Source organism: Coregonus lavaretus (assembly GCF_964263955.1).
Source record: "Coregonus lavaretus genome assembly, chromosome: 5".
Lineage (NCBI taxonomy): Eukaryota > Metazoa > Chordata > Actinopteri > Salmoniformes > Salmonidae > Coregonus > Coregonus lavaretus.
In genome coordinates, this window is record NC_139992.1 from 20,700,169 (window position 1) to 20,772,257 (window position 72,089).

The 72,089-nt window shown below is 42.8% G+C and overlaps 1 protein-coding gene and 1 pseudogene across 2 annotated transcripts; one reads left to right on the forward strand and one right to left on the reverse strand.

The window, feature by feature from the left end:
- Positions 1 to 5,445: 5,445 nt before the first annotated feature.
- LOC311129596 (guanylate-binding protein 2-like) lies at positions 5,446 to 39,106 on the reverse strand. The gene is made up of 11 exons (XM_084161937.1): positions 39,052 to 39,106; positions 23,729 to 23,944; positions 21,636 to 21,763; positions 20,913 to 21,022; positions 20,529 to 20,719; positions 20,158 to 20,400; positions 19,592 to 19,872; positions 19,096 to 19,308; positions 18,860 to 18,962; positions 5,841 to 6,034; positions 5,446 to 5,702 (listed from the first exon to the last, which is right to left on the reverse strand). The coding sequence occupies exons 2-11, from the start codon at positions 23,922 to 23,924 to the stop codon at positions 5,481 to 5,483; spliced, it is 1,881 nt and encodes a 626-aa protein (XP_084018063.1). The 5' UTR covers positions 23,925 to 23,944; positions 39,052 to 39,106; the 3' UTR covers positions 5,446 to 5,480.
- A 958-nt stretch (positions 39,107 to 40,064) lies between these two features.
- LOC311128841 (guanylate-binding protein 7-like) lies at positions 40,065 to 59,951 on the forward strand (annotated as a pseudogene). The gene is made up of 8 exons: positions 40,065 to 40,236; positions 40,426 to 40,553; positions 41,906 to 42,015; positions 42,483 to 42,694; positions 43,206 to 43,449; positions 43,559 to 43,839; positions 43,952 to 44,164; positions 59,513 to 59,951. The product of its transcript is annotated as a guanylate-binding protein 7-like (transcript).
- The last annotated feature ends 12,138 nt before the right edge of the window (positions 59,952 to 72,089 follow it).

Here is a 72,089-nt window from a genome sequence, read left to right on the forward strand (position 1 = left end):
TGTTACTGTAGAGTCAGGTGTTCCAGTAATGTGCTGTACATTTCTGTTACAGTAAAGGTCCTGTAAATCTACAGTAATACACTGGCTTCTGTGCTGCCAGTAATTTACTGTAAATTTACAGGCCATTTTTTACAGTGTGTAGACAGAAATCCACGAGTACAATCATTATAATCGTTCATGCATTTCTTGAACGATTCTGTTAAGGAAAACGCACTACATCAGGGGTGTCAAATATACAGGCCGTGGGTGGTTTGAGATTTTAAAAATTATAACAAACTCAATATACTTTAAAAATGACTAAAACCAAATCGGAACAGTGTAGAAATGATAATGGACCTATATTCATACAGTTTCTTGACTGTCCAGCTAGCTAAAAATCACTAGACAGTCGGGGAGCATCGAAATTCCAAAAACTATGGCTAGAGGACAATTGTTTTAGCAAATCTTGATGGCAAGGAAATATAATAAATTTTCAGTGTGGCCCTCCGGACCTCGTTGACGACCATTTGCGGCCCCCGGGGCTAAATGAGTTTGACACCGCTGCCCTACATCTTTGTTGACAGTGTGTGTGTTTGTGTGTACCATGTAGCCATGCAGATGTCCATGCATGACTTCCATGCTAAGATGAAGAACAAGCTGCGTATGGTGGCCATGGGGGCCAATACAGTGTTGTGGCTGGCTGTCTGTCTGTCTCAGCTGTGCCCTTCAAGCAGCCCAGTAGACTCTTCTTCCAGAGTGAGACACAGGGGCCTCCTCTGTCCTCTCTCCTCCGTCCTCTCTGGACTCCTTTTGAAAAAGGTCAAAGGTAATCGAGGAGAGGTGGAGAGGAGAGGGAAAGTGGAAGAAAATGCACTTGTATAAAATGAGAATCTCCTTCTCCAATCGCAAGTCATCAGGCAAATTACGTCTACAGGGTGGAATCGCAAGATACATGTATAAAGTGATAAAAAACTAATTTAGCTGGTTGTGCAAGACATCTTATAGATAAAAGGATAAGTAGCATATACTTTTATAATGTTTGCATGCTTTTCTCCTTTGAGAAAACAATAGCTGATTCAAAGGGGGTGTGGCAGAATTCAAAACTCTTCCACGAAGGGACAGGTAGAATAAACTTGTGCTTCCTCACCAAAAGGAGGCTATCGAGGAGGAGAGGACCGTCTTCCATTTGCCTACTAATGAATTGACACACTCCTCGACCACTTATCAGTTTCCGGGAGAGAGGACTGAGGGGAGAGGACAGAGGACAGACTTTTGCCCAAACAAGAAAACTCCAGGGCTGGAGAGGGTAGGTAGTGGAGCAGGGAGGGGAGGGTTTTTTCTTCTTCTTGGAAATGCCTCCTTGATAGACACATCCTGACTCTGTTCAAATACCTTCCTGACATCTCTTACATCTGATACAAATACACCTCATTAAGGATATGCACTGTATAAAGCAGGCATAGAAGTAATATTTTAAAAATAAATGTCTATTTAAGCCTCATGATCTGTAAATACATACAGAATTTTGAATGTGCTTTATGATTGATTGATTGCTATTGCTAAGATCAAAGTGTATCCACACAGTACATTCCAAAGGGTAATGTTTGCGGTCATCTGATGCTCCGTTACTTTTAACAAGATACTACTTCCTTCTCAAATTCTGCTAGAAAGGATATTCCGTTAGCTTGTATGTTGCATACTACATACAGTGACTTCGGAAAGTATTCAGAACCCTTGACTTTTTCCACATTTTGTTACGTTACAGCCTTATTCTAAAATTGATTAAATGAATAAAAATCTGCAGCAATCTACACACAATACCCCATAATGACAAAACTTTATTAAAAATAAAAACTGAAATACCTTATTTACATAAGTATTCAGACTCTTCGCTACGAGACTCGAAATTGAGCTGAGGTGCATTCTGTTTCCATTGACCATCCTTGAGATGTTTCTACGACCTGATTGGAGTCCACCTATGATAAATGTAATTGATTGGACATGATTTGGAAAGGCACACACCTGTCTATATAAGGTCCCACAGTTGACAATGCATGTCAGAGCAAAAACCAAGCCATGAGGTCGAAGAAATTGTCTGTGCAGCTCCGAGACAGGATTGTGTCGTGACACAGATCGGTGGAAGGGTACCAAAACTTTTCGGCAGCATTGAAGGTCCACAAGAACACAGGGGACTCCATCATTCTTAAATGGAAGAAGTTTGGAACCACCAAGACTCTTCCTAGAAATGGTCGCCAGGCCAAACTGAGCAGTCGGGGGAGAAGGTCCTTGGTCAGAGAGGTGACAAAGAACCCGATGGTCACTCTGACAGAGCTTTAGAATTCCTCTGTGGAGATTGGAGAACCTTCCAGCAGGACAACCATCTCTGCAGCACTCCACCAATCAGGCCTTTATGGTAGAGTGGCCAGACGGAAACCACTCCTCAGTAAAAGGCACATGACAGCCCGCTTGGAGTTTGCCCAAAGGCTCTCAGACCATTAGAAACAAGATTCTCTGGTCTGATGAAACCAAGATTGACCTGGCACCAAGCGTCTGAATGCCAAGCGTCACGTCTGGAGGAAACCTGGCACCATCCCTACGGTGAAGCATGGTGGTGGCAGCATCATGCTATGGGGATGTTTTTCAGCGGCAGGGACTGGGAGACTACTCAGGATCGAGGCAAAGATGAACGGAGCAAAATACAGAGAGATCCTTGATGATAACCTGCTCCAGAGCGCTCAGGACCTCAGACTGGGGTGAAGGTTCACCTTGCAACAGGACAACGACCCTAAGCACAAAGCCAAGACAACGCAGGAGTGGCTTCGGGACAAGTACAGGTGTGCCAAGCTTGTGGCGTCATAACCAAGAAGACTCAAAGCTGTAATCGCTGCCAAAGGTGCTTCAACAAAGTACTGAGTAAATGGCCTGAGTACTTATGTAAATGTAATATCAGTTTATTTTTTATAAATTAGCAGAAATGTCTTAAAATCAGTTTTTGCTTTGTCATTATGGGGTATTGTGTGTAGATTGATGAGGGAAAAAACTATTTAATACATTTCAGAATAAGGCTGTAACGTAACAAAATGTGGAAAAAGTCAAAGGGTATGTATACTTTCTGAAGGCACTGTACATGTCAGTACCAATAGAGCACATACTGGCACTCAGAAATTTTATATGACATTGGACCTTCCGTTTTAGAATGTGCTCTAGGCACCTGGTTTAGGTTGTTGGATGAAGAAATCATGTTTTACTCAGATTCAGCAGTGTATAAAGTTTACCGCATTTCAACAAAGGTCTTCATCAGGGTTTAACAAGGGCCCATGTTCAAAGGTACTACTGGCTATAGTGTGATTACAACCATTTTGAACCGCAGAATATTTTGGAGGTACATAAAGATACATGTCGACTATTTTTGTGTGTTGACTCTTGTTTTATGGGGGTTAGCTGATTTTAAATGAACAAAGTACTTCAACATACTTTCTTCAGTTCATTTATTCAGTTAAATAATTATGTCAATTAAGTCAAACTGTGAACAGAAAAGTGTGAAATGGGTAAATTGTCGTGGAAATTCACCACTAAGGACTCAAACTCAATGAATCAATTTTTATTATCACGGCTGGAGAGGTTCGAACTAAAATCAAGCTTGATCAAAACTCTGAAAACGGCCTTCCCTCTCAGTCCTTATATACTGCCACACAAGTCATATAAGCATGATTTACATTATTCATTATCAACGTTGGTTCCTGCATGTGACTGACGAGACGTCTTCTCTCAAAGCTGAGACCTTGAAACTGAGATACTCCTTTTGGATCCCAGAACAATGTTCTGGGCGTACTGCCAATTGGTCTGAGGAGGAGGTCACAGTCACCTGCACGAACCAAGATTGAGTGAGAGGAGATGCCGTGTACAATTCAATGCTATCTCTTCAGACAACAAAATGTTCTCTCACAGGTACACAAATAAAGCCAAGGGTAATTACAAACATCCCAACGTACTAAAACCTAGCACATCTGGTGCAATAACAAAGGCACTCAATAGATAATATTAGCACCGCACATGTTTACATGCACACAGTATTCCGGATACTAGCTCATATCTCGCTTATGGTCTTATTCGGGATAAGCTGTTTACATGCACCTTTGATATCCAGCTCCCGAGTATCCCTGTTCCCATGAATAAAAATAATATTCCTCATTTAAATTCATTTGGGTTAAATGAAATAGTAACTGAAATATGGACACTGACTGCAGGCCTATAACCGCTCATGTAGCGTAACATAATATTAACTCCTGCAGAATTATCAATTTCTTGAAGTATAATAATATAAATGTACATTTTGTCTTGGGAACAGGATGTGGATAAATATTTATTTCAGCATCTCGAGAAAATGTGAATGCGCTGTTATGACACTTATGCAACCAGACAGTATTTAAAAAACATTAAATATGCAATCCAAGACAAAGTAAAGTCTTATCGGAAACATGTTTTATCATTTTCTCAGATCTTCAGTTCCTTAAAACCGGTCAAACTGATGACATTTGGACATTTTGCACAGGACCAATCTTTCCACTGTTTGGAGTTATTGCGTTTTCTCCCGGTCCCTAAACAAAACAGACAACTATAACTACGTTAACTACATTAATAATGCATTCATTCTATCAATGTAAGACATTATTCTGGTGAGCACTACTTTATTTAGTCTTCTGGGGCAAAAAGGTATGACAGACCAGAAGCTGCATGTATCTAACTATAGTTCACCAACAGATGGCCTACCAAATCTCAGAAATTATAATATGGCCTACCAAATGTCAAAGATTATAAGCAGAAATTCGTCTAAATTAGGGGTGAAAGTAGCCAGTAGACTATATGGTCCAGTACGGAGTATCAGCAAAATAAATTATCATGGTGGATCGAAATGCGCAGGTAGCCTACATTTTGAAGTGATTTGTTTGACAATCAGATGAAAACATAATCACACAACACCAATGATATGCGAAACTGAGCCTGTGCAGACCGTGAAAAACAGTAAACGGAATAGGATGTTTACATGCAACAGTATACCGTCTAAGATCAGCATATCCCAGGCATCTAATCCGGGTTTCTCATAACCGGGATACAAGCTTTTTGGGTTATTGTAAACAGGATATGACGTTTATATGCATCAACTCAAAAACAGAATCCTTGAGTATCCTGAATAATTACGGGATATTGGTGTGCATGTAAACGTGGTCAGTTTTAAAAAGAAGTAGGCCTATTTGGTAATAGTAACATTTAAAAAACACCAGTGCAAAACCCTTTTTAAGCGTGCTTTTTAAAAGCTTTACTTCATCATGATTAGGCATGCAAATTATTTATGAAAATGACTTACAAAAAAAAAATACATCAAATAAAACCTTGACTGAGTACTTAACCTAAATCAATGAATCAACTATCAATAAATACCAATTCAGTCAATCCACATGTTTATAAGAATAACAGCTCATCATCCTCCTCCTGCACCAACATCAGAACCACTTTGACAGCCATTTCACAGCCATTCCTCCTACTTTGGGAATTATTCCTGGAAGGAACAAGGTAGCTGCAGTCCCAACAGTATCCAGAGCTGTGCTCATAAATGAGGGGTTTTTCTGTTCCTCTTCTGCCTTCGCACCCTTAAGGGCATCTATCTCTCTTTGCATTTGGTGTGCTCTGTCATCAAACCCTTGCTGGAGAAGGTCATTCTGCTCCTGAAATTACAAGGTTTGTTTTTACACATCACAGGCTGTCACTAAAACAAAACACATACAGACAGTTAATCTTACCCCTACAGTTACTGTAGTTTTAAAAAGTGTACTTCTCAATGTTTGTGTTTTTTTTATTCCTACCCTGAGTCTGGCCTGCAGAACTCTATCGTGCTCTGCGACGGCATTTCTACTGTCTCTCTTCATCCTCTCCATCAGCTGGTTCACATTCTCCTCATAGGTCCTCTGGTGGTCCGCTCTCAACTTCTCCTGGACTTCCAGCTGCTCTTCCATGGCGCGATTCTCCCGTTCAGATGCCTCCATTTTCGCTTTCTCCGCTGCAGAAAAAGATAGACAGAGTATGTGTGAGAGAGAGAGAGAGAGAGAGAGATAAATCAAAGAGAGCGAGAGGTAAGCCTCCATTTGAGATGGAAAATGGAGCCGACATAGAGGGCTGCCTTGATTCTTGCTCTTAGGAAACTTTGCAGTATTTTGTTTTTTGATGTATTATTTCTTACGTTATTAGCACAAAAAATTGTTTGTGTTATTCCATACAGCCAGGAAGAACTATTGGATATCAGAGTGGCGGTAACTCACCAGCACTACCAGCATTACGACCAGGAATACGACTTTCCCGAAGCGGATCCTTTGTTCGCACCCCCCAGGGCAATTGAACTGATTACAGAGGCCGACCCAAAACAACGCCGGAGGAGAGGTACTCGGAGCGGTCTTCTAGTCCGACTTAGGAGGCGTGCACACCACCCACCACTTCTGAGTATATTACTCGCTAATGTTCAGTCTCTGGATAATAAAGTTCACGAGCTCAGGGCGAGGGTTTCTTTCCAGAGAGACATCAGGGATTGTAACATACTCTGTTTGTCACGATCGTTACAGGAAGCGGACCAAGGCGCAGCGTGATATGCGTACATTCTTTTATTTAAGTACACCAAACGAACAAAAACAACAAAACAAACGATACGTGAAGTCCTGGGTTGAACACAAACCTTCCGGAACAAGATCCCACAAAACAAAAGTGCCAACAGGCTGCCTAAGTATGGTCCCAATCAGAGACAACGAGAATCAACTGCCTCTGATTGGGAACCACCCTGGCCAACATAGAAAACACGAACTAGAACAAAACATAGAAAATAACACATAGAAACTCCACACCCTGGCTCAACATATAAGAGTCCCCAGAGCCAGGGCGTGACACTGTTTCACGGAAACATGGCCCTGTCGGGATATACTGTCCGAGTTGGTCCAGCCAGTTAGGTTCTCAGTTCATCGCGCAGACAGGAATAAATATCTCTCCGGGAAGCAGAAGGGTGGAGGTGTATGTTTTATGATTAACGACTCATGGTGTAATTGTGATAACATACAGGAACTCAAGTCCTTTTGTTCACCCGACCTGGAATACCTCACAATCAAATGCCGACCGTATTATCTCCCAAGATAATTTTCTTTGGTTATAGTCACGGCCGTGTATTTCCCCCCTCAAGCCGATACCACGACGGCCCTCAAAGAACTTCACTGGACTTTATGCAAACTGGAAACCACATATCCTAAGGCTGCATTTATTGTAGCTGGGGATTTTAACAAAGCTAATTTGAGGAAAAGGCTACCGAAGTTCTATCAACACATCGACTGTAGTACTCGCGCTGCTAAAACACTCGACCACTGCTACTCCAACTTTCAAGATCCATACAAGGCCCTCCGCCGCCCTCCTTTCGGCAAATCTGACCACGACTCCATTTTGCTCCTCCCTTCCTATAGGCAGAAATTCAAACAGGAAGTACCCGTGCTAAGGACTATTCAACGCTGGTCTGACTAATCGGAATCCACGCTTCAAGATTGTTTTGATCACGTGGACTGGGATATGTTCCAGGTAGCTTCAGAGAATAATATCACGTATATACTGATACGGTGACTGAGTTTATCATGAAGTGTATAGGAGATGTTGTACCCACTGTGACTATTGAAATGTACCCTAACTAGTAAACCGTGGATAGATGAAAGTGCATACCACCGCATTTAACCATGGCAAGGTGACTGGGAATATGGCAGAATACAAACCGTGTAGTTATTCCCTCCGCAAGGCAATTAAACAGGCAAAACGTCAGTATAGGGACAAAGTGGAGTCGCAAATCAACAGCACAGACACAAGACATATGTGGCAGGGTCTACAGACAATCATGGACTACAAAAGGAAAACCAGCCACGTCGCCGACACGACGTCTTGATTCCGTACAAGCTAAACACCTTCTTCATCCGCTTTTAGGAAAGTACAGTGCTACCGACGCGGCCCGCTACCAAGGACTGTGGGCTCTCCTTCTCCATGGCTGACGTGAGTAAGACATTTAATCGTGCTAACCCTTGCAAGGCTGCCGGCCCAGATGGCATCCTTAGCACCCAGAGTATGCACAGACCAGCTGGCTGGTGTGTTTACGGACATATTCAATCTCTCCCTATCCCAGTCTGCTGTCCACACATGCTTCAAGATGGCCACCATTGTCCCTGTACCCAAGAAAGCAAAGGTAACTGAACTAAATGACTATCGCCCCATAGCACTCACTTCTGTCATCATGAAGTGCTTTGAGAGACTAGTCAAGGATCATATCACCTCTAACTTACCTGCCACCCTTGACCCACTTCAATTTGCTTACCGCCCCAATAGATTCACAGACGATGCAATCGCCATCACACTGCACACTGCCCTATCCCATCTGGACAAGAGGAATACCTATGTAAGAATGCTGTTCATTGACTATAGCCAGGCCCGGCGGCAGGATTAACTCGGCAAGGGGGCATCAGAAATGACTAAGGGGGCACAACTATTTTAACTTGCTGATAACACTGGATGGATAATAATAGATAGTACAATTACACATAATGTATTTGCAGCCACGCACGGCTGTCTTGCCGCAAGAATACAGGCTACTGCACCGCTTTACAAACATGGACAATTCATAACCGGCTCGAGAAATTGCGAGTTATGACAACGCTACACAGCTACATGCACAACACCCATCAATGCAATGCAAAACTGTTGCTAATTACCGTAATAACACTTCCCCATGCCAATACAATGCATTTCCAATCGCGGAAAGCAAACAATACTGTACAATGCACTACCACGACTTATTGTACAATGCAGCTTGGACGCAGCTACCAAGCTGTCTTCCCACAAGAGTGCCGTACTACGCTGCGTACGATAACAGAGAAATTAGTATTCCATAGCAACGAGTTGTTTATGGCAACACTATAGCTACATCGTTACTCAAACATTGGTCAAGGTCTGCCCACCCTCATCAATGTAATGCAAAGCACCTCTTCTACATTATAAAACATTAAAAACTATTCGATTATATTCTAAACAAAACATTTCCAATCCAATCACATCACAGAAATCAAGCAGTAGACTTGGCAGCAACGGCAATAAAGAAAATCACATTTACGCCTATTTCTGACTTTAGCCACGCATTTCCAAAAGCTAGGAAATAACAAAATAATACAAGCACAGCCAGGCTGCCTGTTCTTACCCAGATTCAAAAGAGTTATAGCCGCCTTGATGCTGTGTTGTACCTCCTCAGCAGTCTTTTGTTCCACTCCCCACGGAATTTACTTGTAAGATCCCTCTCAAATGCCAGTTGAATCAGCTACGCTTTCCTCTTTGCTTGACATCATGGGAAAATCTAAATAAATCAGCCAAGACCTCAGAAAAATAATTGTAGACCTCCACAAGTCTGGTTCATCCTTGGGAGCAATTTCCAAACGCCTAAAAGGTACCACGTTCATCTGTACTAACAATAGTACGCCAGTATAAACACCTTGGGACCACGCAGCCGTCATACCGCTCAGGAAGGAGACACATTCTGTCTCCTAGAGATGAACGTACTTTGGTGCCACGTTTCTCCAAAAAGTACGATCTTTGTCCCCATGTGCAGTTGCAAACCGTAGTCTGGCTTTTTTATGGTGGTTTTGGAGCAGTGGCTTCTTCCTTGCTGAGCGGCCTTTCAGGTTATGTCGATTTAGGACTCGTTTTACTGTGGATATAGATACTTTTGTACCTGTTTCCTCCAGCATCTTCACAAGGTCCTTTGCTGTTGTTCTGGGATTGATTTGCACTTTTCGCACCAAAGTACGTTGATCTCTAGGAGACAGAACGTGTCTCCTTCCTTAGCGGTATGATGGCTGCGTGGTCCCATGGTGTTAATACTTGCGTACTATTGTTTGTACAGATGAACGTGGTACCTTCAGGCATTTGGAAATTGCTCCCAAGGTTGAACCAGACTTGTGGAGGTCTACAATTTGTTTTCTGAGGTCTTGGCTGATTTCTTTTGATTTTCCCATGATGTCAAGCAAAGAGGCACTGAGTTTGAAGGTAGGCCTTGAAATACATCCACAGGTACACCTCCAATTGACTCAAATGTTGTCAATTAGCCTATCAGAAGCTTCTAAAGCCATGACATCATTTTCGGGAATTTTCCAAGCTTTTTAAAGGCACAGTTAACTTAGTGTATGTAAACTTCTGACCCACTGGAATTGTGATACAGTGAATTATAAGTAAAATAATCTGTCTGTAAACAATTGTTGGAAAAATTACTTGTGTCATGCACAAAGTAGATGTCCTAACCGACTTGCCAAAAATATAGTTTGTTAACAAGAAATTTGTGGAGTGGTTGAAAAATGAGTTTTAATGACTCCAACCTAAGTGTATGTAAACTTCCGACTACAACTGTACAGATACACATACATACATATAAATACATATATATACACATACATACATATACAGTGGGGAGAACAAGTATTTGATACACTGCCGATTTTGCAGGTTTTCCTACTTACAAAGCATGTAGAGGTCTGTAATTTTTATCAAAGGTACACTTCAATTGTGAGAGACGGAATCTAAAACAAAAATACAGAAAATCACATTGTATGATTCTTAAGTAATTAATTTGCATTTTATTGCATGACATAAGTATTTGATACATCAGAAAAGCAGAACTTAATATTTGGTACAGAAACCTTGGTTTGCAATTACAGAGATCATACGTTTCCTGTAGGTCTTGACCAGGTTTGCACACACTGCAGCAGGGATTTTGGCCCACTCCTCCATACAGACCTTCTCCAGATCCTTCAGGTTTCGGCGCTGTCGCTGGGCAATACGGACTTTCAGCTCCCTCCAAATATTTTCTATTGGGTTCAGGTCTGGAGACTGGCTAGGCCACTCCAGGACCTTGAGATGCTTCTTACGGAGCCACTCCTTAGTTGCCCTGGCTGTGTGTTTCGGGTCGTTGTCATGCTGGAAGACCCAGCCTTACTGAGGGAAGGAGGTTGTTGGCCAAGATCTCGCGATACATGGCCCCATCCATCCTCCCCTCAATATGGTGCAGTCGTCCTGTCCCCTTTGCAGAAAAGCATCCCCAAAGAATGATGTTTCCACCTCCATGCTTCACGGTTGGGATGGTGTTCTTGGGGTTGTACTCATCCTTCTTTTTCCTCCAAACACGGCGAGTGGAGTTTAGACCAAAAAGCTCTATTTTTGTCTCATCAGACCACATGACCTTCTCCCATTCCTCCTCTGGATCATCCAGATGGTCATTGGCAAACTTCAGACGGGCCTGGACATGCGCTGGCTTGAGCAGGGGGACCTTGCGTGCGCTGCATGATTTTAATCCATGACGGCGTAGTGTGTTACTAATGGTTTTCTTTGAGACTGTGGTCCCAGCTCTCTTTAGGTCATTGACCAGGTCCTGCCGTGTAGTTCTGGGCTGATCCCTCACCTTCCTCATGATCATTGATGCCCCACGAGTTTAGATCTTGCATGGAGCCCCAGACCGAGGGTGATTGACCGTCATCTTGAACTTCCTCAATTTTCTAATAATTGTGCCAACAGTTATTGCAAACAAAGGTTTCTGTACCAAATATTAAGTTCTGCTTTTCTGATGTATCAAATACTTATATCATGCAATAAAATGCAAATGATTTACTTAAAAATCATACAATGTGATTTTCTGGATTTTTGTTTTAGATTACGTCTCTCACAGTTGAAGTGTACCTATGATAAAAATTACAGACCTCTACATGCTTTGTAAGTAGGAAAACCTGCAGAATCTGCAGTGTATCAAATACTTGTTCTCCCCACTGTATATACACACATATCCTTTAAAAATACAGTGGGGAGAACAAGTATTAAGAATTCCGGCTCTCACAGACCTGTTAGTTTTTCTTTAAGAAGCCCTCCTGTTCTCCACTCATTACCTGTATTAACTGCACCTGTTTGAACTTGTTAGCTGTATAAAAGACACCTGTCCACACACTCAATCAAACAGACTCCAACCTCTCCGCAATGGCCAAGACCAGAGAGCTGTGTAAGGACATCAGGGATAAAACTGTAGACCTGCACAAGGCTGGGATGGGCTACAGGACAATAGGCAAGCAGCTTGGTGAGAAGGCAACAACTGTTGGCGCAATTATTAGAAAATTGAAGAAGTTCAAGATGACGGTCAATCACCCTCGGTCTGGGGCTCCATGCAAGATCTCACCTCGTGGGGCATCAATGATCATGAGGAAGGTGAGGGATCAGCCCAGAACTACACGGCAGGTCCTGGTCAATGACCTAAAGAGAGCTGGGACCACAGTCTCAAAGGAAACCATTAGTAACACACTACGCCGTCATGGATTAAAATCCTGCAGCGCACGCAAGGTCCCCCTGCTCAAGCCAGCGCATGTCCAGGCCCGTCTGAAGTTTGCCAATGACCATCTGGATGACTCAGAGGAGGAATGGGAGAAGGTCATGTGGTCTGATGAGACAAAAATAGAGCTTTTTGGTCTAAACTCCTTCGCCGTGTTTGGAGGAAGAAGAAGGATGAGTACAATACCAAGAACACCATCCCAACCGTGAAGCATGGAGGTGGAAACATCATTCTTTGGGAATGCTTTTCTGCAAAGGGGACAGGACGACTGCATTGTATTGAGGGGAGGATGGATGGGCCATGTATCGCGAGATCTTGGCCAACAACCTCCTTCCCTCAGTAAGAGCATTGAAGATGGGTCGTGGCTGGGTCTTCCAGCATGACAACGACCCGAAAAACACAGCCAGGACAACTAAGGAGTGGCTCCGTAAGAAGCATCTCAAGGTCCTGGAGTGGCCTAGCCAGTCTCCAGACCTGAACCCAATAGAAAATATTTGGAGGGAGCTGAAAGTCCGTATTGCACAGCAACAGCCCCGAAACCTGAAGGATCTGGAGAAGGTCTGTATGGAGGAGTGGGCCAAAATCCCTGCTGCAGTGTGTGCAAACCTGGTCAAGACCTACAGGAAACGTATGATCTCTGTAATTGCAAACAAAGGTTTCTGTACCAAATATTAAGTTCTGCTTTTCTGATGTATCAAATACTTATGTCATGCAATAAAATGCAAATTAATTACTTAAAAATCATACAATGTGATTTTCTGGATTTTTGTTTTAGATTCCGTCTCTCACAGTTGAAGTGTACCTATGATAAAAAATTACAGACCTCTACATGCTTTGTACGTAGGAAAACCTGCAAAATCGACAGTGTATCAAATACTTGTTCTTCCCACTGTATACATTTCCCTTTATTACTTTCCAACCCCACCACCCCTTCCCTAATTGGAGTAAACTAGTGGACAACAATGCTTAGGCCTCTACTTCCATCTTATAAATACTATATACATTTTATGGACACAGTCAATTTTACAATAATTGTATTTTGTTTGTTTTTACTCCTGAACTTCCTCTACCCTCAACCTCTCCGATCATTTTCATGACGTCCATCCGGTTTGCTTCTATATGCCATATCTTTCTAACTGTGCTCTTTCACAAAAGCTCTCAACCTATAACCTATATACTTATTATGGACACAGTATGCTTTACATTAGTTATCCTGTTGTTATTAGTTGTTGTTAGTTGTTATTAGTCCCATCCTTCAACTCCATTCAACACCTCCCATCTACCTCTTAACACCGCATCCATATTGGATTTCTATTTGCCATATATTTTCAACTGTCCTGTGATGTTTTACAAAAGTTCTGAACCCTTCTATTCTCATTGTTTCTACAGATTGTAAATTGAAAATAAACATTTTTGCTAAACGTATTATATTATTGATCGATTGACTATGACTTTTCAGATCACCCAGTAGTGCTATCTGCAGGGTTAGCTCCAGGTAAATATTGCAATCCTTTAGCCATTCCTGGACCTGTGTCCAAAACAAGCTACAAATGGACAGTACCAATACAAATGATCTAATGATTCTGTCTCTTCGCAGCAAAATCTGCAGAGCTGGGAAGACTGTATCCCCCATATAAATAACATTCTATTGCTAGCAAGAATTTGGTATATTAATTGAAATTGAAAAATTCTAAGTTTTGAATCTGGCGTCGTTTTGCGTATCAGTTCATAAACACTATGCCATGGAATCGGTATGTCAAAAATCTCTTCCCAACTATTTTGCAATCTATATGGGACGGCTGTCAATCCTTTGGTCCTTAAATGAAACTGGTATACTTTTTTATTTATCACAATTTTCTTTAACCAATTATGTTCTTTAATCAATTATGTTATTTAATGCAGGGCCGACAGACAAGTTTCTTACTTTTTCCCCATTCCACTTTCCTCTTCCATTTTTGCGGTAATGCTGCAATTATTTGGTTGTAATTTTGGGTAAAGCAGACATTTCCTTATGTTTTTGTTAGCTGCATGTGCGACATAACTCCACCAATCCTACCTATGATATAATTTACGAAGATTATACTTTTTTTTTTTATAAAGAAATCATGTTTCTTTTTTATCAATTACTATATTTGAGTTGAACCACAATATTTGTTGGATTATTTGTTCTGTCGATTCTGGAGGATGAAATTGAAATTGCAACCAACTTTCTATGGCTTGTTTTAGAAATGGTGATATTTGGGAGATGATTTCCTTTTCAAATAACTGAAAGTGAGCGGTTGTAATCTGAATAAAGGGGAAAAGGTCATTCTTGAACATTGGGTGAGACAATCTTACTAATTTGCTAGAGAACCAGTTCGGATTTAAGTATAACTTTTGTATGACTGAAGCTTTTAGTGATAGGTCTAATGCTTTAATATTTAATAATTTCTGTCCTCCGAATTCATATTCATTATATAAATAGGCCCGTTTAATTTTGTCTGGCTTGCCGTTCCAAATAAAATGGAATATTTTTTTCTCATATAATTTTTAAAAAACTGTTCGCTAGGCTTAGGCAAGACCATAAGCAAATAGGTAAACTTGGATAATACTAAAGAGTTAATCAGGGTGATTTTTCCACAAATTGACAGGTATTTACCTTTCCATGGTAGCAAGATCTTATCTATTTTTGCTAACTTTCTATTAAAATGTATTGGAGTGAGAAATTTTATTTAATTTGGGATATGTATTCCGAGTATATTCACATCACCATCAGACCATTTTATTGGTAAACTACATGGTAATGTAAAAATTTTATTTTTTAGTGATCCAATACGTAATATAGTACATGTATCATAATTTGGTTGTAATCCAGAGAGGTTAGAAAATGTATCTAGAGGCTGTGGAGGGATTCAAGTTGTGGATTTAAAAGAAAACATGAATCAGCGTACAATGACACCTTTGTTTTTAAGCCCTGGATTTCTAATCCCTTGATATTATTGTTGGATCTGATTTTAATAGCTAACATTTCGATGGCAATAATAAATAGATATGCCGATAGTGCACAACCTTGTTTCACTCCTCTTGACAGTTTAAAACTTTCGGAGAAATAGCCATTATTTACTATTTTACACCTAGGGTTACTATACATGATTTTAACCGATTTTATAAGAGATTCTCCAAAATTGAAATGCTCCAGGCATTTATATATAAACCCCAGTCGTACTTTTTCAAATGCCTTTTCAAAGTCTGCTATGAATAGCAGGCCTGGTTTCCCAGATTTTTCATAGTGTTTTATTGTTTCCAGTACTTGCCTTATATTATCTCCAATGTATCATCCATGTAAAAAACCTGTCTGATTATAATGAATAATGTCCGACAATGCCTTTTTAATTCTATGCGCTATACATTTTGCTAGAATTTTTGCATCACAACACAGAAGTGTAAGGGGCCTCCAACTTTATATTTTCCACTTGTATCCTGTTTCAGTAATAATGAAATCAGACCTTCTTCTTGAGTGTCTGATAATCTACCAATTACATAGGAGTTTTTAAAACATGCTAATAACGGTCCTCTGAGTATATCAGAAAAGGTTTGGTTTACCTCGACTGGTATGCCATCCAACCCTGGAGTTTTCCCAGACTTAAAGTCTTTAATTGCATCCAAAAGTTCCTCCTCTGTAATTTCACCTTCACATGAGTCTTTGTGTATGGCTGTTAATTTTACATTATCAATAGAACAAAACATCTCTACAATTAGCTTCAGTTAGAGGAGATGGAGGCGACTGAAACGTAAACATATGCTTAAAGTACTTTGCTTCCTCCTTCAAAATATCATTTGGTGAATCATGGGTGACTCCATCATTTGTAACCAGTTTCAGTAAATTATTTTTGGTAGCATTTCTATGTTGAAGATTAAAAAATAATTTGGTGCATTTTCCCCCATATTCCATCCAGTTTGCCTTATTTGTATAATATATTACACTTGATCTTTCTTGAATAAGTTTCTCCATTTCTTTTTGTTTTTCCTCTAATTTATTCTGAGCCTCTATGTTACATTTTTTATTGCTATCTATCTGTTCTGTTAGACCTTCTATTTCCTTTGTTAGTATGGACTCTTTTGACCTAAATTGCTTTTGTTTTCGAGATGAGTACTGAATTGCATGGCCTCTAAAGGCACATTTAAAAGTGTACCATACAATAAGGGGATTTGCTGTACCTATGTTATGTCGGTCAAAAATCAGTTATAAATTCCTCTGTCCTAGCTAAAAACACGTTATCATCCAATAGGCTTTGATTACATTTCCAATATCCTCGCCCATGTGGAAATTCAGTAAGAGTAATGTTTATGCCAATTATATGATGGTCCGACCGCATTCTGTCCCCTATCAACACTTTTTAAACTTTTGGTGCCAACGAGAATGACATAAGAAAGAAGTCAAGACGACTAGTTTGATTGAGTCTCCGCCATTTATATCTCACTAGATCAGGATATTTAAGCCTCCATATACAGTGGGGGAAAAAAGTATTTAGTCAGCCACCAATTGTGCAAGTTCTCCCACTTAAAAAGATGAGAGAGGTCTGTAATTTTCATCATAGGTACACGTCAACTATGACAGACAAAATGAGAAGAAAAAAATCCAGAAAATCACATTGTAGGATTTTTAATGAATTTATTTGCAAATTATGGTGGAAAATAAGTATTTGGTTAATAACAAAAGTTTCTCAATACTTTGTTATATACCGTTTGTTGGCAATGACACAGGTCAAACGTTTTCTGTAAGTCTTCACAAGGTTTTCACACACTGTTGCTGGTATTGCCACTCCAGGACCTTGAAATGCTTCTTACGAAGCCACTCCTTTGTTGCCCGGGTGGTGTGTTTGGGATCATTGTCATGCTGAAAGACCCAGCCACGTTTCATCTTCAATGCCCTTGCTGATGGAAGGAGGTTTTCACTCAAAATCTCACGATACATGGCCCCATTCATTCTTTCCTTTACACGGATCAGTCGTCCTGGTCCCTTTGCAGAAAAACAGCCCAAAAGCATGATGTTTCCACCCCCATGCTTCACAGTAGGTATGGTGTTCTGTGGATGCAACTCAGCATTCTTTGTCCTCCAAACACGACGAGTTGAGTTTTTACCAAAAAGTTCTATTTTGGTTTCATCTGACCATATGACATTCTCCCAATCCTCTTCTGGATCATCCAAATGCACTCTAGCAAACTTCAGACGGGCCTGGACATGTACTGGCTTAAGCAGGGGGACACGTCTGGCACTGCAGGATTTGAGTCCCTGGCGGCGTAGTGTGTTACTGATGGTAGGCTTTGTTACTTTGGTCCCAGCTCTCTGCAGGTCATTCACTAGGTCCCCCCATGTGGTTCTGGGATTTTTGCTCACCGTTCTTGTGATCATTTTGACCCCACGGGGTGAGATCTTGCGTGGAGCCCCAGATCTAGGGAGATTATCAGTGGTCTTGTATGTCTTCCATTTCCTAATAATTGCTCCCACAGTTGATTTCTTCAAACCAAGCTGCTTACCTATTGCAGATTCAGTCTTCCCAGCCTGGTGCAGGTCTACAATTTTGTTTCTGGTGTCCTTTGATAGCTCTTTGGTCTTGGCCATAGTGGAGTTTGGAATGTGACTGTTTGAGGTTGTGGACAGGTGTCTTTTATACTGATAACAAGTTCAAACAGGTGCCATTAATACAGGTAACGAGAGGAGGACAGAGGAGCCTCTTAAAGAAGAAGTTACAGGTCTGTGAGAGCCAGAAATCTTGCTTGTTTGTAGGTGACCAAATACTTATTTTCCACCATAATTTGCAAATAAATTCATTAAAAATCCTACAATGTGATTTTCTGGATTTTCTTTTTCTCAATTTGTCTGTCATAGTTGACGTGTACCTATGATGAAAATTACAGGCCTCTCTCATCTTTTTAAGTGGGAGAACTTGCACAATTGGTGGCTGACTAAATACTTTTTTTCCCCACTGTATCTACTAGTTCTAATGTATCCATGACATTCACGATTTCCTTAAGAGCATGAGGGCGATAGTTTGTAGTGTGATTTCCATTACGGTCCATTGAGCTATTAAAACAGTATTATAATCCCCCCCATTCCTTTTTCCACACAACTTCATCTAGAATTGTTGAATGAGTTTCCTGTAAACAATAGATATTATATTCCTTCTCTTTGAGCCATGTAAATATTGTTCTTCTTTTGTTATTATCTGCTAAGCCATTACAATTATAACTGGCTATACTTATTTCACCACATACCATGATGAGATACAAGTTTCAAATATATTACTTGATATTACTTGTTAGATATACTGCACTGTCGGAGCTAGAAACACAAGCATTTCGCTAAACCCGCAATAACATCTGCTAAACACGTGTATGTGACCAAAATATGTTGATTTGATTTGGGTGGTCATTAAATGTTGTTACCAGGTCATGGTGTGCATTTTCATGGTGACTGTATATCACCTTCTGCTCTCTGCTCAGCTTCACTGAGGGACTTGTCTGCTGACAGGATGGCCTGACCAATGCTGGCCTTCCTTTCCAAGTACTCCTTCAGTACCTCTTCAGCCTGGAACCACCACACATAATGTTTAACTTTCAACATCACATCAGTACATGCATAACTCCTTTGAACAGCATCCACAAAACATGATAATTGCATACTATCCTAAAATAGCTGAAGCACCACCTCAACAACGTACCTTTACACCCCCGCCTTTCTCAGATCTGTATTCGCTGGTGGCCAGTTTCAGGTCGTTGCAGTACTCTTTGTATCCTCCAGAGGTCATGTAGGATCCATCCCTTATTTGCTCCTCCAGAGGGGCAAAGATGCATTCGATTTTGGACTCGCATGCCTTCTGGGACTCCTTGTAGTTCCTCTCACAGATCTTCTGGTACTCCTCCTGAAGCACTTTCTACAGAAAGGATAAGGCTGGTTCAGAATGTACCAGAACAAACCAGAATGTCTTGGTTCAGTTGAGGTAATAAATGGTGAGAAATCTGTCGATGTTCCCCTGGAGCAAGGCACTTAACCCTAATCGCTCTGGATAAGTGAGTCTGCTGAATGACTAAAATGTACATGTAAGTGTAGCATGAAGGGATAGCTCACCCAAATGACAAATTATCCTCCTCTTGTTAAATACATGCATCACTGAATTGAATATTGACTCATTGAATATGGAATCTACACTCCCATACCATGAGCTCCAACTGATACTTCTGGTCCTCGTCTTTAAAGGAGCTGTTGATGAATATGGCCACAGCCTCCTTCTCCATGACAGCATGTACTTCAGACAGCTCCTCTTGGGTCTCTGTGGGGTAGGCCACCCAGTCAGCCATGCCTTTCTGGTAGTGGGCCCTGGCCCTCTCGATGGCACTGGAGTTCTCAATCTGGGCCAGCGCCAACACAGCGTTGTCCAGGCAGGGGATCTGCCCGCTCCGGATGGCAGACACATAGGTCTCTGCCAGGTTTCCCAGCACTGCAGGAGAGGGCAGGGAATCAGCATATCTGGTAGTTGTGGTAATGATGGTGGTAGTACTGTAGCGGTGCTTGTATAGATGTAATGTAAGTAGTAGAATTAATAGTAATTTAAGTACTAATGGTGTTGTTAGTTGTTCTGGTCAAGGTGGTTGTAGTCGTAGTAGTAGTAGTAAAAATAGAGGAAGTAGTTATAGTAGCAGCAGTAGTGTAGTTCTATTATTAAAAATCATTACCTACTTTCATAAGTGCTTTCCATCCTCAATATCAGTGTTTGAATACTCACGTCTGCCGGTAACTTTCAGGCCCTGTTTCAGGGTCTTGGTCTTGGCCTCCTTGAAGACATGGTCACAGAACTCCTTGGCTTGCTCCACAAAGGAGGGCTCCAGGTCAGCATCGGTCAGCTCCTCCATACGTCTCATTTTGTTTCCGTTGGCTGGCCTCTCAAACACAAAGCACCAGCGAGGAGTGAAACAGTTCTGCAGGCAGCTACGAGGCAGGTTGTATGCCTGATCTTTCTTACTATGACCTTTGTAAATGAAAGGGAAAGTAAATCAATCATTAATTAACAAATAAAATATGATTAACCGTAAATTCAATCTAACCATGGTTTTGATTAAGAGATTAAGTTAGCTGCGCTAGCTGTGTTCCCTTCACCTGTTTTCAGTTTAAGAGCGTTCTCCAGGTACTCATTGGCTGTGATGGGTATTCCATCAACCTCCAGGGTCAGGGTGAAATCTCTGACTGTCCACACAAAGGAAGGAAAGTAACGCAGGTACTCTGAAGATTCCTCCCCGTCTCGCTGGTTGGACTTCACCTTGATGTGCTCTGTCATTGCTGTCACATAGCTGTGGGGGGGGGGGGGGGGGGGGGGTGTTGAGGACTAAATGAACCCAGACATACAACACTACGCAGTAAACTGGTGTCTGGTTCAAAGACTAAGACAGGATTGATTCTTACTCTGATTGTGTTTTATAGATTTCCTCGAACCAAATTAGACTACATCAATCTATATTTCTTTATAGGCCTGCTGAAGGATACTGTAGTTTCTCCAGGGCGTTGTTGTCGATGGTTCCCATGCTGTTGTACACCAGAGTACTGCTGAGCAGGACAGCCAGGGAAAAGATCCAGTTGTCATTCTTCTCATCACCCTGCAGACACAACAGAAGGAACACCTTGGTACTCTGTTCATACTAGAGTGGATTGGAATAAAGTCAGTAACGAAATGTCTACTCCATATGCCGTTTTATGGGCTCCCTACATAAATAAAGGTTGAAGCTAGAATCCTTAATTGAAACATTAACAAAGCTTACACCCTGCCTCAGTTTTGGTTAAAATCATTATTTAAAAAGCAGAGGGATGGGCCTGGAGAAATGTAATGACTCAAATTCATAGACTGAGCTATGGATGCAATGACTTACCATCCGTGATATCATAATTGTAGTGTTAACCATGATGTTATACAGTGTTTATATACATTTACAAACATTGGAGTAAAACAAGCTTATATTTTGGGTTCTGATGGGGTACGACAGTTGAACTAAGCTCATGAGGCATTATTTATAAGTTATATTCTTTAGAATCAATGGGTATATATCATTAATTTATAAGTCAGACATGATATACAGTTGATGACATCAGCCATCAGTACTAGACACAGTCCACTGAGATAACATGGGACTTTACCCATAGCAATGCTATCTGTCATCTAAACAATCTGAGCCATAAAAGGTTTTTGACAGAGAGTGAACTTTGACCTCCCACCTTCTCCACATCCCCCAGCCCCTCTGTATCCAGCAGCACCAGGGTGTGGTCTCTTTTTTCAGGATGAGGCACACACCACATCCAGATGCCCTTAGTTTTGGACTGGATGGTGGCTCCAAGGGCAAAACCTTGAGGACAGAGGATAAAAACTGTTCTTAGGACATTAAAATAAGGAATCTGTAAAGAGGCAGCTGGATGTAAATTGTTTACTCAAGGCAGCTGGTTTTCAGATTAACCTTTTTGTCTAGTTATACTGTATATCATACTAACAGACTGAAAGTGAAACTAGCAGCCAGTGCAATAACACAATGTGTCACAGGTCATATAGGTTGTGTTTACGGCACCATTTATCTACAGAACCCACCTAGAACAAATGTGGTCGGAACAAAATGTTTTTATGTTTGCTCTGCTGTCTGGTTGTACTTTATGGTGTAAAACTGAAAGACAAACTAACTGTAGTTTCCAGAATGCAATAACAGGATTGAGAGAAATAACCGTCAAAGCATAATGTGGTCAGAACAAGATAAATCTGTACTTTGGTGCAGCATATCTGTCTCTCTAACCCAGAATGTCAAATGCAGTACATATAGACATGCTGTACATAAGTTAACACTTTCTGTTTCAAATTGCGATTACCCTATCTTTATGATAAATCATTATCTTATACATAATCATTCCTTAACCATATAACAGTTTTGCGGACATGCGTATTGTTATGTACACTGAACAAAAATACATGCAACAATTTCAAAGACTTGACTGAGTTCCAGTTCAAATAAGGAATTCAGTCAATTGAAATAAATTCATTATGCCCTAATCTATGGATTTCATATGCATCTGTTGGTCACAGATACCTTCAACAACAAAAAAGTAGGGGCGTGGATCAGAAAACCAGTCAGTATCTGGTGTGACCACCATTTGCCTCATGCAGCGTGACACATCTCCTTCGCATAGAGTTGATCAGACTGTTGATTGTGGCCTGTGGAATGTTGTCCCACTCCTCTTCAATGGCAGTGCGAAGTTGCTGGATATTGGCGGGAACTGTAAAACGCTGTCGTACACGTCAATCCAGAGCATCCCAAAAATGCTCAATGAGTGACATGTCTGAAGAGTATGAAGGCCATGGAAGAACTGGGACATTCTCAGCTTCCAGGAATTGTGTACAGATCCTTGCGACATGGGGCTGTGCACTATCATGCTGAAACATGAGGTGATGGCAGCAGATGAATGGCACAGCAGTGGACCTCAGGATCTCATCACCGTATCTCTGTGCATTAAAATTGCCATAGATAAAATGAAATAGTGTTCGCTGTCAGTAGTTTATGCCTGCCCATACAATAACCCCATCGAAGGTGAGCATTTGCCCACTGAAGTCGGTTAAGACGCCGAACTGCAGTCAGGTCAAGACCATGGTGAGGACGACGAGCACACAGATGAGCTTCCTTGAGAGGGTTTCTCACAGTTTGTGCAGAAATTCTTCGGTTGGGCAAACCCACAGATTCATCTGCTGTCCGGATGGCTGGTCTCAGATGATCCTGCAAGTGAAGAAGCCGGATATGGAGGTCCTGGCCTGGTATGGTTATGCGTGGTCTGCGGTTGTGATATCGGTTGGACGTACTGCCAAAACGACGTTGGAGGCAGCTTATGGTAGAGAAGTGAACATTCAATTCTCTGGCAACAGCTCTGGTGGACATTCCTGTAGTCAGCATGCCAATTGCACACTCCATCAAAACTTGAGACATCTGTGGCATTGTGTTGTGTGACAAAACTGCACATTTTAGAGTGGCCTTTTATTGTCCCCTGCACAAGGTGCACCGGTGTAATGATCATATGGTTGAATCAGCTTATTGATATGCCACACCTGTCAGGTGGATGGATTATCTTGGCAAAGGAGGAATGCTCACTAACAGGGATGTAAGGAAATTTGTGCACAAAATGTCAGAGAAATACGCTTTTTGTTCGTATGGAAATTTCTGGGATCTTTTATTTAGGCTCATGAAACATGGGACCAACACTTTACATGTTGTGTTTATATCTTTGTTTGGACTTTGGTCGAACCATACATAAAAAAATGCTTTAGTGGATGTGCTCACCTTTCCTCTCCCCAGCCAGCTTGTTCATGAGGTAGGACTTGCCGGTGCGGTACAGCCCGACCACCGCCACCACTACCACATGCTGGTCAATCTGGTCCAGGATGTCCAGTGCACTGCGGACCACACGCAGCTTCCCATCACTGTCGTTCTCAATCAGACATACTGGTTCCTTCATGGATACTGTCTGGCCTGCCATGATGCTGTCCTATAGAAACCCTGGCAATGACATGCATAATAACTTTTGGTTGAGTAGGGCACTGTGTGTGTGTGTGTGTGTGTGTCATAAAAGTCCCTCAACTTTTTTATTGCAATTAAATGTAAAGCGATAAAGGCGCCACAGGGGCTGGTGATATGGAGTGAATCAAGGCTTATCATAACAGATTGGGTTGACAATGACACAAAATAATTAATTCATCTTAAAAATAAACATATTTTAAATTGTTACTTGGTTTCTTTCCACACATGAGACTAGCCTATATCACATTTTCTAGTTTACAAGAAACGGACACAATATTGCTCTACGAATTGTCTAAACATCAGATTGTTACCATGGTTACTCCATGGATTATCAGTGTGACCGAAGTCACCCTAAAAAAGACGCAATATTCTCCTACAAGCCAGAATTTGAATACAATTATATTTACACGTACTTTACCGGTTGTACATGCTGTTGGTCCTTTTAGCGGTAGAAGGTGGTGGTTTACCCGACTTTTGAGTCGCCGGTAGGTTCCGTGACTTGTATTTTCAATGTCTTCACGCATTGCACATGTGATAGTGATGCAGGGGTTGACTCATAACCAGCAGTCCCGCGGTTATACGGGTTTAGGGCCACTACATATTGTGTGGCTGAAGGGCGGGTTGAATAAAGAAACAATACCTTAAAAAATCCATAAATTTATAATTCTTGTGCAATTTATATAGGCTACATCGAGGTATTTTAGGCTATCTGGTAGGCTATTAGTGCATAAACCTAAACTTTAGGTCTTAACTGTACGCGCGCAAAATAGCCTACACAGCCAATCGCCAAATAATGCTTTTTGGAACGGGCAGAAAAAGTTAACATCAATCCACGGAGGCAAAAAGGATAGTTGAAAATAAAGAGAAGGGAGGGCCAGAAAAGTAATGTTTGGGAAAGATTAGGTAAAGTGGTAAGAGAGGATGATAGCAGTGCCGGCTATGTTTGGCTGTGTGTGATGATTGTGTGGCGCTATACAAATTCGACAGTCACAAGATGGGACTTCAAATAGGCCTATCGCATGTCAAGGGAACTGTAGCCTACTGTTTAGATGGGTTAGCGGGAAACTTAAATCTGGACATTGACTAACCAGAATAACCTAAAGTTTTTTGGCAAACTCCAAAGACCTCTGATAATAGTAGTCCCGTGCGAATCGACATCCCTGTGTTTTGAGAGAAATGTCTGAGTTTGACAGGTATTGCTCGCGGTTTGAGCAAGAAAACAATAACTGATTCGATCATTTGAACGAAGTGCTGCGCATAGCATATGAAGGGCCTACATGTATGAACTTTCACAGTGAATGCTTTTGTTTATAGGTTTTGTGTGAATGAATTGAACATCGGCAATTGTATCATAAAAAATGATTACGCCTAATTAATGCAACCCTTGTTGTTAATAGATCGCAAAGCAGCATACAAAAGTGCTAGCTAATCTTCCCCCAACATTGGACACCCCCTAACTTCGGACACTCTAGGACTAAATCACCTCGAGCTCAACATTTAAATGGACTGGAAAATAACGGTACGTTTTGCGACTAAAGACACCATTCTAGCTAGCTGACCACCGATTTTCAGTGCAATTTAAGTAAGTTAAGTTACGTTTTGAGAGTTTTCAAAAAAGTTATATGTATACACATGTTGTGGGACACGCTATATATTGTAAAATTCGACTGCGCAACAGACCACACATAATTTAATATACCTCTGAAATATAGCTAACAGATTTTCTAATGTTGCTAGATTATTTTCTAAATGTTGATAGAACTGCTAAGTAAGCAAAAAGGAAATAAATTGTAAGCGTTGGATAATACATATCACGAAAACAGCTGAATGTTGTCAAGCTTTACCATATCAAAATTGGAGTCTGACGGGGACGTTTTGCACAATCTGCTAAAATTAATTTTGAACCATGAACTTTTTCACACCTATACTGTTGGCTATGATTCATCTTACAACAGCTACATAGAGGCAGTATTTAGTAAAATTTTACAATGTATGCATCAATATTAAACTAATTGGGACACTAATTTTCATTACAGATAACATCAACCAAAAAACGTGGGTACACTTTCAGTTATTGTGAAAACCTTCATCATCACCTTTCAATACCTTAGCTTTGAAATGTAAATGTTTATACATATTCAGATTTAGTTATCTTTCTAAAATGTGTATAGTATGCCAAGTTATTTAGCTACATGTATTTACCATGACAGCATGGAGAAAGTCAAGAGGAAGCAGTGGAGTGAGGTGGACATGTTCCATGCCATGGAGGACTGCGGGCAGGGATGGCTATCCGCCAGGCTGCCAAGGTTAGGCATCTTTTATTTTTAGGAGATTACCACGTGTATGTGAATTTTATCTGCTAGTAACCATTTTCTTTTCTTATCTACCAAGGTGCATGGTGTACCTTGGCAGACCCTGGCGGACAGGCTGAGCGGCCGGGTGACCCATGGTTGTCGCAGTGGACCACCCACATCTGGTGCAGTACTGTATCTACTGCGCCATGGGTTCCCCTTCACTAGACAGAGGCTGATGAAATACACAGACAAAATACACAGGTATTTGGTGTTCTATGTGTTTATGTATGTAGAATGCTGGTCTGACTGTTCTCAATGTGTGTGATGTAAATGTGGATGTGTATGGTGATGCCAAATGTTTGTATGGTGATGCCAAAACAAACATTTTCATCCTGGATGGACAATTATATATTCTATTCTATTGTAGGTTTCGGCACCCAGGTGAAACAATCCCACCACTGGGGAAGAGGTGGTGGGAAATGTTCAGGAGGAGGCACAAGAACCTGAGCATGAGGAGGCCGGACACCCTGGACAGGGGGAGAGCTGAGTGTGCCACACGTCCGACGATGGACACCTTCTTCACTTCTAATGAGAAGCACTTGGAGGAGAGTGGGTTGAGGGAGAAACCCAGACAAATCTATAACTGCGATGATTCTGGGTTTCGTAGCAACCAGAGCAGGCACAAAGTGCTGGCTCCCCGGGGCGCAAAACACATGTACCAGCAGGCTCCGGGGACCAAGGTGCACGTCACAGTGCTGGCCTGCTTCAACGCAGCTGGGGAGGCCACTACTTCAACGCAGTCCCCCCGTTTATCATCTACCCCAAGTGTTTCCCCGGTGGCCATTACACACTGGGAGGCCCACCCCAAGCCTTGTATGGACGGTCAAACAGTGGCTACATTGACGGGGACCTGTTCAGGAAGTGGTTTTAGCATGCAGTGAAGGAGCGCCCTCTCCTTCTCCTTTCGATGGGCACAAGAGCCACGTGGACCCGGAGGTGCTCGCGGCAGCACTAAGGGAAGGGGTTGTCTTTGTCTTCCACCACACTGCACCCACGTCCTGCAGCCGCTGGACGTGGCATACTTTGGCACTTTAAAGGCTGAGTTCTCCAAGGTAGCTGGAGACCTTAGCCATTTTGACCACTCCTACATGGTAAACAAATCACAATTTGCCAAAGTATTCCGCTACCCGTATCAGCGCAAGGACATGCGCTATGGGGTGGAAGGGTTTAAGAAGTGTGGCCTCTTCCTTTTTGACCCTTGAGCAATTGAAGGGTCCCGTTTAATGCAGTCTCTGTCCCTACCGGGTCCCACCACTGCCTCTCCTGGAACCAGCAGCACTGTGCCGTCCAGCAGCACCTCCTCCCCAGCGACCACAGGAGGACCCTCAGCCCATGCTCCATTCCCAGCCCCTGCTCCAGTCCCAGCCCTAGCAGAGCACCCCCTAATAGAGGGGGGGCTGCTAGCAAAGGACCTGGGGCACATCCTTACTGTCCTGAAGTATCGGCTAGACCGATACAGAAGACTACCTGTGGTCCCCACATGCATCACCGGGGAGGAATACACGCGCCAGTGGCAGGAGAGGGGTGAGAAGGAGAGGGCCGAGGCAGAGGAGAAAGAGCGTCGGGCAGCCCTCAGAACACAGAGGGCACCGGAGAGGGCTGCCATGGATGAGACCATTGACGCCATCGCCTCTGCTGGACCCCCTGCTGGGACCACTCCTGACAGCTGCCACACCATCGTCGGCCCCTCAACCCCACCATTACAAACACCAGCTCCTCCAAGCCATCGTCTGCGGTTTCGTCCACCACCACCACGATCCACACCACCCCCCCTGTCTGTCACCACCAACACGGCCTCCTCTGTACCAACTGCCTCCTCCGTCTCCCCTGGTCACACCACCATAGCAGCCTCGTCTGGTGACCCTGCCCCCTGCAATTTGAATACAGCCACCTCCACAGGTAAACACGTTAAATTATGAAGAAATGACTGTTTGTTATCTGTTTTATAAAACTGCAATGTTTAAACTTTCTTTTTCTCTCTTTACATATCTACAGTCCATAGCACCAGCCCTCAAGTCATGTCCACCTCCTCCAAAACTTCTGCAGCTTCCTCCAGAGGTATTGATGTAAAGAAGTTGAAAAGGGTTTTCATGAAACATGCTCTGTCTAACACTACTTTTTCTCAAACTGCATCACAGAAAAGGAAGAGAAAAGCTCACCCGGCCACCTCTGTCACGCCACCCATTGCACCACTCTCAGGTACTTCATAATCTGTTTTTCTCTCTCTCAGTTGTATCAATTACTATTGTTGTTGAAGAACTTCTACATTTTGCAAAACCATGTTAATCAATTTGATTATTATTATTTTTTAAATAAAAGAAGACACCACCTGCTGTGCTCGCTGCGGGGAGCGTGATCCGCCTGCAAGCTCCCCTCAGGAGTGTAGGTCCGAGGTGCCATGGGTGTGCTGTGACTTCTGCCAGCATTGGTTCCGTTGCAGGTGTGTGCAGTGGGATCCAGAGGTGGCGGTGGAGCTGGACTTTTATTGTGATTTTTGTGTCAATATAGGGAAGGAGGTTGAGATTTAATTGTTTATTTTGTTTGTTTTCATATTAAATTATTTATTTGTAAAAAATAAAAATAAAAATAAAGAAATCTCAACTATAATATATATATTTATTCAACCCATCTTGTGTATTTCTTCCTTTACTCTGCAACAAACTCCAACAGTGTTTTCATTATTTATGTCAATGCATATTACTGAAATTAATGTTTTATTTGATGTAAATTATTCATACTCATTTATATTTTAGTATTAAAATGTTATCCACTTTCTCAAAGCATAAGATTGATCTGTAAAACAAATTATGAGACAGTATTTGGTTACAAAACTGAATATGTTGGTGAATAACCATTTTTTAAGAGTCTACACAGGAGAGTCATTTTTTTTTTCCGCATGGCTACCCAACTAGTCAACTATCTTGTAACCACTTCAGTTATGAGGTTTGTGTCTCTTTTTCCAACAAAATTAAATGGATATATCTTGTAATTGAACAAGATAGTAAGGTGGCCAATAACTGGGGGCCGTATGCCGATAATACGGGACGTATTTTTTTTGCTAAACCTCTTATCAAAAAGCTGATAATAGTAGTATTTCCACTGAAATGTCAAACATGTTAATTGCTAACCCGTTAGCTAACATTTTTACAACACCAATAATCACAAAAAATTGATTGCTTGATCACAAGATAACACTGTTGAAGTTAATATATTTCTTAAACGCTGTTGAATATACCGATAATACAGGGTTCCACGCTAAATGTTTGGAACAAGTTCACTTTCTCATCCGTAGCCTAAAAACGCATATCAAGTGCAAGTTAGCTGTTTAGCTCACATCTGAAGGCTGCGGGGCATTTAGGACGTCTTCTACTGCGAATCGCTAAAATATCCTAATGGTTTTGATCACACTTCCTCAATATAAATATTATGTCGACACTATACCAAAGATGGTTTGGTATGGTTTAGAAACTGTAGTGATGTCTGATAGATATCTCCGTAATTGATTATGCGTGTCATCATCATAACCGAATATGACTAACCAAGCAATGAGGACTAGCAGATAGTAGCTCTGTGGACTGCATGTTAATTGCCTTATTTAAGAGTTATTAAACATAACTAAACCGGATTACTCACTGCCTGTTCTCCATCATGACAGGAACCAAACTCGAGTTATCAGTGTAGCCTGTAATCGCCTGGACTATCTTCATGCCAGGCTTCCATCATAACTGTAAATTATAGAAAAAAAACCTGAAAGAACGTTCTCTAGTAATACTAGTCCCGTGCGAATAGGGCTATAGCCTTAAAATTAGCTCCTGCAGAATTAAGCATTTCTTGCAATAAAATGATACACCAAATGTAGGCAAAATGACTTGGAAACAGGAGCGTAGAAATATGATGTATTTATTTCTGCATCTTGAGAGAATGCAATGCTCAGTTAGGTGCTGTCTTTATCATAAAAGCATCATAAAAGCTGATAGTATTTCAACATCAAATATGCATCAAAGCCGAACTGAAATCTTAACAGAAACACCTTGGGTCGTTTTCACAGCTTTCTTTTTCCTTACAACCGGTCAAACTGATATCATTCGGCTCGGCGAAAAAATGAACACAGAGGATTTGAAGGCCGAGATTCTTGCTGCCCTCAGAGCGGACATTTCGTCTATAGTCAAGTCGGAACTCAAGGAGGCGCTCAGTGAGGACTTCAATTTTATTAAGTCGGAGTTACAAGCAGTCAAGAATGAACTCGCAAAGCATACAGCAATTGTTCGCACAGAACTGGATATAGTAAAAAAAAAAAATATCTGACATGGAACAAGGCTTGTGAACATGCTCGGATGACATGACTACGCTACAAACCACGGTTAAGAAGCTCGAAACTGATGTGTCTCGCCTTAATTAACAATGCATACATTTACAAGGTCATATGCGAAGATCCAATATCAGGATCATGGGGGTGGCTGACCCGGGCTCAAGTTCAACTTCATCGGTCTCAAAGTTATTGAAGAAGGCCCTCAAAATGGATAAAGACAACATTGTAGACCGCTCACGTCGGGGCTCTCAAACAAGAAAGCCTGGCGGAAACCTTGCGTCATTGTGGCTAAACTACACTACTATCAGGATTGTACTGATGTTCTTCGGCGTGCCAGAGAATTTGTCCCACTTCAATGCAACGGAGCACCCATCTATATCTTCCCAGACTATGCCCCCAGCGTTGCTCGTGACCGTGCCGCTTTCAACGATGTCAAGAGTCTGCTCCATGGACGGACCGACATTCGTTATGGTGTGGCTTTTCCTGCCCGGTATAATATGCAACAGCACTGAGAAGGAGTTCCAAGACCCCCATAAGGCGATGGCCTTCATAAGAGAACATTCTACCGAGGTCGGACGAAGCAAATGGCTGAATGTTCACCTATTTGGCGATTAGGGTAATGGACAAATGTGTCTAGCACTGCAGACTCAGTCTCTCTTTTTTTTTTTACTGTATAGCGTTGCCAGTGACATCAGTTGATGTTGTTATTATTAGGTAACGTTAGTGAACGTTTCCGGTACCATCGGTTATTATTAGGTAACGTTGGTGTCTTGGTTCTGCTGAGTCAATTCTCCTTTTGTTTTATGTTTTATTTTATTACCATGAAGCTGCTCATTTCATTTCTTGATGGTCCCCGCATCCAGGTTAGATAAAGCACAGTTCTATTATTAGGCTATGTCATTTATTTAAAGACGTTGCTGCTAGTGGTATTGCTGTAAGATGTGATTTATAAAATGTTTTATACTTTCTCTTAAAACAGCCTAGTTTTGGGTTGTAAATAAGTATTTCTTATTTATTTGTTAACCGCAATTAGTTTTAAATACTTCACTATTTCAGCAGGGCTCTCTACTCGTTAGATTTAGTGTTCCCCACTACAAGCACATTATGTGTGGATATCTTTGCGTGGGAATTAGCGGTTACCTTGTTCTATTAGGTGACCAGGGTGAGTTTTGTTTTTCATACCAGACTTCAGAGTATTGTTTGTTTATGTTTTTTTTATGTTTCTTCAACTTTTGGGATTTTAATTTGCTCTTTTTGGAAAAATGTTTAATGGGTCAGTTCTTATTGTAATCTGTCATCTATCCTTTTCCCACCTGACTTTACATGGCTAAGCCTAATATCATGAGAGGGACAGCTGGTTGCTCGGTCACTTTTGCTAGCTGGAATGTTAAATCTTTAAATCACCCAGTGAAACGTAAAAGGGTTATTTCTCATTTAAATCATCTTAAAGTAGATATCTCCGCACTTTTGACCACTCCCGTTTAAAGGGAGGGTGGATCGGTCAATCATATCATTCCAATTTTCATTCTAAAACTAGAGGAGCAGCCATTTTAATGAGTAAGAACATACCGTTCGCAATGTCAAGTGTAGAGGCAGATTCAGCAGGCCGTTTCATTATTGTAGTAGGAAGACAGTATAATACACCTGCTATCTTGGCTAACATTTATGCACCAAATTGGGATAACAGTTCAATCTTCACAAATTTATTTTCACGATTACCAAATATGGATACACACCACCTAATACCTAAAACTAGGTGGTGATATGAATTGTGTACTGTCGCCAAATCTGGATCGTAGCTCTCCTTGGGTATCATCTTCATCAGCTATTTCTTAAGACATATGCCATATATCTGATGCGTGGCGTTTCCGCAATCCCACAGCTAGGGAATATTCTTTTTTCTCGCCAGTTCATAAGACCTTCTCACGTATTGACTACTTTTTCCTAGACAATAGATTTCTGCCACTTACCACGGAGTGTGATTACCAAGCTATAGTCATTTTGCATCATTCTCCCCTTACTATGAAACTACTTATACCAAATACACAGCTTAATTATCGTCCTTGGCGGCTTAACTCACTACTGCTATCAGAAGAAACCTTTGTTGCTTTTATATCATCTGAAATTTGAGATATTTCCCGAGTTTAATCAAACCCCTGGAATGTCTCCTACAACAGTATGGGAATCAATGAAGGCTTATCTACGGGGCCAAATTATTTCGTACAGCGCAAGATTAAGGAAGTGCAATATTCAATGCCTAGGGGAATTTATAAATAAAATCTTGGATTTGGATATGGCATACTCACAATCTTCATCCGCAGATTTACTGAAACAACGTTTGACACTTCAGACAGAGTTCAATCTTCTTTCAACTCGACAAGCTGAAAATCTAATTAGTAAATCTCAATACCAAAATTATTAACATCAAATCAGGGAAAATGCTAGCACACCAGCTGCGTCAGAGAACTGCAAATCAAACCATACCTGAGATAACTGACGAGCTGGGTAACAAATGTATTGATCATTTTGAGATCAATTCATGCTTTCATAACTTTTACTCACAATTATACACTTCGGAATCCGCTGGTAATGCTACCTTACTAGACACTTTCTTTGAGAACTTAGATATTCCTACAGCTGAACCTGAGATAGCTGCTGAATTGGAAGAACAGTTCTCTGTAGAAGAGATTGTGTTGGCAATTAAAACTATGCAGTGTGGTAAATCCCCTGGACCCGACGAATTTCAGAATGAATTCTTAAAAAAATTCTCTGATCAACTCTCTCCTCTCTTGCTTTTCGTATTTGAGGAATCATTCTCCTCAAACTCTTTACCCTCAACAACGGGACAGGCATGTATTTCACTTATACTGAAAAAGGGAAAAAACCCTCTTGAGTGTGGTTCATTTAGGCCAATTTCTTTACTGAATTGCGATGTAAAGATACTTTCTAAGATGATTGCCTGCCGTTTTGAGTCAGTCCTTCCCTCCATTATCTCTACAGATCAAACTGGTTTCATTCAAAATTGTCATTCTTTTTTCAACATCAGACGTCTTTATAATATACTTTATAATCCCTCTTCATCTGACACTCCAGAGATATTGTTATCACTTGATGCTGAGAAGGCGTTTGATCGGGTGGAGTGGGATTATCTTTTTTATACTCTCAAACAATTTGGATTCTGTCCTAATTGTATGTCCTGGATCAAAGTCCTTTACTCCTCCCCTATGGCTGCAGTGCGCACAAATAATAACCTTTCATCCTATCTCCAACTTCAACGTGGGACAAGACAGGGTTGGATATCAAAGCGGCGGTAACTCACCAGAACTACCAGCATTACGACCAGGAATATGACTTCCTCGAAGCAGATCCTTTGTTCACACTCCCCAGAGCAATTTAACTGATTCCAAAGGCCGACCCAAAACATCGCCAGCGGAGGAGAGGCACTCGTGGCGGCCTGCTGGTTCGACTTAGGAGGCGCGCACACCACCCACCGCTTTTGAGTATATTACTCGCTAATGTTCAGTCTTTGGATAACAAAGTTGATGAGATCAGAACAAGGATTTCTTTCCAGAGAGACATCAGGGCCAGTAACATACTTTGTTTCACGGAAACATGGCTCTCTCGGGATACTCTGTCGGAATCGGTCCAGCCAGAGGGATTCTCAGTTAATCGCGCAGATAGGAATAAATATCTTTCTGGGAAGCAGAAGGGCAGAGGTGTGTGTTTCATGATTAACGACTTACGGTGTAATTGTAGTAACATACAGGAACTCAAGTCCTTTTGTTCACCCGACCTAGAATACCTCACAATCAAATGCCAACCGTATTATCTCCGAAGACAATGTTCCTCCGTTATAGCCATGGCCGTTTATATCCCCCCTCAAGCCGATACCACGACGGCCCTCAAAGAACTTCACTGGACTTTATCCAAACTGGAAACCACATATCCTGAGGCTGCATTTATTGGAGCTGGAGATTTTAACAAAGCAAATTTGAGGTATCAAAATATCAACATATCGACTGTAGTACTCGCGCTGCTAAAACACTGGACCACTGTTATTCAAACTTCCACGATGCTTACAAGGCCCTCTCCCGCCCTCCTTTCGGCAAATCTGACCACGACTCCATTGTGCTTCTCCCTTCCTATAGGCAGAAACTCAAACAGGAAGTACCCGTGCTAAGGACTATTCAATGCTGGTCTGACCAATCGGAATCCACGCTTCAGGATTGTTTTGATCACGCGTACTGGGATATGTTCCGGGTAACTTGCGAAAATAATTTAGACGAATACACCGATACAGTAACTGAGTATGTCAGGAAGTGTATAGGAGATGTTGTACCCACTGTGACTATTAAAACCTATCCTAACCAGAAACCGTGGATAGATGGCAGCATTTGCGCGAAACTGAAAGCGCGAACCACCTCATTTCACCATGGCAAGGTGACTAGGAATACAAGAATACAAAATACAAACAATGTAGTTATTCACTCCGCAAGGCAATCAAACAAGCAAAACATCAGTATAGAGACAAAGTGGAGTCGCAATTCAACGGCTCCGACACGAGACGTACAGTGAGGGAAAAAATTATTTGATCCCCTGCTGATTTTGTACGTTTGCCCACTGACAAAGACATGATCAGTCTATAATTTTAATGGTAGGTTTATTTGAACAGTGAGAGAGAATAACAACAAAAAAATCCAGAAAAACGCATGTCAAAAATGTTATAAATAGATTTGCATTTTAATGAGGGAAATAAGTATTTGACCCCCTCTCAATCAGAAAGATTTCTGGCTCCCAGGACAGGTGTCTTTTATACAGGTAACGAGCTGAGATTAGGAGCACACTCTTAAAGGGAGTGCTCCTAATCTCAGTTTGTTACCTGTATAAAAGACACCTGTCCACAGAAGCAATCAATCAATCAGATTCCAAACTCTCCACCATGGCCAAGACCAAAGAGCTCTCCAAGGATGTCAGGGACAAGATTGTAGACCTACACAAGGCTGGAATGGGCTACAAGACCATCGCCAAGCAGCTTGGTGAGTAGGTGACAACAGTTGGTGCGATTATTCGCAAATAGAAGAAACACAAAATAACTGTCAATCTCCCTCGGCCTGGGGCTCCATGCAAGATCTCACCTCGTGGAGTTGCAATGATCATGAGAATGGTGAGGAATCATCCCAGAACTACACGGGAGGATCTTGTCAATGATCTCAAGGCAGCTGGGACCATAGTCACCAAGAAAACAATTGGTAACACACTACGCCGTGAAGGACTGAAATCCTGCAGCGCCCGCAATGTCCCCCTGCTCAAGAAAGCACATATACATGCCCGTCTGAAGTTTGCCAATGAACATCTGAATGATTCAGAGGAGAACTGGGTGAAAGTGTTGTGGTCAGATGAGACCAAAATCGAGCTCTTTGGCATCAACTCAAGTCGTCGTGTTTGGAGGAGGAGGAATGCTGCCTATGACCCCAAGAACACCATCCCCACCGTCAAACATGGAGGTGGAAACATTGTGCTTTGGGGGTGTTTTTCTGCTAAGGGGACAGGACAACTTCACCGCATCAAAGGGACGATGGACGGGGCCATGTACCGTCAAATCTTGGGTGAGAACCTCCTTCCCTCAGCCAGGGCATTGAAAATGGGTTGTGGATGGGTATTCCAGCATGACAATGACCCAAAACACACGGCCAAGGCAACAAAGGAGTGGCTCAAGAAGAAGCACATTAAGGTCCTGGAGTGGCCTAGCCAGTCTCCAGCCCTTAATCCCATAGAAAATCTGTGGAGGGAGCTGAAGGTTCGAGTTGCCAAATGTCAGCCTCGAAACCTTAATGACTTGGAGAAGATCTGAAAAGAGGAGTGGGACAAAATCCTTCCTGAGATGTGTGCAAACCTGGTGGCCAACTACAAGAAACGTCTGACCTCTGTGATTGCCAACAAGGGTTTTGCCACCAAGTACTAAGTCATGTTTTGCAGAGGGGTCAAATACTTATTTCCCTCATTAAAATGCAAATCAATGTATAACATTTTTGACATGCATTTTTCTGGATTTTTTTGTTGTTATTCTGTCTCTCACTGTTCAAATAATCCTACCATTAAAATTATAGACTGATCATGTCTTTGTCAGTGGGCAAACGTACAAAATCAGCAGGGGATCAAATACTTTTTTCCCTCACTGTATGTGGCAGGGTCTACAGACAATCACGGACTACAAAAGGAAAACCAGCCACATCGCCGAGACCGACGTCTTGCTTCCGGACAAGCTAAACACTGCTTTGAGGATAACACAGTGCCACCGACGCGGCCCGCTACCAAGGACTGTGGGCTCTCCTTCTCCGTGGCTGACGTGAGTAAAACATTTAAACGTGTTAACCCCCGCAAGGCTGCCGGCCCAGACAGCATTCCTAGCTGCGGCCTCAGAGCATGTGCAGACCAGCTGGCTGGTGTGTTTACGGACATTCAATCTCTCCCTATCCCAGTCTGCTGTCCCCACATGCTTCAAGATGGCCAGCATTGTTCCTGTACCCAAGAAAGCAAAGGTAACTGAACTAAATGACCATCGCCCTATAGCACTCACCTAGTCAAGGATCATATCACCTCTACCTTACCCGTCACCCTAGACCCACTTAAATTTGCTTACCGCCCCAATAGATCCACAGACGGTGCAATCGCCATCACACTTAAAACTGCCCTATCCCATCTGGACAAGAGGAATACCTATGTAAGAATTATGTTCATTGACTATAGCTCAGCATTCAACACCATAGTACCCTCCAAGCTCATCATCAAGCTTGAGGCCCTGGGTCTGAACCCCGCCCTGTGCAACTGGGTCCTGGACTTCCTGACGGGCCGCCCCCAGTTGGTGAAGGTAGGAAACAACATCTCCACTTCGCTGATCCTCAACACTGGGGCCCCACAAGGGTGCGTGCTCAGCCCCCTCCTGTACTCCCTGTTCACCCATGACTGTGTGTGGCCAAGCACGCCTCCAACTCAATCATCTAGTTTGCAGACGTCACAACAGTAGTAGGCTTGATTACCAACAATGACGAGACCGCCTACAGGGAGGAGGTGAGGGCTCTGGGAGTGTGGTGCCAGGAAAATAACCTCTCACTCAACGTCAACAAAACAAAGGAGATGATCGTGGACTTCAGGAAACAGCAGAGGGTGCACCCCCCTATCCACATCGACGGGACCGCAGTGGAGAAGGTGGAAAGCTTCAAGTTCCTTGGCGTACACGTCACCGACAAACTGAAATGGTCCACCCACGCAGACATTGTGGTGAAGAAGGTGCAACAGAGCCTCTTCAACCTCAGGAGGCTGAAGAAATTCAGCTTTGCACCTAAAACCTTCACAAACTTTTTCAGATGCACAATTGAGAGCATCCTGTAGGGCTGTATCACCACCTGGTACGGCAACTGCACCGCCCGCAACCGCAGGGCTCTCCAGAGGGTGGTGCGGTCTGCCGAACGCATTATCGGAGGCAAACTACCCTCCCTCCAAGACACATACAGCACCCGATGTCACAGGAAGGCCAAAAAGATCATCAAGGACATCAACCACCCGAGCCACTGCCTGTTCACCCCGCTATCATCAAGAAGGCGAGGTCAGTACAGGTGCATCAAAGCTGGGACCGAGAGAATGAAAAACAGCTTCTATCTCAAGGCCATCACCCTGTTAAATAGCCATCACTAGCACATTAGAGGCTGCTGCTGCCTATTGAAGTCACTGGCCACTTTAAGAAATTGAACACTAGTCACTTGAATAATGTTTACAGTCACTTTAATAATGTTTACATATGTTGCACTACTCATCTCATATGTATATACTGCATTCTATTCTATAATATTCTACTGTATCTTAGTCCATGCCGCTCTGTCATTGTCATTGCTTGTCCATATATGTATATTTTCTTAAATTCCATTCCTTACTAGTTTTGTGTGTATTAGGTATATGTTGTGAAATTGTTAGATATTACTTGTTAGATATTACTGCACTGTCGGAGCTAGAAGCACAAGCATTTCGCTACACCCGCTATAACATCTGCTAAACACGTGTATGTGACAAATAAATTTGATTTGATTTGTCTCAGATGACCTCCTACATAAGGACAAAACCAGCAGACAACAGGTAAAGTACGTTCAAATTAAGTTAATTCAACAGCCTGACTTGTGATGGGACTGTTCACAAAAAGTGAGCCTACATGAGAGCGGAGACTTCCACTCTCGGATTCGTAGAGGCTAATCCATGAATAGCTCCGAATGTACTTGCATGCACACGCGTGGTTATCCAATCAATTAATTAACCGCAAATGTAAAAAATATTATTTTACCAGCCTATATTGCAACCAGTCAACTTGCAAATCAATACCTATATATCATATAGTAAAACATCCCACATTTAGAAGTGCAAGAGTTTAGGCTTACCTCCGCGACGCTGTGCAGTGCGGCTGTTCAGTCTGGTCCGCGTTTGGAAGGCAAAAGAGATCGGTTATGATATTGAAACTGAAAGTGTTTCTCTTATGTTTAAAATAAATGTTCCAGGAAAGCACGACGTTTATATAAAAAACGAGTCCCTAGTCTGCTGCAGTGATGCATGACCTGACCTATGTCACGTTAATTACAACCAGTGTAGCAAGTCGAACATTTCCGAGTTTCCTATTTCCAACTAGCACATGAATGCAGCACTATTCCTACCTGGAACAATAGTCCGATAATTGCCTCATTAACGCCGTACACACAATTTAACATTTCGTTGATTCATTAAAAAGTCGGATGCGTCAGTTTCATCTCTTATTTGACTGGTGAAAATAAGTGAAGAAAAATATAGTCTAGGCAATTTTCACTTTCTGTATCTGCAGCCAAATGAGTGCCACTAGTTACCACAGCCACACAGTCATAATCCTCGTCTATTTTTATAATTTCCATTCTTAAAATGTGATTTTAAACCTAACCTTAACCACACTGATAACATTATGCCTAACCCTAACCTTTAAATTAAGACAAATCACATTTTTATTTTCATGAATGTTTATTATTATAAACAATTTTGACTTTGTGGTTGTTGTAACTAGTGGAAACCCCCCTGAAAAGGTACTCTACAGCGAGTCGTCCCTCTTTCATTTTACAGTTGGTTTGGAGCGGGTCGTTAATGTGACTATGCTACAATCAACGAATCCTTTTCCATAGCAGGAAAACGGTTAAATGTTTGAAGACGAATTTCATAATGAAATTGAAGCTGACATTGGACAATATTTTGAGTTCACTTTTAATTTTGTATGCATATGGCTCAGCTTAATATGTTTTACATAACCTATGCAGTAGTCCTAGGCTATATAATATGCACATAATTCACCTGAACTATATTTAATTAATCATTTTATTATAGATTGAATATTTCAGGGAGCTGTAGGCTAATCATCCTGTGAAGCCACTTGACCATGGATTCCCCAATGTGCCTGGCCGAAAACGCAGACGGCGAGCTTCATGTAGTTCCTGGTGCCATCAAGTACCTGATGGGACTGAACCAGCAAGTCGTAGTGGTGGCGGTGTTCGGGCTGTAACGCACCGGCAAGTCCTACCTCATGAACAAGCTGGCTGGGAAGAGAAAAGGTGAGACCAAGAGACTGACTGATGCTGAGAGACATATCCGAGTTCACAAACTGGTTTGGTCATTATCAGTGCCTCAATAGTCAATTCCCAGTTTATTGAAAATATTTTTTGCATCAGTACATTTGTTTAAGAAGAAAAAATGTATTCCATTTTTTTCGTCTTAAAGCGGGCTTTGAAATAATGATTTAGGTTTTGCCCTGGGAGCCACCATCCAATCCAAGACTAAGGTAATCTGGATGTGGTGTGTGCTTCATCCTGAAAAAAGAGATCACACCCTGGTGCTGCTGGATACAGAGGGGCTGAGGGACTTGGAGAATGTGGGAGGTCAAAGTTCACTCTCTTTACAATCCACATTAATAATCCAGCACAGTGAACAAATATCTAAACACACATACACTACATGACCAAAGGTATGTGGACACCTGCTTGTCGAACATCTAATTCCAAAATCATGGGTATTAATATGAAGTTTGTCCCCCCTTTGCTGCTATAACAGCTTCCACTCTTCTGGGAAGGCTTTCCACTAGATGTTGGAACATTACTGCAGGGACTTGCTTATATTCAGCCACAAGAGCATTAGTGAGGTCGGGCACTGATGTTGGGTGATTAGGCCTGGCTCGCAGTCGGTGTTCCAATTCATCCCAAAGGTGTTCGATGGGGTTGAGGTCCGGGCTCTGTGCAGGCCAGTCAAGTTCTTCCACACATATCTCGACAAACCATTTCTGTATGGACCTCGCTTTGTGCACGGTGGTATTGTCATGCTGAAACAGGGAAGGGCCTTCCCAAACTGTTGCCACAATGTTGGAAGCACAGAATCTTCTAGAATATAATTGAATGCTGTAATATTTCCCTTCACTGGAATTAAGGGGCCTAGCCCAAACCATGAAAAACAGCCCCAGACCATTATTCCTCCTCCACCAAACTTTCCAGTTGGCACTATGCATTCGGGCAGGTAGTGTTCTCCTGGCATCCGCCAAACCCAGATCCGTCCTGTCGGACTGCCAGATGGTAAAGCCAGAGAACGCCTTTTCCACTGCTCCAGAGTCCAATGGCGGTGAGCTTTACACCACTCCAGCCGACGCTTGGCATTGCGCATGGTGATCTTAGGCTTGTGTGCGACTGCTGGAAACCCATTTCATGAACCTGCCGATGAACAGTACTTGTGCTGATGTTTCCAGAGGCAGTTTGGAACTCGGTAGTGAGTGTTGCAACCGAGTACAGACGATTTTTATGCGCTACGCTCTTCAGCACTCGCCAGTCCCGTTCTTTGAGCTTGTGTGGCCTACCATTACGCGGCTGAGCCATTGCATTGTTGCTCCTAGACGTTTCCACTTCACAACAACAGCACTTACAGTTCACCGGAGCAGCTCTAGCAGGGCAGAAATTTGACGAACTGACTTGTTGGAAAGGTGGCATCCTATGATGGTGCCACGTTGAAAGTCACTGAGCTCTTCAGTAAGGCCATTCTTCTGCCAATGTTTGTCTATGGAGATTGCATGGCTGTGTGCTCGATTTTATACACCTGTCAGCAACGGGTGTGACTGAAATAGCCGAACCCACTAATTTGAAGGGGTGTCCACACACTTTTGTATATATAGTGTATTGTAAATGATTTCATTTCATTTAGCCAGATCACCAATACATGTTGCTGTTGTCATACTTGTTTCAGGGGGATTCTAAGAATGATGCCTGGATCTTCTCCCTGGCCATTCTGTTAAGCAGTACTCTGGTCTACAACAGTCGAGGGACCATCGACAATCAAGCCGTGGAGAACCTCCAGTATCCTTTAAACCTAAATCAATTTCCCCATGGCAATCCTCCCCTTTTTTCTCTCCTATTGACTTTAACAGGTGTACATGTCATGTGTGGGGGATATTTCCCCCAACCGGGCCATTTCTTGGAAGTCCCTCTCATATTGAAAGTGAAAGTGCTGTATGTTTGTATATCTATTGGACGCTGAGCAATATGTCCTTATAGACCCAGAGCAACACATTGTGTTACTGACAGCGTTAATTACGTGTTTGCAGAATGTTGGAACATACTGTACTTTGTTGGATCCATTCCCTTAGGGGTCACTCAGTGCATGTGGACACAGTCCATTCAAAAAGAAACTGAAACTTCTTTGCTATAACTGTTGTACAGCAAGTCCTTGTACAACTGTAGCAGGCACATGACAATGCGGACGCACATAGTTTTTTTTAGACCTTTTGTAGCTTTTATCAGTCAATCCTCAACCGGCTCTAAAGATATGTGGGTGAGCTGACAGAGCGGATCAAGGTGAATTCTTCCAGTGCAGCTTCGTCCTCTCACAATGAGGAGGAAGGAGGGGACACCCAGTTTGTGCAGTTCTTTCCTAATTTTGTGTGGGCAATCAGAGATTTCACTCTACTACTCGAGATCGATGGCAGAAATGTCACCGAAGATGGGTATCTGGAGCATTCCCTGGAACTCAGAAAAGGTGACAGCGCTAGCCACCACCCCAATGATCAACTGTGCACAATGTCTCTCCATAGAATAGTGCACCATGAACAATTATACAGTTGGAATAATCATTATCTCACAAAGAACATGGGTGTTGAAAAACAAGAAGATTGATATTGGCTCTAACGCTTGCTAAATTACCTATTAAATCATTCCTATGAAAATGTATTGTCGGATTACACTCATAATCAAACAGACTCATAAAGTAAATTACATTATTTTATCCGGTTTGTTTATTGGTCACAAAGTATTCTACCTTATGTTAATTGAAGCATATCTCTTGATATGCTTGTCTGTTAATGACTGTGTGTTTGGATGGTGAACTTTAAGGGCCGGCCTCCCAGACACAGATTAGGCCTCCCAGACGAGATTCTCCTTTGAACACACTTTTTTGTCCAGCCCAGGATAAGGCCTAATCTGTCTCTGCGAAACCAACCATAAAAATTGAGTAATGTCTACCATAATGATGAATGCTGACTATCATTCAGGTGGGGGTAAAAATAACCTGATGTACAACCTCCCACGAGAGTGCATCCGGAACTACTTCCCCTCGCGCAAGTGCTTTGTATTCCCCACCCCTACAACCCCTGCCAACATGCCCCGCCTGGATTCCATGGATGAGGCTGACCTCTGTGGAAGCTTCCGAAAGGGTTGCAGATACTTTTTGTCACTTCATTTTCCAGGAGAGCCGTACAAAAACTGTCAAAGGGGGCCACAAAGTAACCGGGAGAAGTAAGTCAAATATCTGAAGATTCTGCACAGATGTATTGAATGTAGCCTATGTTATTGTCCCACCAAATGTATACACTTATATTTTCTTCCCGCCTCTATCTGATTGCAGTGCTTGGCCACTTGGTTAACACCTATGTGGAGACCATAGCCAAAGGCTCTGTGCCATGTCTGGAGAATGCGGTGCTGGCCATGGCTCAAATTGAGAACCGGGCTGCTGTGGATGAGGGCCTGGCGGTGTACCAGAGGGGCATGGAGGAGGTAAAGGCCTTATTCCCAGTGGACATGGGTCAGATTTCAAGTCATCACCTCCGCCCAGACCACCAGGCCACATAATCGTTCATGAACCGATCCTTCAAAGACAAAAATTTGGATTTCTTGAAAGCGTTAGCGGTAAGGGTCATCATTTGAAATATGTGCCTGGTACAAACATTGACTTAGTTCTTAACTCTGTCAAGGACCACGTTTTACAAGTCCTTCCCTAAAAAAGTATTGACTCTTGCAGGTGGCCATTGCAAAGCACTACGCTGACCTTCTCATCCCGAATGAGGATGCCTCAGAGAAGAAGTGTGCGGCCCTTCTGGAGAAGCTGTCTGTTCCGATGGCCCAGAAGATTAAGGAGGGGATCTACGCTACACCTGGAGGATATGACCTTTACTGCAATCACCATGACAACATGGTGGCACGGTACCGGGCCGAGCCCGCAAAAGGAGTTGGGGTAAGAGCTTCGAACTGAATCCTTGCTAGGGCTGAAACATTCATCAAAATTCCATATTGAACACTGGAGCTGTTCTCATCTTTCAGGCCGATCCACTCAGTTTCAGTGTTGTAGATGACTTGCTGTTCTTTCTATCAACCTCTAATATTACTGTTATGTTATGATTTACAGTAGCTTCCATAATCTATTTTTAGGCATTCTACAGCATCATACCAGAAACATCAAACAATGATTAAACATGTAGCCTTTGGGGGTGTTTTCTGCAGGCTGAGGATATTCTTGAGCAATTCCTGAGGGAGAAGAGTCTAGAAAAGAATTACATCCATCTAAGTCAACATAGATCTGGGATGTTTGAAAGAGTACGTATGCGGTGTGGTGTCTAAGGAATTTATGACTTTGCCAACGTTTGCAAATGGTATCTTTGAGGATGTTGATTCAGCTTAGGGAAGCATCTGGGGAGCAGTTTTATAGGGGCACCCCATAAAACAGAGGAAGTCTGTTGTGTGGAGTCATGGGATTGGTCTCTAGGGGAAACCATCCATATCATGGTAAAGATTATAAATACTTGGTGGGGACAAAGGAGGACAGAACAACATATTATTTTGGGTCATTGTTCTCCAGATGCCTGCAGATGTCTGTAAACTTACGCTGAAATCTTGTGATATAAATAAACCTTTATAATCAAAGTACAGTGTAAGCGGACTCCTTGTTCTCACAGCAAAATTTGCATTATTATTTAGATACCACAAAATGGCGACGAGGAACGTTTGGGGCGTGATGCGTCTCTCCAGTGTTCCATTCATGAGCTGCGAAGTGACTCCCGCTCAAGACGCCGGCTCATAAGGTGAGATTTCTCACAATTTTGTGCGCTGGTTGGTTCGCTTGCTTATGGGTGTGTGCGCTGGAGAAATGTACCGTTTAAAAGACTTATGTGTGCAAATGTTGCTGTTATTTTCTGTGGGATAGGAGTCCGTTCTAAAATTCTAAATTTGTTTGCGCTGGTAACTTCGCAAACAGGGGGGAGTGTCTATAACTGTTGAAGAATAGAATGAAGGAATAAGGCCAAGGAAAGTTATACAAATTAGGACATTGCGAATCTATGGAAGCCCTCAAACGAGGCGATCATTAGGATGGGCCGAAAAATCCTAAAAGCACGTTAGGTGAATTTAGGTGAGTCCAGGGGCTTTGGGGTTGTGGTATATATATTCGGTTGCAAGTTACCACTCAACTTATAGTTGACGAAGTATATGATTGATGTAACCGCTCATCGAATGTCCGCAAACTTGTGGTAGCATAAATTTAGGAACAATGGACATATACGGCGCAATGGAGGTAGAATACTACCTTAAAGGTCCGTAAGAACGGAAAAAGCCTCTTAAACTGTGTATGTGTGTGTGTGTGGGGGAGAGAGAAAAATGGTGGAGTGGAGACGTCTCTGTTGTGTCTGAGCTGTGTGTCGACTCATGTTGGGATGGGATTTGTGTTGGAGATCTTGTGAGTCTCCGTGGGTGAGAACGTTGGTGGTTGTTAACTATATGTGAGCCCCCTGGAAGGACGTTAAGGTAAAAAATGTCATGACTCTCTATAAAAAGAGAACGTTTACTAACTATTAGAATATCATGAGCCTACAGGGAGGAGTTTTTAATAGTGTATAGAGATGTTTTGTAATGGATAAGAAAATAACTATACATCTGCAGATTTGGATAAAGGGAAGTTAAGAAACTTCAAAGTAGGATTTGTGCTCAATGTTTTATGTTGGTTTGTGAGCTCTGTTAAGTGTTACTGTTTGCCTCATGAAGAACGGAGGTAAAGTTGGTGTGTCTACTTTCTGTTGTTTAGCTGGGAGAGAGCTCCATCCACTCTGAAATCGCACTGGTGAATGTACTACGCATGCGTGTGATTTTATGACTTTAGAGTTACGTAGAGCAAATATGCCACTCCCCTGCCTGCACTGAGCTGCTGGGAGACGCAGACTCAGAGCAGACAGAGAAGAAAGGAGAAAGATTTAGACACTAATAGTGTATTCTGTTTGTTAAATCGGCTGTTGTTTAACGATGAAACTGTTTTCTTGAGACCTATCGAATTGATAAACTAGAGATATGTTGATGGATTAAAAATAAATAAAATAAAATGTTATTGAGCTATCTATAAATATTCCTGAGTTAAGTTGTTTGCTTATTTCTTAGCGTGAATGTGAATAGAGGAATATTGAATGGTTGAAATAACTCAGTGAGTGCATAAACTACTAAATTCTTGTCTGTTTCTTTGTTCTTCTGTGATATGAGAGACGATGAGGAGGAGACAGAGAGAGAGAGGAAGTGCTGACGAGTGCATCATGCGACAGGGTGTGCTGCAACGGATCAAGTCAAACTAAGGCCAGTACTGTTCTATTTACAAAACTTACCTTCCCATTCAGGATATTTTGTGTGCCTAGCATATTTGATGTTGTGACAATTTGACAGGGACTTGGCAACAGACTGATCAATTGATGTAATTGCATATTGGAGTTTTTGTGCATAAGTTGGTTTGATTAGAGTTGTGTTGGGAATCGAGTACTGACATTATTCTGTAAAATTAAGGTAATTGGGTGCTTATTAAGCAATTGATTTGTGAGTACTGTAGTGTTGCTGGATTATAGGTCTTTCTTTTTTGGATTGCTCTGAAGTTGACTACTTTCCTTTACTTTTCCTGATCGGATGTGGTAAGATTGCCACTAATTAATAAATTGGTTAAAAAATGTGTACACATATTGATTAATTAATTAATTAATTAATTGTTTAATTAATTAATTAATTGTTTAATAAAAAATTGAAAATTAATAATAATTAAAAAGGGAGGGAACCATAAGCTATATAGTCTAAAATAATAAAATAATTCATAATAAAGGAATATAAAAGAGTTGTTACAATGGGGAAAAAGGACATCAAAACTATGAAAGTAATTACTCCTGTTGATGTAGTACAAAATAGTAATCCTCTAGTTAATGGTATTGCAAGATTATCTGGAAAATTGAATAAACGTTGGCCTGACATTGAACAACCATGGCCAGTGGAAGGGACTCTTAACCCTGACGTCATCAACATAATGAAAAAGTGCTTCTGTCAATTCATAAGGCAGATCAAAAGAAGGGGGAAAAAAAGGGATCAACGAAAAGAGACAAAGAGAGCTGGGTGTTCTTAAGCTGTTTGAAAATGAAGGACAAAAACTGATGAAAGATACCAACGATAAAAGAAACAAAGGTATAGAGAAAATGGTAAAAGAAGTGAAGGTGACAGAAAAACTAATGACAGAAGTCAGTACACCTTTCTCACATACGGATTCAGCAAAAAGACCCCCACCTTATGAGAAAGAAGTAGAGTTTAAGGACGTCTATCCTCAGCTTCCAGTGATCATTCAGGAGGGTGATTATTGCATCAGAGATGAAGATGAACGAATAATAGAGAGAGGACAAGCAGAAATGACCATAAAAATGAATCCAAACTCCAAAAGTAAGAAGAAAACGAGATGTCTGGAAACTAAGGGTGGTGAGGTTCAGGAGGATGGAACTTGAAGATGATGATGATGATGATGGTGATGATGATGATGATCAGAGTGATTCAGAAGAGATCATGGGTGGATATGACCCTGTAATCAGACGGAGGTTGGCCAGAGCGGAAAGAAGGGGTGATGGATGTTTGAAGAAGAAGAATACAAGATATTCTAGTTCTGATGAAAGCGAAGATGAAGACAGCGATAAAGATTTGGAGATTAAAGGTGCTTCATATTCAAGAGGATTTTATCCTACAATGACTAGCACAGAAGAAATAGAAAGAGATATAGACCGATGCGTATCATGCCTGGATAAAGCGAATAATTTAGAAGAAGTAAGAGAACTGGAACAACAACTCAAGAAGCTGAAGATACAGAAGAAAAAACTGCTGAGAAAAGGATCCCAAGAATTGGAGAAAAAGTATACATTGAGGCCAAGGAAAGAGGGCACCAGTAAGAAGATGATGCCAGTGATCATTCGAGGACAAAACCTAGAATATAAGCCTTTGCAAAATACCGATATGTCAGATATACTTGAGAAGCTGCCTACTCTTCATGATGGAGCGTATCCTTGGATTTCAAAATTGGAAGAAATTACGGTGGGAACACAGTCAGCCATAGGAGACATTAAGAGACTTTTGGCTAATCTCCTTGGGATTCCAGATATGAAAGAAATATTTCAGAGAGCTGGACTCAATAGATATGTGGGGACTGCAGTGAACGACCCTGAATTGTTGGCTGCAAGTAGAAATCGGCTGTGGAGAGCACTGAAAGATACGTTTCCAACAAATGTGCATCCTGACAACATTCTGATTGACCCACTAGGACAACAAGAAAATCCGAGAGCCTATGTGTCAAGAGTTCATCAACTGTGGAGAAATATTACTGGAAATGATCCAGATGTGAGTCAAATTGAGCAGTCAATTTTGAGAGCTAAACTGCAGATGGGATTGCCCTCACCAGTAAGGAGCAAACTGGCAGAGGTGGTTGGACTTGGAAGCATGACAAAAGGCGTCTATACAGATCATATAGCCCATTAAGTGGATCTGTACAGGAAAAAGGAACACAACCAGAAAGAACAGGACCAAGAAACTCTCAGAAAACTCAATCAAATACAACTGGGGTGAGAATAAGAAGGACAAGAAACAAGCTTTGGTTATGCAGAATCAGTGTGCACCAAATCAACAATCACTGCCACAGCTTCAACCGGACCAGTTCCAACCGCAATTGTACCAGCCACCAATAGCGGTACCAGTTGTTTCATATCCATAGCCAGTTTCTGGACAGACACAGAATTGGAGAGGAAGAGGAGGAAGATTTAAGCCATACTTCCAGCAATCTCCAGAAGTGTGTTATAGTTGTGGACAGGTTGGTCACTTTGCCCGTGAGTGCAATGGGCCAGGAGGAAACATCAGAGGGAATTTCAGAGGAAGATACAGGGGTCAGTCAAGATCATCTGGAGGACAGGTGAACCCCTATAGGGGCACGGAGCAAGGATTCTAGGGGTGCCCAGAAGATCCGAAAGGGGGGTGTCAGCTGGTAGCATCAGGACCGGAAAAAGATCCAACAATTGAGGTGAAAATAAACAACCGACCATTGGAAGTGATGGCGGATAGCGGAGCTGCTTTTACGTGCGTTCGGCCTGAAGATGCTACACATCTCCCTATGTCCAATCAACTAATTAGGACAATCGGATTCGAGGGAGTAAAACAGCTGATTCCTCTTACGGAACCAATTGAGCTCTGCTATAAAAGTAAAAAAATTACAATACCCATACTGGTATCAGAACATACACCTATTTCATTGTTGGGAAGATATGCATTGTGTAAATTGAATTGTACAATAAGATGTACACCAGACGGCTGTCTGGTAGAAGTGCCAAAGGAAAAGGTTTACCAATTGTTGATGATGACAGAGATGGATTCGTCTTTAGTATTCTGGATTGGAAATCTCAGTGAAGATTCTTTAAAGAAGGCTAAGGTTAGGAGAAAGATCACAAAAGAGTATGGTTTTTGGGAACCATATTTGCTTGAACAGATTGACTATATCATAGGAAGGTGCACAATCTGTCTGAAAAATAATGTTTGCAGGGGGTGACTGTTATTCTTGGTTACATTCCTACACCAAGAGGTGAATAAGATGTCAAACTAAGCTAAAAGATGCTCAGTCGTTTGCCAAGTTTTTGTGTAAAGAAGTCATAAGCAGGTGGGGACTACCCGATCACATATCCTCAAATTAGTGGGAAAGGAATTTGTGGATAAATCAGTGAAATGGTTTTTGAAAAGTTAGGAGAAAAGTCAGATTAAAAAGTGAAGAAAACTAGGGTTGAAGGAACTCTAGGACAGTCAGCTCAGCTTCAATGTTAGTTAGTAGGAATGGAGAGAGAGAACAGTGGTGAAGGGAAATTTAGAGTTCAGTGGGAAGATAGATATGGCAGGAGTTTAGATTTGTTAGGAGCAGTTGCATTGAGAAAGTATGCGTTGCTGAATGATAAGAGAAGAATGAAGATTGAGGGTGATTGCAGTATCTATATTTACAATTCCCAGCAGGAAGATCAAGGTGATTATAAATGTATTTTTTATAATCAACAGTTTGAAAGTGAGGGATTAGAGTTGGGACTGAGAGTTAATGTAGTGACACTAGTGGTGATAGATGGAAATACAAGTAAAGAGTTCAAAGCTTTAGGGAGAATGGATGAATCAACAACAATGACATGAACACTTCAGCCTATTATAACAACAGTGAGAAGCAATTCAACTCTTTCAACATTGACAGTTATTAAAGCTATAAATGTATCACATTTGATTACAAGGGAGCCAATCGCTCCAGCACCAATTTTAGAGGAAAAGACTGTCATTAGGGTTAGGATGGGTGGTACAGCTCATCTTCCTTGTAGATGTGAGAGAAGGAATGTGTAGAGGTGACGTTCCTCCCACATGGAGAGATAATTATGGAGAAGAAGTGTTGTTATCAGGACCAGAAGTAGAAGCTGTGCCCCCTAGTCAAAGGAAGTATACTTTGTACAACGATATGAAGTGGAAGAGGGTTATGAGTGATTGCTCACTTATTTTGCGTAATGTTACATGGAAAGATCAGGGAGAATATATGTGTACTTATTTAGTGCAAGCATTAAAATTTGTTCCGGTTAAGAATTATTGGTTAAAAGGCTATGTAACTCGTAAGGTGACGCTTATGATGGAAGATTTGAAGTCCGTTGAAGCTTCCACAGTCACCAAAGGAGTTCAGGAGAAGTATATTACAGTAGCCACTCCAACAGTAAATAATACACAGAGGATATCTGTAACTTTCCCACTGGAAATAGTTAAGAGTGTTAATACATCAACTAAAGGAACTATTTTAATAGTAACTTTGAAAGAGATTAATGGTACGACGGCAATAACAAATGTAGGAAATATGACACAGTGTCACGCTCGTCGTAGGGAATAGAGGAGGACCAAGGCGCAGCGTTGCAGGCAAACATACTCATTTATTGAGCGAAACGCGAACAAAACAACAAAAGACGGTAACGTGACAGTACACGGTAAAACACAACCAACTTGAAACAAGAACCCACAAAACACAAAGGAAAAACCGACAGTTTAAATATGGCTCCCAATCAGAGACAACCAGCAAACAGCTGACACTCGTTGCCTCTGATTGGGAGTCACTCAGGCCAACATAGAAATAAAGAACATAGAACCCCCAACATAGAAATAGAACACATAGAATGAACACACCCTGGCTCAACAAATAGAGTCCCAGAGCCAGGGTGTGACAGTACCCCCCCCTAAAGGCGCGGACTGCGACCGCGCCTCAATAAGAGCTAAACAGGGGAGGGCTGGGTGGGCATACCTCCTCGGCGGCGGTTCTGGCTCCGGCCTTGCCCACCACCCTCCAATCAACCCCCCATAGCGCCCCTGGTCCGGTCTAGCCCCGCTGGCCGGAGCCGGACTGACGACACGCACCCCTGGCTTGGTGCGTGGAGCAGGAACGGACCGGACCGGGCTGACGATGCGCACCCCTGGCTTGGTGCGTGGAGTAGCATCTGGCCGAACCGGGCTGACGATACACACCCCTGGCTTGGTGCGTGGAGCAGGAATGGACCGGACCGGGCTGACGATGCGCACCCCTGGCTTGGTGCGTGGAGTAGCAACTGGCCGGACCGGGCTGACGACTCGCACCCCTGGCTTTGTGCGTGGAGCCGGAACGGGCCTCACCGGACTGACGACTCGCACCCCTGGCTTGGTGCGTGGAGCCGGAACGGGCCTCACCGAACTGACGACTCGCACCCCTGGCTTGGTGCGTGGAGCCGGAACCGGCCTCACCGGACTGACGACTCGCACCCCTGGCCTGGTGCGTGGAGCCGGAACGGGCCTCACCGGACTGACGACTCGCTCCCCTGGCTTGGTGCGAGTAGCAGGAACGGGCTGGACCAGGCTGACGACTCGCACCCCTGGCTTGGTGCGAGTAGCAGGAACGTTCTGGACCAGGCTGACGACTCGCACCCCTGGCTTGGTGCGTGGAGCAGGAACGGACCGGACCGGGCTGACGATGCGCACCCCTGGCTTGGTGCGTGGAGTAGCATCTGGCCGAACCGGGCTGACGATACACACCCCTGGCTTGGTGCGTGGAGCAGGAATGGACCGGACCGGGCTGACGATGCGCACCCCTGGCTTGGTGCGAGTAGCAGGAACGTTCTGGACCAGGCTGACGACTCGCACCCCTGGCTTGGTGCGAGTGGCAGGAACAGGCCGGGCCGGGCTGGCGACTCGCACCCCTGGCTTGGTGCGAGTGGCAGGAACAGGCCGGGCCGGCGACTCGCACCCCTGGCTTGGTGCGAGTGGCAGGAACAGGCCGGGCCGGGCTGGCAACGCGCACCGTAGGTTTGGTGCGAGTGGCAGGAACAGGCCGGGCCGGCGACGCACACCGTAGGCTTGGTGCGAGTGGCAGGAACAGGCCGGGCCGGGCTGGCGACGCGCACCGTAGGTTTGGTGCGAGTGGCAGGAACAGGCCGGGCCGGGCTGGCGACGCACACCGTAGGTTTGGTGCGAGTGGCAGGAACAGGCCGGGCCGGGCTGGCGGCGCGCACCGTAGGTTTGGTGCGAGTGGCAGGAACAGGCCGGGCCGGGCTGGCGACGCACACCGTAGGTTTGGTGCGTGGAGCAGGGACAGGCCGGGCTGGGCTGGCGACGCACCCCGTAGGCTTGGTGCGTGGAGCAGGGACAGGCCGGGCTGGGCTGGCGACGCACCCCGTAGGCTTGGTGCGTGGAGCAGGGACAGGCCGGGCTGGGCTGGCGACGCACACCGTAGGTTTGGTGCGTGGAGCAGGAACAGGCCGGGCTGGGCTGACGACGCACCCCGTAGGCTTGGTGCGTGGAGCAGGAACAGGCCGGGCTGGGCTGGCGACGCACACCGTAGGCTTGGTGCGTGGAGCAGGAACAGGCCGGGCTGGGCTGGCGACGCGCACCGTACACTTAGTGCGGGAAGCAGGAACGAGCCGGACCGGACTGGTGACGCACACCACTTGCTTGGTGTGAGGAGCGGGACTGGGTTTCATCATAACCCTCCGCTCCCTCAGCTGCCTACCGAGTTCCTCTCGCCGTGCCTCATTTCTCACCCTTTCCCTAATCGCCTCTAATAGCTCCATCCTCTGCAACACTAACTCCTGCTCCCTCTTCGCCAGTAGCCCCCTTAACCTGGTGGCCTCCTCACCTAATCGCCCTGTGGCAGCCTCCTGCTGCCCAGTCGCCCCTGCCGTGTGCCCCCCCCTAAAAAAATTTTGGGGTTGCCTCTCGACCCTCCGACGCTGCTCCCACGTCCAGGCTGCCTGTTCCTGGACACGCTGCTTGGTCCTGGTTTGGTGGGTTCTTCTGTCACGATCGTCAGGGTAAGGAGTAGACCAAGGCGCAGCGTTGCAGGCAAACATACTCATTTATTGAGCGAAACGCGAACAAAACAACAAAAGACGGTAACGTGACAGTACACGGTCAAACACAACCAACTTGAAACAAGAACCCACAAAACACAAAGGAAAAACCGACAGTTTAAATATGGCTCCCAATCAGAGACAACCAGCAAACAGCTGACACTCGTTGCCTCTGATTGGGAGTCACTCAGGCCAACATAGAAATAAAGAACATAGAACCCCCAACATAGAAATAGAACACATAGAATGAACACACCTTGGCTCAACAAATAGAGTCCCAGAGCCAGGGTGTGACACACAGACACCAACAACAACTTTTCTGAAACTAAAGGATGTAGCAAGAGTGACTCAGGAGTTTATGATACGGATGGAGAGTGCTGTCAATGGTAGTAAGGATAGTGTTGAAATAGGAGAGCAGATGGTAGTAGAGAATGATGTAGATTCATCTGAAATAGTGCAGAATACTATCATGGAGGTACAGGATGAGTTCTTTGATTTTAATGGAAGACAAGAAGATATATCTGATCAATACCGCTCGTTAGGGAAGAGAGAAACTAAATGGAAGGCATATGGATTTGATTATTCTGTTTTGCAAATTAAAGATGGATGGGCAGGTAGGAATCTTTGGTTCCAGCAGTTAACTCATTCTGTAAGATCAGTGAGGAATCTTGAGGGTCCATGCCTGTTGAGAATTCCAGCACCAGGCACATGGGGTTCTATCTTAGAGACGGTGGCTAAACCTCTATCAAGTACGTGTCAATCTTATGCTTTATCATGGCTGTTGTATCAGCAACAATCATTAACAGATACAATAATGTCATTGTCGAAACATTTGTTTAGGCCTAGGTTTAAGTGTTCTTGGTTAAATGAATTACCCTATGTGAATTTGTTAGATGGGAAGGAAAATCAGTTAACAGCGATTCCTGAAGCATTGGAGGTGAAACCAGTGAGGGCTAAAAGCTGTTTTTGTTCTAATAAAACATATGATGGAAAGGGTATGTTTATGGGAATATCAGATTGTGATGATTATATGATGACTTTGGGTAAGCATGAACATAAGGTTAGTAATGAGAAATATAATGTAACTTTTTATGTTCCAGTTAGTAAGAAGAGCAAGACTTTGATGGTGAAAGATCAGCTTTTGCCTGGTAATGTGACTATTGGGAATTTTAGAGATATTTGGTGGGTTTGTGGTGATAAAGCGTATATATTCTTACCCTATGGATGGACAGGATGTTGTTACATGTCGATGTTGAAGTTTCCATATGAGGTTTTAAAATTAAAAGAGGGGAAGCAAGGGACATAGATAAATCTGATTCTGAAAGAGAGAAGTTTAATAGTCTGGGAAGCCTACCATTGGAGGATAAGTCTAGGAGAGAAGTGGGGAATTTTTCCATGGTATGGTGTAACATTTTTGGCAGATCACATTGATAATATTACATATACTTTGCAGGGTTTTGCAAATGAAACTATAAGAGGGTTTAACCTTCTGTCGAATACTCAAAGAAGTCACAGACTGACGCTGTTGAAACATGACATGGCTCTTGACTATATTTTAGCAAAACAAGGTGGCTTATGTTTGGCTATGAATTTGACGGGGGATGATTGTTATACTTTGATCCCAGATAGTTCCGATAATATCACTAGTGTTATAGATGCATTGAAGAATATAAGGGATGCGTTTGGTAGATATTAAGGAGCTGGATGATCAGCGAAGGCTTGGTTGCAAGATCAGTTAGGCCCAGTGGGAGCAGTGATAGTTCAGATTTTAGTAGCAGCTCTGATAGCGCTGTGTGTGATGTTTTGCTTTTGTACTTTGTTATTGACTTTTGCGAAGGCTATGATATTGAGATGGGTTGGAGTTGTGATGCCTGGAGAAAACACTCAGATGCCGTTGTTAACTGTTACTGATCTAGATGAAGATGAACAAGTGGGACTGGATGGAGTATTGATGGATAGATTTCCATTTTGAATATCCGATCATTTTTCAAATGGTTTTAAATGTTAGTGTGATTTTAGTATTTTGTGATGAATCAAAGGGGGGAAATGGTATGTGATTCATTTTATATATCATTTTATATATAATTTTTTGTTGATATTGATGTTTTAATTTGAATGTGTTGTTTTGCAAAAGATACTGTTTGGTCTTTTCTTTTCTTCCAGAAGCATATGGGGGAATGTGTAGAGGGGATTCAAATACTCAAACATGGACAATATGAATGGACAATATGAATGGACTGGAGGAAGTGGAACAAGGAAGGTGTGGAAATGTTCAGATTCCATCATCGACGTTTCATTGGAAGTCGACACTGCTGAGGAGATGAAGTGTAGTGGACTACATTCCAGTGTCTGCAATGATATATAGACATATTTGCATGTGTAATACATAATTTGTGTCAGATTCTTTCTGTATTAATTTTTGTAGAATGATATTTGCTGTTATTGGGTACATGTGGGGATCTCAGATGTTTTTGTTTATTTTGTGGATGCTTAGGGATATTGGGTCTAGGCAGGGATAGAGAGAATCCACAGGAGGGTCCGATGGGTCGACCAGCCTGAATGTGGACATTTTTGATTGTATTTTGTTTGCTGAGGCTCTCATGTGTATTCAAATTGCATCATAGTTTAAAATGCATTGATAAAGATTTATGAATTGATCTGGAGTACTTAGGTGGTTGCCTGGGGCAGAGGGGCCGTGAGAGAATTTTACTGTCTTGATTGATTGATGGATATTTGGAAAGAAAGCTGCCAGACAGGTTTTTCGCTCTCACACTCCATAAATATTTGTTCATATTTCATAGAAATGTATTTACACTACATAGAAAAATGTGTTTTAGGTTTATTGTTAAAGATACTCAATAAGATAAATTGTTATTTGTCATAATCCTATTATTTTTGTTTTCGAGACTTAATTAGTGTCGAAGGGGGGAAATATGTGGTGTCTAAGGAATTTATGACTTTGCTAACGTTTGCAAATGGTATCTTGGAGGATGTTGATTCAGCTTAGGGAAGCATCTGGGGAGCAGTTTTATAGGGGCACCCCATAAAACAGAGGAAGTCTGTTGTGTGGAGTCATGGAATTGGTCTCTAGGGGAAACCACCCATATCATGGTAAAGATTATAAATACTTGGTGGGGACAAAGGAGGACAGAACAACATATTATTTTGGGTCGTTGTTCTCCAGATGCCTGCAGATGTCTGTAAACGTACGCTGAAATCTTGTGATATAAATAAACCTTTATAATCAAAGTACAGTGTAAGTGGACTCCTTGTTCTCACAGCAAAATTAGCATTATTATTTAGATACCACAGTGGGCTAAAGATTAACCTAAAACGTATGGCCTACTCCAGAACTTGGAAAAGATCAGGGGCTGTCTGTTGCGTAAATATGAGAGAGAACATGATTGGTCTAGAACAGTGATGTCAAACGTCCGGCCCGCGGGCCGGATCAGGCCCGCAAACGGGTTTAATCCGGCCCGCGAGATGATTTTGAAAAATAATTAAAAAATAAAAAAATAAATTATAATTTGGTAAAGTATAAAAATGCGCTGCAATTTTTCAATAAAATAAACTGCTGTTCCAATTGCGTCCACTGGATGGCGCAATATCAATTGTGTTAAGCAAGCAATCTGTTTATACTGGGGCAGAGCAAGTTTGTCCAGCACGTGCAGCCAATGAGCTACTTTGTTTTGCCCGCGATATTTATTATGGCTTCTACTTTTAACATTATGTGCTTTGGCACCCTCATTGCCCTAATATGTCTCTGTCAAAAAAGAGAAAAGTGGACGCAGAGTGCAGAGTGTTCCAAGAAAAATGGTCATCCTATTTATGCTGAAAGAATATACCCTTCGTCGCCACTATGTGAGTCTTCATGCCGACAAATATGACAACTTTCAAGGACAGCGGAGATGAGAGAAGGTGAATGAACTGTTGGCGGGTCTGAAGAAACAGCAGTCTGTGTTTACTCACAGCCGAGACATCAGTGACGCTGCAGTGAAAGCTAGCTACCTCATTGCTAATGAAATCGCAGTGGCTTCAAAACCATTTAGTGAGGGTGAATTTGTAAAAACATGCATGATGAAGGCAGCGTAGATTGTGTGCCCTGAAAAGCGGCAGGCTTTTGCAAATATCAGCCTGACAAGAAACACAGTTGCAGACAGGATTTCCGATCTTTCAGTGGATTTGGACAGCCAGTTGAAGCAAAAAGTAAAGTCATTTATTGCGTTTTCGGTTGCAATTGATGAAAGCACGGACATTACAGATGTTGCACAACTGGCCATTTTCATCCGCAGAGTTGATGACACATTGACCGTCACCGAGGAGTTCGTGGAGTTGGTGCCGATGACAGATACAACGACCGCAGCTGATATTTTTACCACACTCGTCGGCGCGCTGGACAGGGTCGGAGTGGACTGGTCCCGCGCTGTCAGCCTGGCTATGATGGTGCACCCTCAATGATCGGGAAAAAAGCAGGCGTTGTGACAAAGTTCAGAGAGAAAGTGCAATCTGCAAATGGAGGACGTGATTTTTTGACTTTTCACTGTATTTTGCACCAGGAGGCTTTGTGTTGCAAGTCATTAAAGATGGATAACGTCATGAAGGTGGTCATCCAAACTGTTAATTTAATCCGATCCAGAAGCCTGAATCACCGTCAGTTTGACAGCCTTCTCAGAGAGAAAGACCACATCTATGGCCTGCCATACCACACTGAGGTAAGATGGTTAAGCCGAGGTGCTGTGCTGAGGCGTTTCTTTGATTTACGAGAAGAAATTGAACAGTTCATGGAAGAAAGGGGCAAACCAGTGTTAGAATTTCATTCCGCAGAATGGATGCAGGACCTTGCATTTATGGTGGATGTTACAGAGCACCTGAATAACTTGAACAAACAGCTGCAAGGGCGCAACAAAGTTGTCACGCAGTATTATGACAGCATACGTTCTTTCCAGTTGAAGCTGTCATTGTGGGAGACGCAACTTGCCGGTGGTGATGCAGCTCACTTCCCCTGTCTGAAAAATGTGTGCGCGACCCAACATGTGGCAGACATGAAGCGCTTCAAAGATAAAATAACGGGACCGTTACGGGAGTTTGAGCAACGCTTTCAGATTTATGTTTATATGTTTTTATGTTGATGTGCTATTGTTTTTAATTGATTTTATTTTATTTGTATATTTAACCTATTCTTGACTCTGTGGTTCTTGCACTTGTTTGGGGAACAGGATTTCATTCTTTTTATCTACATTTCTGCCTGAGAAATGACACCCTGATATAGTTCTGTGATCTGTGATATACTTATGTGAATCACTGAGGCATTGTGTGTTTGTGTGTTCTTTGTCCTCAGAACTTTCAAATAACTTGAGGTGTTTTATGATTAATAGTGATGTTGTGCTTTTGGACACTGTCCTCAGGCTCCAGCTTTATGTTTATATGTTTTTATGTTGATGTGCTATTGTTTTTAATTGATTTTATTTTATTTGTATATTTAACCTATTCTTGACTCTGTGGTTCTTGCACTTGTTTGGGGAACAGGATTTCATTATTTTGTATCTACATTTCTGCCTGAGAAATGACACCCTGATATAGTTCTGTGATCTGTGAAACAGTTCTGTTAATCACTGAGGCATTGTGTGTTTGTGTGTTCTTTTTCTTTAGAATTTTCAAATAAACTTGACGTGTTTTATGATTAATAGTGATGGTTGTGCTTGTACTATTTTGGACACACTGTCCTCAGGCTCCAGCTTTATGTTGTATGTTGATCGTATTAAAACAAAGAAAACAATCTGAAGTTGTTGTTTTTAAGTTATATATACCATGATTTTTCCGGTCCGGCCCACTTGGGAATAGATTTTCCTCCATGTGGCCCCTGAGCTAAAATGAGTTTGACACCCCTGGTCTAGAAGCTAGAGTATTTTCCTACCTCAACTCTTCCTTTGGACCTTGCAGAGGAGAAGGAGAGATCAGCTGTGCTGGAGCAGGAGAAGAAGGCTGCTGAAGAGAAACGGGCGGAGATGGAGCACACCATGGAAGACAATCGCAGAAGCAAAGACGAGATGTTGAAGCAGATGGAAGAGAAGATGAAGGAGGAGATGAAGCAACAGGAACGGGACTTCCACAGGGCCTTGGAGTGCAAGATGCAGGAGCAGAAGGATCTGCTGGAGAAGGGCCAAAAGGAGAAGGCTGACTTGATGAGACAGGAGATAGAGGAGTTCAAGAAGAGCAACAAACCTGAGAAGGAAGGAGGTGGTTTCCTTGAGTCTACAATCTCTTCGATTTGGAATGGACGTTGCCAACACTTTCTTTCAATAAAAGCTCATGAAGAGAGCTTTTATGAAGTAGACACATTGTGTATTACTTGAGCATATACACATTTGCTAGCTTTATCTAGCAATGTAAAGCGAAAAGTCAAGTTGATAGCTATGCTTAGAATCAGTCAAAGCTTTGTATGCAAGAGTGATGTATTATTTTTCTTATACAGTATATATATATAAACAGATTTTGGTGAAATTATCACTGTACTAGTATAGCGCTTTAATAAAAACATTTCAAGACTATAACGAATAATTTTCTTTAATCATAATATACACTGAACAAAAATATAAACTCAACATGCAACAATTTCAAAGATTTTATTGAGTTACAGTTCATATAAGGAAATCAATCAACTGAAATAAATTCATTAGTTCCTAATCTATGGATTTAACATGACTGGAAATACAGATATGCATCTGTTGGTCACAGATACCTTAAAGAAAAGGTAGGGGCGTGGATCAGAAAACCAGTCAGTATCTGGTGTGACCACCGTTTGCCTCATGCAGCATGACACATCTCCTTCGCATAGAGTTGATCAGGCCGTTGATTGTGGCCTGTGGAATGTTGTCCCACTCCTCTTCATTGGCTGTGCGAAGTTGCTGGATATTGGCGGGAACTGGAACACGCTGTCGTACACGTCGATCCAGAGCATCCCTAACATGCTCAATGGGTGACATGTCTGGTGAGTATGCAGGCCATGGAAGAACTGGGACATTTTCAGCTTCCAAGAAATGTGTACAGATCCTTGCGACATAGGGCCGTGTATTATCATGCTGAAACATGAGGTGATGGCGGGGGATGAATTGCACGACAATGGGCCTCCGGATCTTGTCACAGTATCTCTATGCATTCAAATTTTCATCGATAAAATGCAATTTTATTTGTTGTCAGTAGCTTATGCCAGCCCATACCATAACCCCACTTCCACCATGGGGCACTCTGTTCACAACGTTGACATCAGCAAAACGCTCGCCGACACGACGCCATACAGTTGAAACTGGGATTCATCTGTGAAGAGCACACTTCTCCAGCGTGTCAGTGGCCATCAAAGGTAAGTATTTGCCCACTGAAGTAGGTTACGACGCCAAACTGCAGTCAGGTCAAGACCCTGTTGAAGACGACAAGCACGCAGAAGAGCTTCCCTGAGACAGTGTGCAGAAAGTCTTCGGTTGTGCAAACCCACAGTTTCATCAGCTGTCCGGGTGGCTGGTCTTAGACGATGTGGAGGTCCTGGGCTGGTGTGGTTAAACGTGGTCTGCAGTATTGAGGCCGGTTAGACGTACTGCCAAATTCTCTAAAACGGCATTGGAGGCGGCTTATGGTAGAGAAATTAACATATAATTATCTGGCAACCGCTCTGGTGGACATTCCTGCAGTCAGCAGGCCATTTGCACGCTGCCTCAACTTGAGACATCTGTGGCATTGTGTTGTTTGACAAAACTGCACATTTTAGAGTGGCCTTTTATTGTCCCCAGCACAAGGTGCATCTCTGTAATGATCATGCTGTTTAATCGGCTTCTTGATTTGCCACTCCTGTTAGGTGGATTGATTATCTTGGCAAAGGAGAAATGCTCACTAACAGGGATGTAAACAAATTTGTGCACACAATTTGAGAGAAATACGCTTTTTGTGCTCATGGAAAATGTCTGGGATCTTTTAATTCAGCTTATGAAATATGGGACCAACACTTTACATGGCGTTACATTGCGTTCATATTTTTGTTCAGTATACTTTTTGTCTTATATTCTTTGAGAACGTTGTCTATTGAATCAAAATATAATTCATTTGGATATTATATCATTTGAAAACATAACCAATCTATGTAGTTGTATATAAAATGCATATATAAATAAATACATTGTTTTGAATCCACTTTGAATCTGTTAGTGTTTATGTAAGTAGTAGTAGTCTGTTACTGACTCGCATCTGGAAAACCCCATTTATGCCTTCGTTGCCTGACGCTTATCTTTTTGTTATATTTTTTTTATTGAATATTAAAATATACAATCTATCTGCAGTGAAGCCGCTCAACATTACATTACATTCAGTCATCTAACAGACTCCCATCCACAGCGACCCACAAAATCAACCAGGGTCAACGCCCTGCCCAAGGGCACGTCGACAGATCTCCCACCAAGTCAAAATGGGGACCCGAACCAGCGACCTATCGGCCACTGTCCCAATCTCCCAACCGCCAGGCCAACAACCCTCCAAGATCCCCCGACAGCTGCCCCTCAACCACCCAAGACGTCCCCCCCGCTTCTTATGTTGTCACTCTGTGATTCTAGGCTAAGATGGTCCAGGAGGCAAAGGAGAAGCAACAGGAGTTGGAGAGAGCGCTAGATAGCAAGCTCCATGAGCAGGAAAAGCTGATGGCTATGAAGGAGGAGATATAGAGCCTGAGAGAGAAGGAGGCCAAGCACGAGAAGAAAGAAGAGCAGTCTCGTAACTTCAGAGCCATAGCACAGGGTGTCATAGAGAGTGTCAGCAATGGCTTAGGTCACTACTTTAACTATAGGAAAGCCTGTGAGGAACGCAAAGAGATTGTGTTCAAGGAGCGGGTCAGATCCACTTCCAAACTCAAATCAGGTGTGGTTGGCAATATCCCTGATTTGGAGCACAGAACACTCAAGCAAGACAAGACGACCACGCCCAAACTCAAGACAGGAGCCGTTGGCAACTCTAAAGATAATTAAACTCTGCCCAAAGTCAACACAGGTACAACTGGCAAAAGCCCTGGCTCAGAGTTCTAAAGGATGCGCCAGAGATTGGTCAATGGCCAGATCAGCAGCCACACCTTTCCCCAGTCTCATCATTAACCAGAAGAGCCCAGTAAAACTACTAGGAAATAGTGCAACAGAAACACTGCTGTGCAACAACGGTACAATGAGGCCAAACTAGCTGTCACTTCACAGAAGTCAGTTCCTCAGTTTATAACCATTAATTTCTCATTCTGATAACCTTTAAATATTATTACATGTTAATATAGATCATTCTTAGAATTGGAGAGTTAAGATTTGTGCTTTCTTTTGTTCTTGGATGTAGGGTAAAATAAATGAGCTTGCTGAACTTGTCTAGAGGTCAAATTTGTTCTATATTACACGTAAGGCTAGAATGGAACTGCTAATATTCAACGCGCTTTTCACTTAAGGGTTGACCATTATCATCTTTTGAGATTGTTGTTTGAATAAACCTTGCTTCATCTCTATTCGATAACTTTTCACATTTTCTCTGATAGGGTTAAGGATAAAGCTAAACTTGTTTTAATAGAGATATTGATCAATTAGGGAGAACTGATGAGCTGAACACCCCCAGCTGAATCTCTACATGGCATTCAAATAAAGCACAGGCATTCAAATGAAAAAGAGACACATCCTGTCTTTCAGTCACCTCATATCAATTTAATCAAATACAAACATGAGTACATCAGCAGCAGGACAACAAGAGGAACTGTAATTATGGAACGATATGAACACATATCTCTACTCGGATGACCTGTACCCAGATCAGCTTTAGGGCCAAGACGAGCCATGCAGGAATGATTTTCATTAGTCTGCTGCATGAACACACCACGCACATCAAGACCTGAGGGGAATGTCACAAACAGATACAGATATACTGTACTTTAACCTGCTGAAAAAAAACAGCATAGACCAGCATAGGCTAGTGACCAGCCTTCATTGTGTTTTCTCTGGTGGTCAGCCTTTGTTGTGGTTTTGCTGGTGATCAACCTTTATGGTGTTTTGGACACTGGTCACCCACACAACCTGCATCATTTTACATTATGTTGGCTTGCAAAGTGATGTTTACTTCCTATTACAATCCAGCCTGAGTGGGGCTAGCTAACAATTGGGACATTTATTCACCAACAATCTACATTCAGATTGACTGTCAGGATCAGAAGGATGATTAAATGAGACTACCTAAACCAGCTAAATGGGAACAACCATTTCAGTAACGGTGCAATAAATCCAACTAACAGATTGGATTAGTTTAGAAAAAACTATGTTATTTATCTTTGTGTAGCATAAAATTAATGAATTTATTAATTAATCAGTCAATGTACATGCAAAAGCATAGATATTGAAACAAACCATTTTTAAGAAATCAAACTGCAATAGAGCATGCTGGGAAATATGATAATGATGGGTGTGGTTTTGTCGACCAGCTAGATCAACCAAACTCAACTTTCGGACCGCTGTCCGGGTCCGGACCCAGAGAAGGGTCAATACGGACCAAACAACATTGCATTTAGTTATTTCAAAGTGAATAAATTATTTTTAAGACAGCTTTCAAAAATCAACCGGGCGCGGTGGTTTCTCTAACTCAGCAACCTCTCTTTCTCTTTCTCTCTCTCTCTCTCTCTCGAAGCAACCCCCCACCTCTACTAGTTCCCTGTCTAATCCAATCGCGTGGTTATATGCAAATACAAGAGGCCGCGTCTTACCCAATCACATAAATGCAAATATCCTCTGCGGAACCTCTGGACAAGCAGGAAGAAAGAAACAAAGATTTGACCGCGGTTCAAGTGTTAATATCACAGATAAAAGAAAGAGCTTAGTTATCAGTATCTTTATTAATATGGCTTGTTCAAAAAAAGACAAGTTAACGCTGAAAACCGTATATTCAAAGACGAGTGGACAGAAAAGTATGCGTTCAAAACCAATGTGCCTGATATGCAGCAAGTCCGTAGTCCTCGTGAAAAGTGGCAATATTAAACGCCATTATGACACCAAATGGCGCCGGAGAAGATGGCTGCCGTTTTACAGCCCTCTAACCAATTGTACTATTATGTGTGTTTTTCCGCGTTATTTGTAAAAGCGCTCCTTCATCCAGAGGCAGGGACTTTAATGCAGGGAAACTTAAATCCGTTCTACCTAATTTCTACCAGCATGTTAAATGTGCAACCAGAGGAAAACAAACTCTAGACCACCTTTACTCCACACACAGAGACGCATACAAAAGCTCTCCCTCGCCCTCCATTTGGCAAATCTGACCATAACTCTATCCTCCTGATTCCTGCTTCTAAGCAAAAACTAAAGCAGGAAGCACCAGTGACTCGGTTAATAAAAAAGTGGTCAGATGACGCAGATGCTAAGCTACAGGACTGTTTTGCTAGCACAGACTGGAACATGTTCCGGGATTCTTCAGATAGCATTGAGGAGTACACCACATCAGTCACTGCTTCATCAATAAGTGCATTGATGACGTCGTCCCCACAGTGACCGTACGTACATACCCCAACCAGAAGCCATGAATTACAGGCAACATCCGCACTGAGCTAAAGGGTAGAGCTGCCGCTTTCAAGGAGTGGGACTCTAACCCGGACGCTTATAAGAAATCCCGCTATGCCCTCCGACGAACCATCAAACAGGCAAAGAGTCAATACAGGACTAAGATTGAATCGTACTACACCGGCTCTGATGCTCGTCGGATGTGGCAGGGTTTGAAAACTATTACAGACTACAAAGGGAAGAGCTGCTCAGTGACACAAGACTTCCAGACGAGCTAAACCACTTCTATGCTCGCTTCAAGGCAAGCAACACTGAAGCATACATGAGAGCACCAGCTGTTCTGGATGACTATGTGATCACGCTCTCCGTAGCCAATGTGAGTAAGACTTAAGCAGGTCAACATTCACAAGGTCGCAGGGCCAGACGGATTACCAGGACGTGTACTCCAACTGGCAAGTGTCTTCACTGACATTTTCAACATATCCCTGACTGAGTCTGTAATACCAACATGTTTCAAGCAGACCACCATAGTCCCCGTGCCCAAGGACACTAAGATAACCTGCCTAAATGACTACCGACCCGTAGCACTGACGTCTGTAGCCATGAAGTGCTTTGAAAGGCTGGTCATGGCTCACATCAACACCATTATCCCAGAAACCCTAGACCCACTCCAATTTGCATACCGCCCCAACAGATCCACAGATGATGCAATCTCTATTGCACTCCACACTGCCCTTTCCCACCTAGACAAGAGGAACACCTACGTGAGAATGCTATTCATTGACTACAGCTCAGCATTCAACACCATAGTGCCCTCAAAGCTCATCACTAAGCTAAGGATCCTGGAACTAAACACCTCCCTCTGCAACTGGATCCTGGACTTCCTGACGGGCCGCCCCCAGGTGGTAAGGGTAGGTAACAACACATCTGCCACACTGATCCTCAACACGGGGGCCCCACAGGGGTGCGTGCTCAGTCCCCTCCTGTACTCCCTGTTCACCCATGACTGCATGGCCAGGCACGACTCCAACAACTGGTAGAGCACGGCACTTGTAACGCCAAGGTAGTGGGTTCGATCCCCGGGACCACCCATACACAAAAAAAATAAAAGAATGTATGCACGCATGACTGTAAGTCGCTTTGGATAAAAGCGTCTGCTAAATGACATATTATTATTATATTATATCATTAAGTTTGCAGACGACACAACAGTGGTAGGCCTGATCACCGACAACGATGAGACAGCCTATAGGGAGGAGCTCAGAGACCTGGCCGTGTGGTGCCAGGATAACAACATCTCCCTCAACGTGACCAAGACAAAGGAGAAGATTGTGGACTACAGGGAAAAAAAGAGGACTGAGCACGCCCCCATTCTCATCGACGGGGCTGTAGTGGAACAGGTTGAGAGCTTCAAGTTCCTTGGTGTCCACATCACCAACAAACTATCATGGTCTAAACACACCAAGACAGTCGTGAAAAGGGCACGACAAAGCCTATTCCCCCTCAGGAGACTGAAAATATTTGGCATGGGTCCTCAGATCCTCAAAAAATTATACAGCTGCACCATCGAGAGCATCCTGACTGGTTGCATCACCTCCTGGTATGGCAACTGCTCGGCCTCCGACCGCAAGGCAATACAGATGGTAGTTCGTACGGCCCAGTACATCACTGGGGACAAGCTTCCTGCCATCCAGGACCTCTATACCAGGCGGTCTCAGAGGAAGGCCCTCAAAATTGTCAAAGACTCCAGCCACCCTAGTCATAGACTGTTCTCTCTGCTACCGCACGACAAGCGGTACCGGAGTGCCAAGTCTAGGTCCAAAAGACTTCTCAACAGCTTCTACCCTCAAGCCATAAGACTCCTGAACAGCTAATCATGGCTACCCGGACTATTTGCACTGCCCCCCCCACCCCCACCCCCGACCCCATCTTTTTACGCTGCTGCTACTCTGTTAATTATTTATGCTTAGTCACTTTAACTCTACCCACATGTACATATTACTTCAACTACCTCAACTAGCCGGTGCCACCGCACATTGACTCTGCACCGGTACCCCCCTGTATATATAGCCTCCCTACTGTTATTTTATTTTACTTCTGCTCTTTTTTTCTCAACACTTTTTTGTTGTTGTTTTATTTTACTTTCTTATTAAAAAATAAATGCACTGTTGGTTAAGGGATATAAGTAAGCATTTCACTGTAATGTCTACACCTGTTGTATTCGGCGCATGTGGCCAATAACATTTGATTTGATTTGATTTGAATCGTAGTCATTTGGATCAGACGTGTCCACTGGAGGCGAGAACAAACAAGCTTAACCAAGTCAAATCCCAGATCCACCAAAGTTCTTGTCAATTCCCTGACAGCCAAACAACGTGCAATGGAGTGTTCACTGCAGATAGCTTGGGTTTTGGGAAAACGCTCAACTTTTTCTGACACTGAGATGGTAAATTATTGCATGTGTGGAGTTCCTGACACCTTGCTTGAAGGGAAAATATAAAACTGATCCCACTGTTAGATTCCACAGCAATGAGAACTGATAAGTTAGCTGAAGTTTTGACTTAACAACTTGATGAGGCCACTCAAAATGCACCATGCATTTCATTAGCTGTGGATGATTCAAAAGAAAACACTGATAATGCCCAGCTTGATGACTTCACTGTTGGAATAGAACTGCTGCTGCTCATCCAGAACCTTCTTGGTCATAAATGTGACAAAGTTGTCAGAGGAAGAAAAACAGATCTTCAGATGGGTAGATGTTGCATCACTGCAAATGGAGTTGATTGAGCTGCAAGAAAATGTGGCTTTGAAGGAGTAGGCTAATGACTGTGACCCTGTCACTTTCTGGGGAAAGATGGTGCTTGCAGCTGATGGCTCACAAGTGTCTCAGAGTTGCTTGCACACCATTTGAGCCAAATTTCAAAGTATTGGCAGGAGATACTCAGCCCCCAGCTGTGCCCTGGACACCATATGTGAATTGATTGCCCCCCATTTATCCTCAGAGTTTGTACTGCTTGGTGACCTAAATTGGGATATGCTTAATACCCCAGCCATCCTACAATCCAAGCTAGATGCCCTCAACCTCACGCAAATGATCAACGAACCTACCAGGTACAACCCTAAATCCGTAAACATGGGTACCCTCATAGATATCATCCTGACTAACATACCCTCTAAATACACCTCAGCTGTCTTCAACCAGGATCTCAGCGATCACTGCCTTATTGCCTGCGTCCGTAACGGGTCCGCGGTCAAACGACCACCCCTCATCACTGTCAAACGCTCCCTAAAACACTTTAGCGAGGAGGCCTTCCTAATTGACCTGGCCCAGGTATCCTGGATGGATATAGATCTCATTCCGTCAGTAGAGGATGCCTGGTTGTTCCTTAAAAGTAATTTCCTCTCAATCTTAAATAAACATGCCCCATTCAACAAATACAGAACTAAGAACCGATATAGCCTCTGGTTCTCCTCAGACTTGACTGCCCTTGACCAGCACAAAAACATCCTGTGGCGTACAGCATTAGCATCAAATAGCCCCCGCGATATGCAACTTTTCAGGGAAGTTAGGAACCAATATACACAAGCAGTCAGGAAAGCAAAGGCTAACTTTTTCAAACAGAAATTTGCATCCTGTAGCACTAACTCCAAAAAGTTTTGGGACACTGTAAAGTCCATGGAGAATAAGAGCACTTCCTCCCAGCTGCCCACTGCACTGAGGCTAGGAAACACTATCACCACCGATAAATCTACAATAATCGAGAATTTCAACAAGCATTTTGCTACAGCTGGCCATGCTTTCCATCTGGCTACCACTAACCCGGACACCAACTCTGCACCCTCTGCTGCAACTTGCCCATGCCCCCCCCCCGCTTCTCCTTCACACAAATTCAGACAGCTGATGTTTTGAAAGCGCTGCAAAATCTGGACCCCTTCAAATCAGCTGGGCTAGACAATCTGGACCCTTTCTTTCTAAAACTAGCTGCCGAAATTGTCGCTACCCCTATTACTAGTCTGTTCAACCTCTCTTTCATAACGTCTGAGATCCCCAGAGATTGGAAAGCTGCCGCGGTCATCCCCCTCTTCAAAGGGGGTGACACTCTAGATCCAAATTGCTACAGACCTATATCCATCCTGCCCTGCCTTTCGAAAGTATTCGAAAGCCAAGTTAACAAACAGATCATCGACCATTTCGAATACCACCGTACCTTCTCCGCTATGCAATCCGGTTTCCGAGCTGGTCACGGGTGCACTTCAGCCACGCTCAAGGTCCTAAACGATATTATAACCGCGATTGATAATAGACAGTACTGTGCAGCCGTCTTCATCGACCTGGCCAAGGCTTTCGACTCTGTCAACCACCGCATTCTTATTGGCAGACTAAATAGCCTTGGTTTCTCAAATGACTGCCTCGCCTGGTTCACCAACTACTTCTCAGATAGAGTTCAGTGTGTCAAATCGGAGGACCTGTTGTCTGGACCTATGGCAGTCTCTATGGGGGTGCCACAGGGTTCAATTCTTGGGCCGACACTTTTCTCCGTGTATATCAATGATGTCGCTCATGCTGCTGGTGACTCTCAGATCCACCTCTACGCAGACGACACCATTTTGTATACATCTGGCCCTTCATTGGACACTGTGTTAACAAACCTCCAAACGAGCTTCAATGCCATACAACAATCCTTCAGTAGCCTCCAACTGCTCTTAAACACTAGTAAAACTAAATGCATGCTTTTCAATCGAACGCTGCTGGCACCCGCCCACACGACTAGAATCACAACTCTCGACGGGTCTGACCTAGAGTATGTGGACAACTACAAATACCTAGGTGTCTGGTTAGACTGTAAACTCAACTTCCAGACTCACATAAAGAATCTCCAATCCAAAGTTAAATCTAGAATCGGCTTCCTATTTCGCAACAAAGCCTCCTTCACTCATGCTGCCAAACATGCCCTCGTAAAACTGACTATCCTACCGATCCTTGACTTCGGCGATGTCATTTACAAAATAGCCTCCAACACTCTACTCAGCAAATTGGATGTAGTCTATCACAGTGCCATCCGTTTTGTCTCCAAAGCCCCATACACTACCCACCACTGTGACCTGTACGCTCTTGTTGGCTGGTCCTCACTACATGTTCGTCGTCAAACCCACTGGCTCCAGGCCATCTATAAATCACTGCTAGGCAAATCCCCGCCTTATCTTAGCTCATTGGTCACCATAGCAGCACCCACCCGTAGTCTGCGCTCCAGCAGGTATATCTCACTGGTCATTTCCAAAGCCAACACCTCCTTTGGCCGCCATTCCTTCCAGTTCTCTGCTGCCAATGACTGGAACGAATTGCAAAAATCTCTGAAGCTGGAGACTCTTATCTCCCTCAATAACTTTAAGCATCAGTTGTCAGAGCACCTTACCGATCACTGCACCTGTACACAGCCCATCTGAAATTAGCCCACCCAACTACCTCATCCCTATATTGTTATTTATTTTGCTCTTTTGCACCCCAGTATCTCTATTTGCACATAATCTCTTGCACATCTAGCATTCCAGTGTTAATACTATTGTAATTATTCTGCACTATAGCCTATTTATTGCCTTACCTCCATAACTTGCTTCATTTGCACACACTGTATATATATTTTCTGTTGTATTTCTGACTTTATGTTTTTTACCCCATATGTAACTCTGTGTTGTTTTTTATTGCACTACTTTGCTTTATCTTGGCCAGGTCGCAGTTGTAAATGAGAACCTGTTCTCAACTGGCTTACCTGGTTAAATAAAGGTTAAATAAAAAAATAAAAAACAAAAAGTGTAATTTCTCTCATTGATGCAAGGGCAAGGCCCAGAGTAAATTATACATGAATATTGCATGGCCCACAGTGACTTTCTGTGCCTTCCAATATTTTTTTTAAACTCTCCTTTGTTCTTGAGAAGAAAAAATATATATATATTTAATAATTCAAGGCCCATGTACAATGGTCTCATTTTATGTATTTACCAGTATTCTTAAAAAATGTATTTACCAGCATACACTCTTAAAAAAAAGGTTGTTGGGTGGTTCTTTGTCAGGGTTGAGGGTGATATGTGTAACCATTAATTTTTGTTGCATATCAGGAAGGGTTCTGTACTGCTGTGAATGTTATGAAGAAACATCCTGTTCTTTCCCTCTCCACCATGATTTCCTTTAATGCCATGAAATGCTACACTGTTAAAAATATACTGTACTGTATGGGACACTACAGGCTACTGGTTGCAGTAAAAGAAAGGTAAACAACAACAAGTTACTGACTTTTACATCTGAATGAAGGTGTTATTGCTATAAAAGGACAGTATGCTGCTGATTACTTGAGACAATACCTCACTTGGGATTTGAACTCACAAACTTTTGGTTACTAATGACCTGAATTTCCTGCTATGCCACCTGTGGGTATGTGTCTGTGGGTATGATTGAGACTGGCCATAGATTTAATGGCAAGAATACACACAGTGCCTTCGGGAAGTATTTAGACCCCTTGACTTTTTCCACATTTTGATACGTTACAGCCTTATTCTAAAATTGATTAAATATTTGTTGTTCCTCAGCAATCTACACACAATACCCCATAATGACGAAGAGAAAACTGGTTTTTAGAAATGTTTGCAAATGTATTAAAAAGAAAAATCTGGAAAACATTAATTACATAAGTATTCAGACCCTTTGCTACGAGACTCAAAATTGAGCTCTGGTGAATCCTGTTTCCATTGATCATCGTTGAGATGTTTCTACAACTTGACTGGATTCCACCTGTGGTAAATTCAATCGATTGGACATGATTTGGAAAGGCACGCACCTGTCTATATAAGGTCCCACAGTTGACAGTGCATGTCAGAGCAAAAACCAAGCCATGAGGTCGAAGGAGTTGTCCGTAGAGCTCCGAGACAGGATCGAGGC

Excerpts from the sequence above, each read along its gene's own strand:
- LOC311129596 (XM_084161937.1), bottom strand. The coding sequence starts at position 23,924 with ATGGCAGGCCAGACAGTATCCATGAAGGAACCAGTATGTCTGATTGAG. Across the intron at positions 20,401-20,528 it reads CGCTCTTAAACTGAAAACAG|GTCATAGTAAGAAAGATCAG; the intron begins GTGAAGGGAACA and ends TCATTTACAAAG. Across the intron at positions 19,873-20,157 it reads CCTGAAAGTTACCGGCAGAC|TGCTGGGAAACCTGGCAGAG; the intron begins GTGAGTATTCAA and ends CCTCTCCTGCAG.